This window comes from Podarcis tiliguerta (assembly GCF_965153285.1).
Source record: "Podarcis tiliguerta genome assembly, chromosome: 2".
Lineage (NCBI taxonomy): Eukaryota > Metazoa > Chordata > Lepidosauria > Squamata > Lacertidae > Podarcis > Podarcis tiliguerta.
In genome coordinates this window covers 109,770,523-109,841,942 of record NC_139535.1, presented here as the reverse complement: position 1 = coordinate 109,841,942, position 71,420 = coordinate 109,770,523, and the positions used below count along the sequence as shown (strand labels likewise).

Genomic DNA, 71,420 nt, shown 5'->3' with positions numbered 1-71,420 from the left:
TTGCGAGACGAACATTTTGGCTCCTGAACTCCGCAAACCTGGAAGTGATTCTTCCAGTTTGCGAAAGTTCTTTGGAACGTCCGTCGCGGCTTCTGTGGATTCTGATTGGCTGCAGGAGTGTCCTGCAGCCAATCAGAAGTTGTGCCTTGGTTCCTGAATGTTTTGGAAGTCGAATGGACTTCCCGAACTGATTCTGTTCAACTTCCGAAGTACGACTGTGCTTTGCTCCAGGGCCAAATCAGTGGGGTTAGGGAGGAGGCAGGTGGGTTGGGCCCTCAATAGTTAAGTGGCAGCCTGGAAGCCTGGACTCACCAAGCACCTAGGGGAGGAATTTGATTCAGCCAAATTTCCTCAAATCCGCACTTTCTGAAAAAATGTACGAACCGAAACAAAGCCAGCCTTCAAAATTCACACTTATCTGAATTTTGTGGCACAATTATCCAGCCAAGCAACAATGACAAAAGTGTATATATTTGGGAGAAATGTGCAGAAAAAGTGAATATATTTGTGAAAATAACATGAAAATGCATTAGATCATAATAGTCAAAACTACAAACAGAAATGTGTTTGTAAGTCACAAGGATTAAAAAACAAAAATTGCTGCAAAAAAAGTGGGCAACTGAATTTAATATTGGAAAAATGAGAACCAAATTAACAGATCCTTCCATCGCTAGTGTGGTGAGAGAGACAAAGGCAGCCAGAAAAAGAGGATGCATTGGTGGGGGCCACAATCTGCCTCCCCTGCATCTCATCCCCCCCCCCTCTCCAAAATAGTCTCCCCATTTCGTGGCCTGAAAATTGGCTGGAAAACCAGAGGAGTGGGATTAAAGCCCAACTCAACAAAAGCAAACTTGTGGAAAGTGGGGACTGAAGTGCCTACCAAATTTTGCAAAAAATATCAGGTTGAACTTGGAGACTTCTCAGATGCTTTTACCATTCACTTCTGACAGAAGAAAAACTAGATTTCAGTAAGACCAAAGAAATGGTTGGGTTGTATTTTCAGCTGTACCACAGTGTCCCATTTACATTTTGAAGATTTTGAAGTGTTGAGCAACAGTCATGGGACATGTTGGGCAATTCACAAGATGGTTTGCTGCATCAATAGACAATAGACATGACAACTAGCACTGCATCAGAGATGGTGTCAGAGAATGCTTATAGAAAAGAACCCTAGATCAAACTTACTTGCAAAAAATTAAATCTGTTTTCATAACTCAAATCTCCTCCAATTCGATAATACATCTTTCCTCAAAAAGTCAAAGTAAAATGGGAAAATGTTCCCATTTTAGAAAGTTACCTCTGAATTCTGAAGTTGTAACGAATTTCAAATTTGTGTGAATTTTTTTCTTTTCTTTAATGGTCCTCATGATTTTTTAAAGAAAGATTCATCCCATAGATAAAACCATCCCCTTCATTGTATCAGTTGACTTGTTACTAACATGGGGAGCTAGCGGCAGTCAGGGGGTGAGGACCATGTATGCTCTTCAAAGGAAAAACAGGACACAAAATGGGATGATGAAGACACAGGAAATCTTGGTTCAAGGAAACGAAGATCTGGGTCAGTTCTGAGCATCCTTTTTTGTTGTCAGGTCTGAAGGACTAAGATTCAGGTGGTTCGACAAAGGATGATGAGATCTGTGGTCCAGGAGCATCTGGGAAGATTCCCCACCCCTTTTTCCTGTTGTTGTTTAGTCGTTTAGTCGTGTCTGACTCTTCGTGACCTCATGGACCAGAGCACGCCAGGCACTCCTGTCTTCCACTGCCTCCCGCAGTTTGGTCAAACTCATGCTGGTAGCTTCGAGAACACTGTCCAACCATCTTGTCCTCTGTCGTCCCCTTCTCCTTGTGCCCTCAATCTTTCCCAACATCAGGTTCTTTTCCAGGGAGTCTTCTCTTCTCATGAGGTGGCCAAAGTACTGGAGCCTCAGCTTCAGGATCTGTCCTTCCAGTGAGCACTCAGGGCTGATTTCCTTCAGAATGGATAGGTTTGATCTTCTTGCAGTCCATGGGACTCTCAAGAGTCTCCTCCAGCACCATAATTTTTTCCTAGCACATAGCAATAGCATCAGCCAGGATGCTCCGTGAATAAGGACCTGCAACATCAGGACTTTTTTGCTTCTGCCTCTTTAATCTCCCCTTCGGGTCCTTTCTCCAAGCTTGCTTCTCTCCCTTGATGTTGCTCGCCTCACCCTTGGCCACGCTTGGCCTTTACACTTGAGACCCAGTCAATTTTTTTGTAAGCTTCACAACAAGGGATGCAGCAAGGAGACACGGCAAGGTCATCCAGCAATGTCATTTTTAACAACATCAACATACGTGAGAGCTCTTAAGCAATGCAGGCAGCGGCTTTAATGGGATGATCAACAGAAGCATATGTACAATTTAAAAGAATAATGGTGAAGCTACAGCTTTTGACTACTGAAAAGGCGTCACTAGTATTCCAGCAGGAATGGATTGTAGTTCATCAAGCTGCAATCCTAACCTTTGGGGAAATGGAACATTTGTCCCCAAGCCAACGCCATGAGGTGTACCCTCCTGACTGCCCTTCATGTGTTGAGCTGTGACTGAATGGGGAAGGCCAAATTTAGACAAAGGGGGTAAATAAGGCAGCTAACATCAAAAGTATTCTTCTTCTTCTTCTTTGGCAATCACTCGTAGCTGAGTAAGATTGTCTTCCATAAACACTGTTTTAACAATGAGCCCGTAAGTGACTGTGGAGGCCAATTCTGAACCCACACGTCCTTCCACAGTGGGGACGTTGGTTTCCGGGCGGGAGTTGATCACGGTGTGGTTTTGCCAAGCATGCCTTCCTCCTAGCATGTTTCTCCCTTGCATCCTGAGTTCTAGTGTCTCCAAAGCCTGTGACACCTATGGTAAAGGCTGTTCTCCAACTGGAGTGCTCACAGGCCACTTTTTCCCAGTTGTCGGTGTTTATACTACATTTTTTAGATTTGCCTTGAGAAAGTCTTTAAACCTCTTTTGTTGACCACCAGCATTACGCTTTCCGTTTTTATGTGCTCTAATAGTATTACCACTGAGGCACCATTTGAGCCAGGACTCATCAAGTCTTTGCTGACATGGGTGGTTGTTTTTTTCATCTTTCATCTTGTTATTTATTATGGGTGGTTGTTGTTGTTGAAACCCAGCCCTAATACATGTCAAGTAATCATTTCAAATTGAGAATGCTTCTGAGCAGAAGAAGTCAAGGCAGTGATGATACACTGGGCTAGAGATTTTGGATATAATGTTCAACTTTCATCTTGGGAAAAGTTATGGAAAGAGGAAATAAAATTTACTGCATGCTGTTCGTTGAAAGAAAATTATATGAAAATGATGTATCGTTGGTATCTAACACTGAGTAAAATTGCGAAAATGTATAAAACTAGTTCAGATCTGTGTTGGAAATGCAAAGGGACGGCGGGTACTTTTTACCATATGCGGTGGACTTGTCCACTGGTAAAAGCTTTCTGGGAAACGATACATAATGAATTAAAGAAAATGTTTAAAAAGACATTTGTAAAAAAACCAGAAGGATTTTTGTTAGGTATAATTGGTGAAGAGATACCAAAAGAGGATAAAATACTTTTTATGTAAGCAGCGACGGCAGTGAGAATGCTTCTAGCCCAGAGATGGAAGGAAGGATAAGTACCAGCAAAAGCAGAATGGCAGACTAAACTGATGGAGTATGGAGAAATGGCGAAACTGACAGGGAAGATCAAAAACCAGGAAGATCAAGTATTCTTAAAAGACTGGAGTAAATTCTTAATTTATTTAAAGGGCCATTGTAAACAGTTAAAATCACTGGCAGGGATGTAATCACACTTGTAATGTGAAATAAAGTATGGAAACTATAGATATTTAACAGAAGGATAAAGGGGAAAGATACAGAAAACTTTATATTGAATATGGAACCCACAGAGGGAGGGAAGGAGGTCTGAAGGTTCAATAGAAACTTTTATTTTAATGTTTTGAAACGGTTAAAGTTAAAATGTATAAAATTTTGTAAAAACCATTAAAATGTTATTTTAAAAAGAGAGACAGAAAGCTTCTGAGCATATGCAGGATTCATATCCCTCCCTGGTCATTACAAACTCAAGACTTTGGGGGGTGATCATTGACGTGGGTTTCCCAGGAAATTTTCTGATGCAAATTACTGTAAAAGTTTCCGAAGCCACAGAAAAGGATCCAATCTGTCATGTGTTGTTTACTTGTATTTAGTAAACATCCCTTAAAAACGTTGGAACTGATAAGCTTGCCCAGTATTTATTTGCAATTGACATCCGCAATGAACTTAAGGAATGGATCCCCCCCGCAGAAAAAAATAAAGCACTGGAAATGTTTCCATTTTGGAACATTTTCCACCCCACATTCCTGGGGGGTTGAAGGCAAGAAAGCTTTCTGTTCTGTCTGATTTCCGGGCAAATGTTGTTCTGGAGAGGTCACATCCAAGCAAGATAATTTGTGTGGCCTCAGTTTTAGAAGCAGGAACCTCTGACAACATTTTCTCCTATACAATATTGCTGACATCCAGTGTGTGGAAAACCTGTTCTTCTCCTTCTCTGTCCAACCTGCCTCTTTGTTTTGCCTTATCCTTTTACTCTCACACCATGCCTAGTTCCTGGCTCCAACTTTACCCTTCCTACCCCTCTCCAGGGGCATATGACTTGACTCACTTGCTCGAGCCCTTTGGAGCTATTTATTCATTAGATTTCTTTCCCACCCTTCCCCCCAAAGAAGTCCAGGGCAGCAAACACCAACGTCATACAACAATGCGTTTTAAATTAAAACACAGCATATTATAAAAGATCTAAGAACATCAAGAACAAGTAAAAACATGTAAAAGCGCCAGCCTCTGTCTCATCTGGGAAGTAGACTCAAGGTTTCTTTCCTCCAGCCCTTTTCTGTTTAATTAGGGTTTTAAAACCCTAATTAAATAGTAGCACCATCCCTAAACTTAATTACAACTGGATCTGAGGCAGGGGCAAGGTGGGGGCGGTCACCAGGTTATTACACTGTGAGCAAACGGAGACCCCTTGAGTCAGAGCCATGGGGCAGACTGGACAAATGTCTACACACGCTTATTTAACAATTTGATTCCTCATTGTGTACTTTATTTGTAGCCTGTTTCACAACTTGGACGCACAACTTATACACACAATTTTATCCTTGTCCTATACTACAATAAATAAGGATGCATGGATCTGATCATAATCCCAGACATGCACGCTGGTTGTTCAGTGGGCAGTGAGGCTGCAATTTAACAAACTGTAAGAAAGAATGGCAGTTTGCCGGCCATGCAGGTCAATGTTGCCAGCTTTACAATTGAACTTGAACCATTTGCACTGTTGGTTTCGGCTGTTGAGTGGCAGGTAGCTGGGGAAGGGCTGTAGCTCAGTGGTAGGGCATCTGCCTTGCATGCAGAAGGTCCCAGGTTCGAGCCCAACCATCTCCAGACGGGGTTGTGAAAGACTCCTGCCTGAAACCATGGAGAACTGCTGTCGATCAGTGTAAGCAATGCATACAGATGGAGCAATGGGTTTGACCCAGTATAAGACTACTTGGTCCTAAAGCTGAGTAGATAGCCAGGGCACCTTCTCAAGTTGTAGCCACAACGGTTCCCTACAGCACCTGCCCTTAAATTCAGGCCTGGCCTGTTGCATGCAGCTGCATGGAACAGGAAGGCTCACTGCAACGCTGTGAGTTTCTGCTAAAGAACTCTCTTGCAAAGAAACTTCTGGTAGCCAGAGATTGATGGAAGAACTTTCACACGGTTCGCAGATTGATGGAGCCAGTTCCAGGAAAACAATTGCAGGTTGATGGCTCAGGGCTTCGCTCGGAGCCTTACCCTCTGGTCTCCGCAGCAAAGATTTAATTCCTCCAGCTGGCAAAGAGGGGCCAGATGGGCAGGGCCAGCAACCTTTCCCTCCCTGGCTTCAGCTGGTGCAGGACCTGCCCAATCCGAGCTGCCAAGATCCGACACTTTGCCCCTTGACTTCCTCTGACAGATGGGACAGACTTTTCCAAGACTGGCATGCTACTTGCCAGAGGAGGGGGAAAGCCATTAACCCCGAGGAAGCACCAAGATTTCATTTCTCCAGATGGCAAAATGCTGCCAGCTGGGCAAAGCCAGCAACCTTTCCTCGGATTTATTGCTCTTGGGGCCAGATCTTCCTCCCCCAGCTGCCCTCTGATCCGAGCTGCCAAGATCCAGTGCTTTGCCCCCTTGCCTTCCCGTGACAGATGGGATGGCCCTTTTGGAGAACAGCATAATGTCCCTTCAGCGCATGCCAGAATCTACACATGCACGCACAGACAGAAGAGATCCTAGTCATGAAATGACGCTGAGATCCCTCAATCAAAGATAGAAACTCAGGATGAGCAAAGTTTGCTCAGAAGGTGAGTTTCGCCCATCCATCCCCAAGTAGACAGGGCAAAGGTAGGTTTGGATCCTGCCGCCAGGGCAGGTCCTGAACTAAGATATGCAAAGGACTATGGATACATAGATATGCAAAGGACTATGGGTGTTCTCAAAGCTACCAGCATGAGTTTGACCAAACTGCGGGAGGCAGTGGAAGACAGAAGTGCCTGGCGTGCTCTGGTCCATGGGGTCACGAAGAGTCGGACACGACTAAATGACTAAACAACAACAACATGGATACAGATACACCACAGGTGGGGAGACTAAGGCTTCAGGACCAAATAAGCCCTCCAGACCTCTCTGATCTTGCCTTCAACACTCTCCATTGTCAGGAGTGAGCCAACAGTAACTCACACCGTGTGCGTTGAAGTTAGCTCTTTATTGGCAAAAACCCGATTTGCACAGGAGTATCAGGCCTAATGAGCACAGCAACCCATCTCTGGTAGGTCTTGCCCCTATGAAGCAGGTGCTGAGGCTGAAGGTCCCCCCCTCTCCAGGATTTTCCCCCAAGCAATCGGAGACTGCATCTACGGGTCAGCAACCTCTGCTCCGCACTTTTCATGCCTCGTCTGGTTCTGGGAGGCAAGTGAGGAGGGAAGCTTGTCACAGGAGGAGGAGACACTCATGACTCTTTACCAGCCTGACTCATCTCTGCCTCTTGGCCTCTCTCCTCCCACCCTCCTGTTTCAGCTTCTGCCTCTGATTCTAGACCTCTCTCTGCCACTGACTCTCCCAGCTCACTAAGCCCTTTTACCCCTTCAGCTTTTGACACCTCCTCTTCCCAGTCTTCTCCCTCTTCTCCCTCTGACCACTCATTGCTGTTCTGCCACCACTCCCTGGGTTCTGAGCCTTCTTCCCCTGGGGGGTCCCTAGCTGGTTCCTCCCACCATTCCTCTGCATCCAGCCAGTCCATGACACCGCTGTTCCTTCTCCCTAAGCCCTGTCCATCACTGATCCTGCTCCAACCACTCAAGTGCTTTCGTCTGGCTGGAATCTATTCGTAAACTGCAAGGGTGCGTGGGTGGGTGGGTGGATTTGGCAAGAGGGAGAGGAGAAAGTGGGGGGAGAGAGAGGTGCACCTTGTATTTGCATGGCTGAAATGCAACCTCTTTTACACATCCTTCGCTCTTCCCACTTTTCCCATCTCTGCCATGTGGCCCGCAGAAGGTTCCCCATGAAGGAATGTGGCCCTTGTTTCCCCATCACCCACACTACCACCCACTCGCCCTCCAGGGTAGTGGAGACAACCCTGTTCACAAGTGACAAGTGTGCTACTGTTCAAATCTAAGCATCCCACAAATTCTATGACAATGGTTTTATGGGAGAATAAGTTAAGGTTAGGGATGCGGGTGGCGCTGTGGGTAAAAGCCTCAGTGCCTAGGACTTGCTGATCGAAAGGTCGGCGGTTCGAATCCCCGTGGTGGGGTGCGCTCCCGTCGTTCGGTCCCAGCGCCTGCCAACCTAGCAGTTGGAAAGCACCCCCGGGTGCAAGTAGATAAATAGGGACTGCTTACTGGCGGGAAGGTAAACAGCGTTTCCGTGTGCTGCGCTGGCTCGCCAGATGCAGCTTTGTCACGCTGGCCACGTGACCCGGAAGTGTCTCCGGACAGCGCTGGCCCCCGGCCTCTTAAGTGAGATGGGCGCACAACCCTAGAGTCGGACACGACTGGCCCGTACGGGCAGGGGTACCTTTACCTTTTTAAGTTAAGGTTTGCAATGGTACAGGTCAGGCTACAGGTCAGATTGCCAAAGGAACAACAGGGGTTTGAGAACGGCATCAGGGGTCCGACAAAAGCTGAGATGTCTCAAGAAATGGTGTAGTGCGGTGTGTCCCAAAGTTGGGTCTACAGCTGTTGTTGGACTACAACTCCCATGATCCCTAGCTAGCAGGACCAGTGGTCAGGGATGATGGGAATTGTAGTCCAAAAACAGCTGAAGGCTGTTTGGGAAACACTGGTGTAGTGGTTGGAGTATGGAACTAGGACCTGGAAAACCAGGGTTCAAATCCCTATTTGATCCTGGATCAGTCCCCCCGTGCTCAGTCTAACCTACCTCACAGGGCTGTTGTGCGCATAATATGGAGAAGGGGTGTAGCAGGAAAACCCCCCCCCCCATCATTCAGTTTGTACAAACTTCATACACACTCACACTCACACTCACACACTACATACGCTACACTTCTGTTATAAATTCATAGAAAATCAACCATACATCAGATTTGCACTGTTCCACTTTTATTTTACTCCATGAGGGAAAGACTACAAAATGGGGAAGGTTTGATACAGGGCGCCATAATCCCTTCACCATCCCAGCACATCCACAGGAGCCCTGCCCAGTTGCTATGCCAACCCTGAAGATCCCAGACAGAGGACAATCAGGATCACAAAGAACTTGCATATGGGAGTGGATTCGGCAGAGGACAGTGATCGGATCTTCCCTCAGGGGGCAGGAAACTGCGACTACCTTTTGTCTTCGGAGAATGACTCATGGGGAGGGGAGAAAGGAGGAACCAGCCAGGTGACAGGACACTCAGGTTACCACCACAACTCCTCCCTCAACCCCTCCTTTCTGTAATGTATGCATGATGTTTCTGGGGGTGGGCTTGACCTAGAGGAGGGGAATTTCAAAAGTTTTTATAAGGTCTTGCACACCATTTTCTGGGTCTTTCCTCTCTCCTGCGAGTGAGGGGAACACCCTGCTGCAACAGTACAATAAAGGCCAAACCTACAGGCTGCTGATTTGCTCCAATTTACTCTGGTTGGTGTCTTTACTTTTCGTCGAAGGGAGCCCTCGGATTTTTCCGGTAACAGGGGAGAGCCACCGTGCGCCATCTTGGAGGAAAGGTGGGATGTGGACGTAATGACAAAATAATAAATAACCTTTCCTACTCAGAAATAAGTCCCACTGAAGTCAATGGGGCTCACTTCCAGGTAAGGGAGTTAGGCTTGCAGCCTTACTCATAGGCAATTGTGTATATGGTTGCGACCCGAGAGCCTGAAAACCTTTTGAGGATGTGCAATGCAGGCTGGCAGGAACTCAGTACGCAGGAAATAAAAAACTGTGTCTCCTGTGATACCAGCCCAGGAGATCCTGCAGGCAAAAGCTGGACTTCCGCCCTTCCAGAGGATGCTGAGGAGCAGTGTGATTAAGCAAGCCATTGACTGGATAATTGCAGACTGTGCATGGTGGCGCTCTCCATGTTGCTCGTTCAGCTGCAGCGGAGAGCCATTACCCGCCAGAGCAGCTCTGCAATAACACACCAAATCCCGGGGACAACAGCCACCATGTGCAGCCTGCAATTATCCAGTCAGTGGCTTGCTTAATCACCGGCTGCCCAAACAACACAGGGAGAACCAGGAGGCACAGAAGGACTCTGGAGTTCCAGAAAGGTGGCTCCTAACAAGAAACGAAAAATCCCCAAGCCTAGCAAAGGCATTGGGTTTCACGTTGATGGCAGCGGGCGAGGGCTCAGCTTGCATGTCGTAGTCTCAGGTTCTGTGCTCTTGGCTGGGAGCACCAAGATAATCAAGGCATCTCTCAGACTGATGAGACATATCGTCATAATGTGAATAGCAACTGTCAGGTTTGGTCTTGGATGGCTTTGGACAAATTCACAGAAGACAAGGGTGGCTACGACCCACAATGAATATAATGTCTCTGAATAGCACTTGCTGGAAACCATAGGAGGGGAGCCTATTGTTGTGCTCATATCCTTCTTGTGGGCTTCTCACAGGCATTTCTAATGAGAGGTTGGATCTGTCATGAATGCATTAGTTGAGATTCCTGCCTAATAATAATAATAATATATTATTTATACCCCACCCATCTGGCTGGGCTTCCCCAGCCACTCTGGGCGGCTTCCAAAAAAACACTAAAATACAGTAATACATCAAACATTAGAAGCTTCCCTAAACAGGGCTGCCTTCAGATATCTTCTAAAAGTCTGGTAGTTGTTGTTCTCTTTGACATCTGGTGGGAGGGCTTTCCACAGGGCGGGTGCCACTACCGAGAAGGCCCTCTGCCTGGTTCCCTGTAACTTGGCTTCTTGCAGCGAGGGAACTGACAGAAGGCCCTCAGTGCTGGACCTCAGTGTCTGGGTAGAACGATGGAGGTGGAGATGCCCCTTCAGATATACTGGACCTTGCAGGGGGTTGGACTAGATGACCACCAGGACCCCTTCCAGCTCTAGAGTTCTATGTTTCAGCGATCTGGTTGGTCACCGTGAAAACAGAATGCATAAGTTTTTCTTATGTTTTTTATGGTCCTGTGAACATTTAGACTGGGTACACATGACGTTTTATTCTAGCATCAGTAGAGACTGAGTACTTGAGGGTTTTGTTTTGTTTTTAATTTAGTCTGCACACAATTTAGATCTTCTGCATATTTTTTGCCCCTGAAAAGCACTTACAATGGTACCTTGGGTTACCTACACTTCAGGTTACAGACGCTTCAGATTACAGACTCCGCTAACCCAGAAATAGTACCTTGGGTTAAGAACTTTGCTTCAGGATGAGAACAGAAATCGTGCTCCGGTGGTGTGGCAGCAGCAGGAGGCCCCATTAGCTAAAGTGGTGCTTCAGGTTAAGAACAGTTCCAGGTTAAGAACGGGCCTTTGGAACGAATGAAGTATGTACCACTGAATTGAGAAACTGGCTTCGTTCCAAAAATAAAAACTCAATTTGAAAATGGATGTAGGTAACTCTGGCAATGGGTGAGGGGCTATATCTACACCTGTCCAATAACATTGTGGGTGGGCATATAGCAATATTACAATCCCCACTTCCTACTTCATTTGCCTGAGATGTGCGTAGGGAAGAAAAAGGTGTGGGTAACCTAATGGGGGTGGGGCAGGTTTTCAAATGCTATCAAATGGCCATACCCACCCGGAGGCATACCTGGATGGTGGCCCCCAGAAAGGGCACAAAAACCACACCTCTCCACTCTGGTTAGGCATCTGCCCACCCATCCAAGTGTTCCCTGGGCCACTCCTCCGCTGCCCTGGGTGGCTGGGCAAAGCACACAGGTGCCTCAATACGCCTCTGGTCACTGGTAGAGTTTCTCATCCATGGTCTCTCCTGGCTTCAGAGCCACCGATACATCTTGCCAAGTGTGCAAGAGACGCCAGATATGCCTCTGTACTCACTCTTGCAGATAGCAGGATCTAGAATCAATCTAGATTGAAAGCAGCATGTTGAGGATGCAGGTGAACCATTCAGATTGAGGAAAAACTACATTTTTGTGCTGCAAATGGGTTAGTGTGTATGCAGGCTGACTTTGAAGGAAGTACTTCTGAGTTCAACATGTACAACAAGGATGGGGGTGGGGGGCATCCATTGACCATGCTGGTTGAGGTTGATGGGAGCTGAAGTCCAGCAACAACATCTGAGGAGGACAAATGGTAGCCATCTTCAAATATCTCAAGGGCTGTCACATGGAGGGTAGGACTCAAAACACCAATGGCTTCACATTACAGTGAAGGAGATGCCAATTAAACATACAGAAAAACTTTCTGACAGTAAGAGCTGTTTGATAGTGGAATGGTCTCCCTCTGGAGGTTGTGGACTCTCCTTCCATGGAGGTTTTTAAGCAGAGTTGATGGACAGCTGTCATGGATGCTTCAGTTGAGATTCCTGCATTGAAGGGGGGGTTGAACTTGATGGCCCTTGCAGTCCCTTTCAATTCTACAATTCTATGATTTCACAAAGAGCCACTTGTTCCCTACCTCTGGCACAAGGTTATGACCATCAGTAGATTTGACTGTGAGCCTAAGCCATTTTTCTGGGAGTCAGCCATACCAAATTCAGTAGGACTTACCGTATTTTTCATCCCACAGGACGCTCCGTCCCATAGGACGCACCTAGTTTTTTTCCCCTTTATTTCTCCCCCAAAATCAGGTTGGGGAACAGCGGGATTGCGGCGCTGCGCCTCCCCGCTGTCCCCCGAGCTTGTGGGGCTGGCCGATGTCTGCCTGGCGCGAGGGGCGCTCTGCTTCAGGGCGTGTTGTGCGCCGGGCGGCAGGCTGCTATCCGCAGTGTGGGGAGCCCTGCAGGAACTCCCACAGGGCTCCCCACACTGCGGATGTCTGCCAGGCGCGCGGGGCGCTCTGCTTCAGGGTGCCCGGCGCGCCCGGCGGCAGGCTGCTATCCCGCAGGGCTGCCTAGGCTGCGGATGTGTTCCCGAAGTGCCAGGCGCTCTGCTTTCAGTGTGCCTGGTGCTCCGGGAAGCGGGCTGCTATCCGCAGCCTAGGCACTCCCGCAGGGCTGCCTAGGCTGCGGATGTCTTCCTGAAGCCTGGAGAGCGAGAGGGGTCGGTGCACACCGACCCCTCTCGCTCTCCAAGCTTCAGCGAAAGCCTGCATTCGCCCCATAGGACGCACCCAGATTTCCCCTTCATTTTTGGAGGGGAAAAAGTGCGTCCTATGGGGCGAAAAATACGGCACTTCTGAGTAATACATGTATGAGAGTATGTTTCTCAGTTATTTTATATCTCAGGCCCAAAGTGGTTCAGTTTCTACTGTGGGACTGCATAATGTCCTTTTCAGAATCATTATCTGGACTCCTTCCCCAATCCCTGCTGAAAGCAGAGAGTCAATACATCTGTGTCAAATAATTTGGTTTATCCGTATCATCCTATTGAAGAGCTATTAAAAGCTAAAACACTCTCCTGTTGTCATATTTTATTTAGCGGTTTGTTTGTTTTGATTTATATCCCACTCAGGGCAGCAGATCTGAATTGTACAGCAGTGTCCACATCCTTAAAGGACTCTCAATAAATAAAATGTCCCCATAAATATATGCAGGAGTAGAGAACGCAAGGGGGTGGTAACAGGAGCAGGGGAGGGAAAGAGAATTTTGTAATGTTGATTTCAGAAAAGGAAAAAGCTTTCTAACACACAAAGCAGTAAGCAGCAGCAACAACAACAAAAAACAGATATTTACTCCACTGTTCTTATTAATCTATGACAAGTTGTGCACATTTTTCTCTAAAGCTTATGTTAATTCAACTGCAGAAATGTTGGGCAGGTGCACAGGCACCGGGGGGTGGAGAGTGAACATGCCCACAACGCTAGCCCAGCCCTTGCCGCTGACACCGCAAAGAGGCTCAGGGCTGGCAGAGCAGCATGAGCAGTGCCCCCCACAAAAATATGTCCCAGGCCATTGCCCCAGCATTCCCCATCACCACGCTATGCCCCTGCATTGAAGGAATAAGTACCTGTTGAGAATAAGGTTACTTTGAAGAAGTTTGGATGTACAGTGGCACCTTGGTTTAAGAGCAGCTTAGTTTATGAACAACTTGGATTAAGAACGCTGCAAACCCGGAAGGAGGTGTTTTGGTTTGTGAACTTTGCCTTGGAAACAGAACATGTTCCGCTTCCTGTTGAGTGTGTTCCATTTGTAAATTGAGTCCCCCGCTACTATGGGAAAGCGCGCCTTGGTTTAAGAATGCTTTGGTTTAAGAACGGACTTCCGGAACGGATTAAGTTTGTAAACCAAGGTACCACTGTAACGGGCTACAAAATATTAGATGAAGGTGGCCTGTGCTAGAGAGAACACCAGTTTTTCCTTAGGTCTGCTGCCCAGTAAATATCAGGTCACACCTATCCTGTCAGTACAATAATGGTGGCTGATCCCACCTGTTGCTGTGGTTTGCGGTGAGAGCTCAGAGGAAGAAATGGGTCTCAAAACTCTCTGCACTCCACATGACCACAATATTATCTCATTTGAGTGTTAAGGTGGAAGGACCCATCTGCTGCACAGGCGCACTCTCCCTGACACCTCGGTGCAGGTGAACTGGCCTCTAGTTTGATGGAATCTGTAACTTCGTACAAGAAGGAGCCTGTGAAGATGTGCAGCCATCGCCAGCAAGCCTTTGCACTGCAGCAAAGCCTGGCTCACTGTGGCAAGGGTCCCATCTGGCATTCGCCACACTCACACACAGCCTGGCCAAACAGGGCCGTCTGCTCATACCAGCTGGCCCCAAACAAGGAGGTGCCAGCAATGTGGCAGTGTGATGGAGCCTTTTGAATCCCCCCCCCCCCCCCGCAGATGCCTTCAGTGATACCAGCCAAGCATCCATGTAGGCAATGTGCATGGTGAGGTTCAGATGGAAAATAGCTACCATGTGGCCCAGCCATACTTTCTCTCGGCAAGTCACTCGGGTAGGAGATAACATGGTAAATTCGTGTTCAGACTGTAAGTTGCATGTTTGAATGCTCCTGTGTTGGGAAGGGAGAACCCTGCATTGAGAAAACTAGTGTTTTAGGGAGAAGGCTCAGCCAGAACTTTGATTCCTAACATCCAGTGCAGGGAGATTAGTTGCAGAGCCTCCATGTGTCCCTATTTTCCAGGGACAGTCCTGGATTTACAGATGTCATCCCATTTTCTGATTTGATCCCGGAATGTCCTGCTTGCCCTATTTTCATTGGAGAAATGTTGGAGAGTATGGTTATGCAATCCCTGCGCCAAGGAGATAAGTAACTATACAACCTTTTGAAAACTGCTGAAGGCAGCCCAGTAAAGGGAAGCTTTTTTATGGTTTGATGTTTTAGTATGTTGGCGCTGTGGTGTAAACCACTGAACCTTGGGCTTGCTGATCGGAAGGTTGGCAGTTCGAATCCCCGCAACAGGGTGAGCTCCCGTTGCTTGGTCCCAGCTCCTGCCAACCTAGCAGTTCAAAAGCACATCAAAGTGCAAGTAGATAAATAGGTACCACTCTGGCAGGAAGGTAAATGGCATTTCCGTGCATTGCTCTGGTTTCGCCAAAAGCGGCTTAATGATGTTGGCCACGTGACCCAGAAAAAACTGTCTGCAGACAAATGTCGGCTCCCTCAGCCAGTAAAGCGAGATGAGTGCCGCAACCCCAGAGTGCGAGATGAGTGCCGCAACCCCAGAGTCATTCAGGACTGGACTTAACTGTCAGGGGTCCCTTACCTTTTTATGTTTTTATATATGCTGGAAGCCACCCAGAGTGGCTGGGGCAATCCAGTCAGATGGATGGGGTATTATTATTATTATTATTATTATTATTATTATTATTATTGACGTCCCTATTTTCATTGGAGAAATGTTGGAGGGTATGTAGATGGGATTAAGTCATGTGAGCCCCTTAACTCCAAAGTAGTACCAGCCCTCATTCTCAGCCTTAAATCCCCTACTGTTAAATGGGAGCACTGGTAATCTTTCTCACAGGGCCGCTCTGAAAGTCTGCTTTCAACTTGAGCCTCTACGTGGGCTATCAGTCAGAGCAAACAAACATAAGCGCCCATTTTAAACTTTCGCGCACAGCCAAAAAAGAAGGCCCACCACTGCTTCAGTGGCCCAGTTCATACAGTCAACAGTGTCAGTGATCCAGTAACATGAGCCATGGTTTATTGAACTATGGCTTAGTGTCTATGGTTTAGCACATGGGCCAGCAACCTTTTTGGGGACCGGGGGGAACATTTGAAGTTCTGAGGAAGTTCCATGGGTGCCAGTCACAAAGTGGCCATGACACAAAATGGCCGTCAAAGCTAAAAGAGCAGAAAAACAGAAAGGACCACAAAATAGTGTGGGCATGACCCCCCAGCTACCCCTCAATGGGGGAGGGGGGAAAGCACCTACATCAACCACCACCGCACGTGCTCTTTGCACCTCTCCCCTGTTCAGGACAGGTGAGCATCCTGATCTTGCAATTCAATGAAATGAAATCTGTTCAATGTAGGAGAGACTGAACCAGTGCAAACAAGAACTGAGCAGAAAGAGTAATCAGTCTTAGGAGGTAGTGGCATGCATATTGGTGCCTGCAGGCGGAGCCGTCTTTGCCATAGGGCTTAGTGGTGCGTTGCTCCAGGGCACTGGCCTCTCAGGGGCGCCCCAGCGAGTGGGGGAGCTGCACAGCTTTACCAGCGGCCTCCCCTTTCCCTGCACGCCCGCCAACTGTGCCTCGCCAACCATATGACTGCCGAGCGCACAGCTTGCCTTCCAAGCCTCCGCGGGAAGAGAGCAATCCCCGCAGAGGCTTAGGATGGAAGCTGTGCCCTGCCAACTATATGGCCGGTGGGTGTGCAGCTTCCTTCCCAAGCCTCCCTCCCTCACCCCACACCCCCAGTCTTCCCTCCGTGAAAGAAGCATTTATTACTACACGGGAGGAGGCGGCGGCAGCAGCAAGATGAACATTTGGGAGCCCTATGGCGGAAATGACTGGCAGAATCCGAGACCAGGGAGAAGAGTCGATGGAAGAAGATTGGAAAAAATTTAAAGTATATTTACAGAAATATTGCAAAATTAATGAATGTTAGAAGAATGCTGGAATGAAGCTATATGGTTTTAGCAGAAATGTTATAAAGAATTAAGTAAAAACTGATTGTTAATGGGCCAAAGTGGGAAATTTAAAGTTAGATTGAGTTAAGATAAATTATAGAACAAAAATTGAGAAAAAGGGAAAGGATTTGCTGAATTAGCATTTGAACTAGAATACAAAAAAGGGAGGTGTGAGTAAGTCGAGGAAACAAGTAAATGAAAGATAATGATATGGAATTTGGATGTTTTTTTTTTCTTTTTATTATGCTGTTTTGATGTATTGTTCTTTTTTCTTTTTCTTTTTTTCTTATTTTTGATGTATTGTTTGTTAAATTTTTCATTGTTTCTTTTTTCTTTTACACTTTTTTCTGTAACTATTAAACTTTTAATAAATATCTTTAAAAAACACACACACACATTTGGGAGCGCTGGGCGGATCCTTGCACCCCTGTGCCGCATATGCTAAAAACGGCCTTGCCTGCAGGTGTGGTGTTGGTGAACCCCAGTTTCCCATTATCTGTGAATCCAGCGGCTTAACTATGGTTCATTTACTGCCAACAAACCACAATCTGAAACCATGGTTTGTTGTTGACTTATGAACCTTGGTTTTAAGTATATGGCTTCCAGGAATTCCCAGAGTTCCCCATGAAGAGGGATTGATTGTCAAGCCACTCTGAGTGTTGCAGCTCTGTGACAGGAATAGGGGTCTATTAGCAGTTCTCTGTGCCCTTAGCAAACTATAGCTCCCAGAACAGATCTCTAGTCCCAAGGAATTTATAGTAGCAAAGGAAGAGAAGGAGAAGAAGAAGAAGAAGAAGAAGAAGAAGAAGAAGAAGAAGAAGAAGAAGAAGAGGAGGAGGAGGAGTTTGGATTTGATATCCCACTTTATCACTACCCGAAGGAGTCTCAAAGCGGCTAACATTTTCCTTTCCCTTCCTCCCCCACAACAAACACTCTGTGAGGTGAGTGGGGCTGAGAGACTTCAGAGAAGTGTGACTGGCCCAAGGTCACCCAGCAGCTGCATGTGGAGGAGCGGAGACGCGAACCCGGTTCACCAGATTACGAGTCCACCGGTCTTAACCACTACACCACACTGGGAGGCAAAAGTGATGGGATGAATGTGAGCAAGACCCAACCTTAAATACATACAGTAATCCCACAACTTAAGTGGGGGTTATGTTCCAGAGACCACGCCTAAAGCCAAAATTGTGTATAGTCAAAACCCATTGAGTTCAATGGTGAGTGAGATCGCCAAAGTCATTTTTCCCCAGGACCCTGTACACTTTAAATATATATATATATTTGCCACACATGTAAAGCTAAACGTGCACAAATTAAATGCACATAAGTTGTGGACTAACAGTATATATTTTGAGATGGGGGTGCAGGACTCGGGTAGCATCATCATTATTATTATTAGTTCAGTTTAAATATCAGGGTTGCATTTCCAGGTTTGCTCGTTCTGTATGGCGTGAAGAACGAGAAAAACAGTAAATTAAATCCTTTAACTTGCCTCAGAAACAAATTGAAGGCAGGCAGAGATGATAGATAGATATAGATGATACATAGATAGATGATAGGTAGGTAGGTAGGTAGATAGATGATAGATAGATAGATATAGATAGATGATAGATAGATAGATAGATGATAGATAGATAGATAGATAGATAGATAGATGATAGATAGATAGATAGATAGATAGATGATAGATGATGATAGATGATAGATGATAGATGATAGATAGATAGATAGATATAGATAGATAGATAGATAGATGATAGATAGATAGATAGATAGATAGATAGATAGAGATAGATAGATAGATAGATAGATAGATAGATAGATGATAGATGATAGATAGATAGATAGATAGATAGATAGATAGATAGATAGATGATAGATAGATATAGATAGATAGATATAGATATAGATAGATGATAGATAGATAGATAGATGATAGATAGACAGATAGATAGATAGATAGATAGAAAGATAGATATAGATAGATAGATAAAGAGATGATAGATAGATGATAGAGATGATAGATTAGATAGATGATAGATAGATAGATAGATAGATAGATAGATAGATAGATAGATAGATAGATATAGACAGACAGATAGATGATAGATAGATGCTGGATGAATACTGCACTGCCAAATGTTCTTCTGATGAGCATTTTCACTTTAAGCCCAGTGATTGGCAGGCTAGAGGAGGACAGGAGCAGCCTGGCGAGACGAGGCGAGCTGGCACTCAGTGCGGGGCTGGCCACAGAATGCTGAGCCAACAACCCCTTCTGTTCACTTTAGTGCCAGGCCTGGCATCAGAGGCACTAATGAGAGGCAGATGAGCCAGCCGGATCGAAGACTTAATTAGGTCCCTATCAAGCCGTGGTCTCTGTTTTTTAGCACTGCGCCGCGTCATCATCCTCCAAACGGCAGCCCCATCTACAGCATGCTGGGGCGCAGGAAAACATTTTTTATGTCCAAGTTACGACGCCCTCAGCCTACCCACCAGCGCATAGACGCACACACTCATGCACTCTCAGCACACATCCATGCGCTCCATGCTAGCCTGAAAGCTGCTGACATGGGGCTCTGCGGGATCTTAAAGCACTCTCTCAAGATACTCCAACTCCTGCTTAAAACCCAACAAGACTCTTGTTGCTTTTTACGGCATGAGGCCCCAAGCAGCTATAACAAGCAAAGGCTTATAGCGGCAGATATTTCTTGCTGTTTCTTCTCTTCCGCTGAGCAAAACCTGTGCAGCGCGCCGTCAGAATTAACTCTGGCCAAAGCACATAAGCAGGGTTGTGTCCTCTGGGGGTCAGGCTTATGGGTCCAAAATGGTAGGCCTCTCTGCCAGCGCCCACAAGGGTAGCAGCAGTGTTTGAAACTCCCATTGTTCTGGGCGCATTTTGCAACAGGGAATTTCATTAGCGCCAGTAGTTTCTGAGCTCTGGGCGCAGTACCGTGCCTGAGATTTCAGATTAAAACTGCAGAGTGGAAGGAAAGGGGGACCTTTTTCTGCCTCCCTACTTCTAGCTACTCTCTGAAGAATGGAGAAGAGACCCTCTTAAAAATATTAGGGGGCTGGGCAGGGAAAGCATGGTTTTGGTTGTTCTTGTTGTTGTTTTGTTGTTTTTTGCAGTCTTCAGTTGAAGACTAAACCATGTGAAAAAGGAACATAATACTTTGAGCTGCAGTTCATTCATTTTCATCTTTGTATTCTTGTACAGTGGACACTCGGTGACCCATGTGGGATGCACATTCGCAACCTGCAGCATTTGCAACCCGTGTCTGCGGGTTGTGATTTGGTGCTTCTGCACATGTGCAAAGCGCGATTTAGCACTTCTGCGCATGCACGACTGCTGAAACCCGGAAGTAACCCATTCCGGTACTTCGGGTTTCAGCAGTCCGCAAGGCGAAAAAATGCAACCTGAAGCGGATGCAACATGAGGTATGACTGTACTAAAAAAGTGTGCCTAGACATTCCATTGTTGCTCCCATAACCTAGGTTAGGGGAGCCATTTAGCTCCTAGCTCTCATATCTCAGTTTCTAACACTGGGTAGCAGCTCCTGCGCGATTATCTAGTCTGGATGCTTCTTCCAAGTGGTTCTGAAACAACTGTTTTTGTGCTGCCATTTCCATTTAAAACTGCAGGATGCTTCATAATGCTTCCCATCAGCCCATCTGCCTGACAGGAACCAGGAGGGTACTCATATGCCCCAGCATGGGCATAGCTGAGATTTATGTTAGGGGGACACGACGACACCCACCCGTCATCATCCTCTGTCTGGCTCTGTACAGCAGATTCAGAATGAAATGTCTCAACAACAGTTGTTTTAGATTACTTTCTTTTGACCGCAAGTGCTCAGAAAAAACTGTCAAAATCTTTCTACAATCCCTACTTTTCGTTAAGTGTTTTTATTTGTTTACTTGATGGGGGGGCAGCTCCCCCCCCACACCTGGCTACGTCCATGTGCCCCAGTGAGATTCAGGACAGAGTGCAAGGCACACCGGTTGTGTACTAAATTCTAACAAACAAACGAAGACCCAGATTCTGCATCAAGGTTCGGCTAAGCAGCAACATCCAAACACATTCTGCAATCTGCATAAATTCAACCAATTAAACAGATTTGTGTTTGTTCCCTTTATTTTGTATGATTCTGCCATTGTTTTGCACATTATTCTGTTTTGGAGAAAAGTAAGGGACGCGGATGGCGCTGTGGTCTAAACCACAGAGCCTAGGGTTTGCCGATCAGAAGGTCGGCGGTTTGAATCCCTGCGACGGAGTGAGCTCCTGTTGCTTGGTCCCTGTTCCTGCCAACCTAGCAGTTCGAAAGCATGTCAAAGTGCAAGTAGATAAATAGGTACCACTCCAGCAGGAAGGTAAACGGTGTTTCTGTGCGCTGCTCTGGTTCGCCATGCTGGCCACATGACCTGGAAGCTGTACGCCGGCTCCCTCGGCCAATAAAGCGAGATGAGCACCGCAACTCCAGAGTCAGCCATGACTGGACCTAATGATCAGAGGTCCCTTTACCTTTATGAGAGCCTCTGATGGATGGAAATCATATATAAGCAGCTACTTCTTGAGCTTTTAAGATTTCACCAGACATTACACACATGGACACACACATACTATTAAGTATATATTTGCAGCCGTAAGGACCAGAAACTTGTTTTGTTTTTGTTTTTAAGCAATGAAACCTGAGATCCCTGCAGTCAGTTAGTCTCATGGTTTATGGTTAGTGTTAGCAGGGAGGAAAACAAGCCCCTACCTAGCTAGGAGGACAGAGAAGCCCGTCAAGCCTATCTCACCTTCAGTGCAGGCAGAGTCATCTCTCTATCCCTTTGCACCCTCTAAATTTATGTGTGTGATGCCGGCCACAGCATGACACAAACAGGCTAGGGATGCCTCACGAAAATGTCCTTGCAGAGCCACTTCTTTCAAGGAAGTAGCTGACAAGGCCTCCCTCTCGCCCCCACCTAGCAGTGCCGCCAATGTTTGGATTGGCTCTGCTTTCCTGCTTTAGTCAGCAGCCTATCTCACTGACATTTTCCAGATGACATTTTTCCTGGCATGGAGACGGAGGAAGCTTAATTTTCTCCCTATCTTTTGTCAGGCTTCTATTAGGCATAGGAGCATGGATGACCTCGCTTCCTCCTCCTCCTCTCACTGTTGCTGGATTGGTAGCAATGGTAGCTCCCCTTCACAATAGCCAGAGAAAAGCGGGAGGAGAAGGAAATAAACCCATCCAATAGGGTTTGGCTAATAGAATGAGTATCAAACACTAATGATGGGAGTCAGGTTGCTGTCACTCATGATAAGGATATGAGGGAAATCCTATTTGGCTCAAATTTAAAGGTTAATCTACCTATTTGGCACTTTCTGAAACACAACGTGAACTGAAGTGCAGGTGTCTTTCAAAATTCACTTTTTCAAATTTTGCAATGTACTGCAAATAACGTGCACCAAAATATACCAAGGTGACATGTGCCTAGAATATGTATTAGTGGAAATAACTTTAAAACCATGTGTTATATTGTTGTTGTTGTTTAGTCGTTTAGTCGTGTCTGACTCTTCGTGACCCCATGGACCAGAGCACGCCAGGCACTCCTGACTTCCATTGCCTCCCACAGTTTGGTCAAACTCATGCTGGTAGTTTCAAGAACACTGTCCAACCATCTCGCCCTCTGTCATCCCCTTCTCCTTGTGCCGTCCATCTTTCCCAACATCAAGGTCTTTTCCAGGGAGTCTTCACATCTCATGAGGCGGCCAAAGTATTGGAGCCTCAGCTTCAGGATCTGTCCTTCCAGTGAGCACTCAGGGCTGATTTCCTTCAGAATGGAGAGGTTTGATCTTCTTGTAGTCCATGGGACTCTCAAGAGTCTCCTCCAGCACTGTAATTCAAAAGCATCAATTCTTCGGCGATCAGCCTTCTTTATGGTCCAGCTCTCACTTCCATACATCACTACTGGGAAAACCATAGCTTTAAGTATACGGACCTTTGCTGGCAAGGTGATGTCTCTATGTGTTATATTAGGGGAAATATAAATCTTGGGGGAAATCCGCTTTGCAAAAAACGTGTACATTGGGGGAAATGTATACAAAAATGTACGTATTAGGAGAAACGCACATTAAATCGCTGAAGAATTTTCATGAGGACTTTTCGAAGCAGAATTTGCAAACTGATGTGGAAATGAGGACAACTGAATTGAAGATTAGAAAACTGAGAAAATGTGAGAAACTGCAAAGGACAGATTCACCTGTCCCTAATCACAGATACTCTCCCTGAATTCTTATCATGTTAATAATAATAGCAAAAACACTAATAATATAAATCCTGCAAACCTGAAGTCTTTCCAACCCTCTTTTTGTGTGCATGTGTGCATGTTGTTGTGTTCTAGTCAATACGCATCTTGTAGGAGTACAAAACCCTGCTTTCACCTTGAAATCCTTATCCCCTAGCTTCTATCTAATTCTGGTGACTTTCCCCGTCATTGAAGTTGTGTAAAGACCTGGTGTTGCTAAATCAAAGCAGTACCATGCAAGAGCTCAGCTCCTCCGCAAGTAAACTGAGTTTTGCAAAAACCCAAGTTGCCACATCCTGAGCCCTTTACATAGCTGTCAACTTTCAGATTTGAAAAGAAGGGATCAGCATCCTCACCTGTACCAGGGACAGTCTACGGGATATCTAACAATCCGGGATAGCAGCGGGAAATGGCGCTGGAATAAGGGAATTTCCCGCAAAAAAAAAAAAAAAAGGGAAGGTTGACAGCTATGCTTTTAACAAGTTAATTTAGATAAATGTGGGCAAATTGTAGGACTTCCTAGGGCAGGGGGCACAAAGTTGCAATGCTTGCAGCATAGATCAGAAGGGCCTAGGGCAGCAAGCCCTGCCATTCCTCAAGCTACACCAGGCCAGGAGGAGAAAGAACTTGAAAGCCAGGAATTCCAAGGAACAGGGAACAGGAAAACCGGAGACCTGAAAATGAAGAAGGGAACAGAAAGCAGAAGGGGCAGGTGAAACTTGCCTGAGGCTTTGGAGGCAGGCAACAGCTTTTGCATGAAACACCGAGAGCTTTGCATTGCATACCGCCCATCTTTTCCTATCAAGTACACTAGAACAGGTGCAGTTTGGCTGTGGTGATGACTCATCACACATGGCACCGACTTCCTGTGCACGATTTCGCTCTCTGCGGGTTTTGGGCGGTATTTGAGAATGCCTCTCTATAGAGTTTCGCATACCTGCGGGTGCATGCGCATTTGTTTTTGTGGATGCGGCTGCAAACCAGCTACTCCCTTTCATCTCTGACTGCATGTATAAACTCTCCATGTGCATGTCGGGGGTGTGTGTGTGTGTGTGTGCATGGAGCTGCACATTTTTGCACGCGTTCCGCCGCTTATCCCTTGCTATCTGTCTGTGCTCCATCGTTGTGCTTCCACGTCTATTTTCCATCCGTGAAATTTGCCCCCCACGAACCCGCGTGTAAACTGCTTGCAATGTTCTTAAAGCACCCAGGCCAGAAGCGGGGCCCTTTACTCCATAAAACCTTCTCAGGATCCCTTTCTTGGGCAACTTGAGCTCCCTTCTGCATTATCTCCTTCCAGCAAACTGTGCCCGTGTCCCTCCCCCCCCCCCCCCCCAGCCAATGCTGCTCCCTGGAACTTGGAATCCCCGGGGCCCCATCCTCCCCTTGTTTCTCCGAGCCTTGGGACTACGAAGCCCACAATCCTTAGCGGCCTCCCCTGCCTCGCGCAGCTCTTTGGGAGATGCAGTCTCTGCGCCGCGCTCCTGCCCATTTACGAGCAGGCGGAGAGGACTACAATTCCCAGCAGCGCTGCGAGCCTCGCCTGCCTCCGCCTCCCCAGCTGGCTTGAAGGCTGTTATTGTTGTTGCTAAAAGGTTAGTGGAACAGCTGGTTGCTCTCTGGGTAAGAGACGTCTTCGGGATTGGGGAGGGGGACGTGGCTACTTTCTCTCCTCCTCGCCTTTCTTGGCTGCTCGGAAAGCGGATGGCTCAAACGGACTCGGGGTGCAGTGGGGCGCAATCCTCTATTCCAGGAGCTTTTAATTCCCCCCCCCCACTTCCTGCGAATGCTGTGAGCAAAACAATATGTAAGCAAAGAGGGGGAGTGACTTGCCTCCCCCGCAGTCAAAAGAGTCGTTTGCATTGATTTCCACTCCTTCGTCGCTGAAATGAATCTGGGGAGGGCTGGGGAAGGCAAGAAAGGCTCCAACGGGCCTTTAATCCTGAGCTTGCGGCACAAAGGGTTGAGGTGGTGATGGGGGGAAAAGACCAAGGGAATCTCTGAACCCCTGTACCAAATGCTAAGGTCTTTCCTGGCTACTTTTACTTTTCTTTCTTTCTGCCACCTCCCTCCTTGCACACACAAGCCTTCAGAATCTGTCAGTTTGGAGACAGCCCAAGCCCTCCTGCCTCCATACTTAATAGGCCTGGGATATTCTATGCCTGCCATGTCTCCCTCCCCTCTGTTCTTCTTATTACTCTCTCTGTCTTGGATATTATTCCTGTCCTGGGGCCTCCCAGAAAATGTATTAACTGCGAATGAGATGCGAGGTCCGCTGCGCGAGAGGCTTGTGTTTATTTGAAGACAGCCTGGGACTTCTGGTTTCTCGAAAACAAAGTTTCCCTTTGTTTGGCTTCCAGCCGCAGGACTCCCAGCCCTGACGCCTGCTAGGAGGACGCTTTTACAGGAGAGTCATAATAGCCTTTCCCGAAACAAGGTGGGGATTGAGCACTCCAAATGGCAAGCCATTTCACCATCCCCTTGTAAAGGAGGAGGCTGGGCTCCTCTTGCATAAGCCTTGCAGCAGGCCAGCCAGGTCCTCAAGGTTTCTCCTTGAGCCTTCCCACGCTTCTGCCTGTTAGATGGAGAGATCTGATTGCTGGTTTGTTTTGCTGTACCCTGCACAGACATGTCTGGGCTCTCTGCTGGGCTCTGATTGGTGTTCCTCTTGCAAAAGCACCGCCCAGATGCTCCGGGAGAAGGGAATTTGGCCAAAAGTGCTGGGAGCTGCCAGGCGTTCATTAGCCATGTGGTTTGGCCGGGACTCTGCCTGGGTCATGGGGCATATTGGGATAATCTTGTTGCCTTGACTTGTTGTGTAGAGCCGAAAGCATCTCGTGTGACAAGGTTTCATCACAGGCTTCCCCTACTGAGAAAGGTTGGAAGGCCTATTTAGAATCGAGCTGAGAAAAAGTGGATTGATGAGGTTGATCAAATCATGTATGGTGTGTGGAAAGTATACAGAGAAAATGTGTCCGTCCGTCCCCCCATTCTCTCTCTCTCTCTCTCTCTAATGTACAAAGGGACGCGGGTGGCGCTGTGGGTTAAACCACAGAACCTAGGACTTGCCGATCAGAAAGTCGGCAGTTCGAATCCCCGTGACGGGGTGAGCTCCCGTTGCTCGGTCCCTGCTCATGCCAACCTAGCAGTTCGAAAGCACGTCAAAGTGCAAGTAGATAAATAGGTACCACTCTGGCGAGAAGGTAAACGGCGTTACCGTGCGCTGCTCTGGTTCGCCAGAAGCAGCTTAGTCATGCTGGCCACATGACCCAGAAGCTGTATGCCGGCTCCCTCGGCCAATAAAGCGAGATGAGCACCACAACCCCAGAGTCGGCCACGACTGGACCTAATGGTCAGGGGTCCCTTTACCTTTACCTTTACTCTAATGTACACACTGCCTGGGGTCATCCAAGGAAGCTGAGAGGTGGGGACATCCAAACAAACAAAAGGATGTACTTCTTCACATATTCATGGAGGATAACACTGGCAGTCTGGTCACGGTCGCCATAGGGCTATTTCTCTCCTGCTCTGCTGTATGGACTTCCCATGTGCCCCGCTGAGAAACAAGATGAGAAACTTGATAAGCCTTTGGTCTTTTCCGGCAGGGCTGCTCTTATGTTTCTGTGCACTAAACAATATGTTTGTATGTGTTAAAGTAATTGTGAAGGGTCTGTTTCATGCAAGCTGCCAGCCAAGAGATCTGCGCTGTGCACTCCCATCGCTGTGCAAACATGCCTGCCACTCCAGCAGCAACACAGAACTCAGTTATTTGATCCTTAAGCTACGCTAATAAGAATCTAAGAATTGCCTTGCCCTTGCTGGGTGACATATCACTCCGCATTCCCTCTTCCATCCCATTGTGCTAGTACTAACCATTCAGTTGAATATCACCCATATTTGTGCAAAGTTTGGAGTGACAAAACCTTCCTCTTTCTAAAAAAAGCTATTGTGCTACCATGGGGTATTGTGCTACTAGAAACTTTTCATTTTTTAAAAAAAATACTCAGTGCTGCAGCATGGCAAAGTGTCACATGAGACCTCTTCATTACTAGTCTGGGCAGGCTCCAAGATTTGCGGGTGAGGAGCGGAGAAGTATCAGATATGGTTATATCATTAGGAAACAAATCAGTTCCTTGCATTGTCTCAAGGCCAAAGTTAATAATAATTGCTGTATATGGTAAAAGCCAAGAGTGCTGGTATCTGGACTACATTCCACCGTAGATGACTGATGCCTTACCTTGACGACAAATAATCCTTTTCACCCTGCCTTCAAATTTATGATGCTATGAGCCTGGGTTTCAGTTTAGCCGTTTTGCGGCTGGTCTTTATTGTTACATTTTGTTTTTATAAATGTATAAGCTTGAGGTCCCCAGTAAAACATACTTTTCCTGGTGCAGCAAATTCAAATCAAAATAAATAAACAAGACCAGTAAAGTCACAAAACCAGCAGGCCATAGCCAGATGACAAAACCCTAGAAAAGCCATCCCATTAAAGGAAAAAGAAAAAGTTGGAATGTCTGGGCAAATAAGCAAACGTATCTTGCGTAGGACTAGCATCAGTTTGGGTACCAGACAAGCTTTTCTGGGGAAAGTGTCCCAAATATGCAACACCACAACCAATAAAGACCTTTATCTTGTTATCTCCCACCTGACTTTTGATGTTCATATGTTGACCCCTGAGGATGCATATAAGGGGACTCTTATAATGGCCTCTACCGTGTGCTCGAAAGCACATCAAAGTGCAAGTAGATAAATAGGTACTGCTCCAGCAGGAAGGTAAATGGTGTTTCTGTGCGGAAGCTGTACGCCAGCTCCCTCGGCCAATAAAACAAGATGATTGCCGCAACCCCAGAGTTGGTCACGATTGCACTCAGTGAGTTCCAAAGGGACGCGGGTGGCGCTGTGGGTTAAACCACAGAGCCTAGGACTTGCCGATCAGAAGGTCAGCGGTTCGAATCCCCACGGCGGGGTGATCTCCCGTTGCTCGGTCCCTGCTCATGCCAACCTAGCAGTTTGAAAACACGTCAAATTGCAAGTAGATAAATAGGTACCGCTCCAGCGGGAAGGTAAACGGCGTCTCCCTGCGCTGCTCTGGTTCGCCAGAAGTGGCTTAATAATGCTGGCCACATGACCCGGAAGCTGTACGCCGGCTCCCTCGGCCAGTAAGCGAGATGAGAGCCGCAACCCCAGAGTCGGTCATGACTGGACCTAATGGTCAGGGGTCCCTTTACCTTTACAGTGAGTTCCCGCAGCTCAGTTTCTCAGTGGGCTCTTCTCCCTTGTAGGCAGAGACCAATAGTTAACACCTGGGAAGACCACGAAGGAGGGCAGGAAATGCCAGCGAAATAATCTGGGCACCCTAGGGATGCCGTGTTATTTCTGTTGCTGAAACCGGACATGAATGTTGTTTTTATTCTGAGAATCTTCTGTGAGCCTCTTTGAGAGCCTCTCAGCTCTATGATGCGGGAAATATTAGTGTTCTAAAATAAATACATATAGAACAGGCTCATATTGTAGGAGCAGTCCTTATATATGCTGTGCTCTGGGCAAAACTAAAGAGAGTGCTGTCTGTCAGCGGCCCACACAAGAAAGAAACCTCCAGTTCCTCGATTCTTTAGGTTAAGTCAGTGGTTTTCAAACACTCTGCAGGGAATTTTTCCTTTGTTGACTTCTGTGCTAAGGAAATCCTATACTGTACATTTGCCACAGAACCGATTAGTATTGCAATGCATTCTGGGATGCGTGCCAGTTGCCCAATAAATTTATATGCAGTGCTAACAGGGCCTGTTGGGTCTAGCTGTTGCCCCACACCAAGAGTGGCTGAATGTGACAGGGGGACACAAATAGTAGTGGGTAAATTGTATTTCAAGGAAATTTGGTCACCTCTGTTGGTGTTTTGAGTGAGGAGCCCACAGTGAGCTTTTAAGGAACCCCTGAATTTCTCCTCACAGCACAATTTGAAGACCACTGGGTCCAATGAAATCAATGAGCGTTCAAATTCTTACTCATCTCTAAGCCAAGTCTATACAAGTTTCTAGTCTCTTGGTTTTCCCAGCTATATGCCATGGCACTGCTACCTGGGGATGGAAATAAAACTTCATGAAGAACACCAGCAAATCGTTCTCACCTCCGTCGCTGGTCTTTCAGTTCCAGTTATGGGCAGCACTGGCAAAACCTGAACTCTTAATTTATTTACTGCCAAAAGCCTTTTCAGCTGTGCCCCACCCACTTGACAATGGCAGTGCAGCAAATCTATGTGAAGCAGTGGAGACCTATCTTACTGTTACATAATATTGTATAGCATTTTTGTAAGATGAAATGGAGCGTTTGAGCAAAACAAGCAGGCCAGCAGCTCCAGTGAGCAGAGGAAACAAATGAGTGGGCGGCCCAGGCTGGCTTTCTCGTGTTCCCTTGGTTGTTGCCGCCACCACCCGCATTAATAATAATAATAATAATGCTCCGTCCATCTGACTGGGTTGCCCCAGCCACTCTGGGCAGCTTCCAACATACAGTACAGTGGTACCTCGAGTTAAAAACTTAATTCACTCTGGAGGTCTGTTCTGAACCTGAAACTGTTCTTAACCTGAGGTACCACTTTAGCTAATGGGGCCTCCTGCTGCCGCTGCCCTGCCGCCACACAATTTCTGTTCTCATCCTGGGTGTGGCTGTTCACTCCCTCCCACAACTCTGCATTGCACAGTTGTTGTCATTAGTTTTCAGGAAAGGAGCATGACCTGGTTGTGTCATTTCCTGTAACCAACATTGGCCTACCTCTGTGATTTTACAGAGCGACGGAATCCAATCTCACGCTAAGTCTTGTTCTCCTGGTGAGACGATTTTTCCTTGCCCAACAAGGCGCTAAGCCATCTCTCCTCTCCCCCCCCCCCCAGTCTAAATTTGCTGTAGGGGTTACCTCAGCCCTCTAGAGCAAATTTGGGGAGGGTGTGGCATGCACGATGGGGGGGGGTGGTGTTGGCATTTGTGCTGCACAAGCAAAATTCCTTGCATTGGCAAGGCGCAGTTGGTGAATAATCCGGAATCTCATGCAAAAAGTGGATTCCAGGCATGTTCGTTTTCTAAATCCTTCACTCGCAGAATATCAACACATTATTGCCTCTCTCTTTCTCCTGCCAAATTCCCCACTGTCACCAGCCCTTGAAGCCTCATAGCTGCATATTCCTGCACTGATCCCGAGTCCCTTCCAACTCTATGACTTTCTGCCATGTCCTTAACTTAACCCATTAGCCCTACTGAAACAACGCCTTATACACAATGGCGCTGAATCCCATTCATTCACTCTTTCTCTTTGCCTCTCCTCTCCCTCTGGTGACTTTCCTCATTGTCTCAGTGCAGACTGTAAGCTCCTTGGAGCAGAGACTTGCCACACACACACACACACACTTCAATGCAGTGGTATAAATCAGTCGTGACACTTCATAATGAATAGATCCTCGTAGTTGTGGAAATACAATCTGCAAAAGATCGAGGGGGTGATATTTCTGTGTCCTGCGTAGCTATGACCTTTCCTCGTGATCTCTATCAACGCTGCTCTGCAAATGCATCCCACACTGCCCGTTGCATCCTTACATTTCCCCTTCCTGCCTGAAGGCAACATTTTGCTGAAAGTTTCCTAGCTGCACAGAACAAAAACGCAAAACCCAGTTATTGGATTGGGAATGAAATGCATCAGGGGTGTGGGAACTCAGGCCTGGGCCCAGAATGTGGCCCTCCAGGGTTCGCTGTCTGGCCCTTAAACCTTTCACCAGGCCATGCTTCACAAACTTCCTTGAGTGCTTTGACTGCCGGAATGAGTTCTTGCTTGCCTGGGTGGGAGGTTAGAGAGATATGTGCAGAATCTAGCCTACTTTACAAAGGTGAAATTCGTGTTTGTTTTTGCATACTCTCCAATATTTATCTGATGAAAGTAGGGATATCCTATTCCATCGTTATCATCATTTTACTATTTATACCCCACCCATCTGACTGGGTTGCCCCGGCCACTCTGGGCAGCTTCCAAAATATATACAGATATAATATAACATTAAGCATATTTTTTAAAAACTTCCCTATACCGGGCTGCCTTCAGATGTCTTCTAAAAGTTGTATAGTTTCTTCTTGGCTCAGGAGTAGCATAACTCCAGACCCTCCAACATTTCTCTGATGAAGATAGGGACGTCCTTAGGGAAAGCGGGACATTCCAGGATCGAACTGGAAACCAGGACGGCTTCTGTAAATCTGGGACTGCCACTGTATTCTGCTCTGGTCAGACCTCACCTGGAGTACTGTGTCCAGTTCTGGGCACCACAGTTCAAGAAGGACACTGAGAAACTGGAACGTGTCCAGAGGAGGGCAACCAAAATGGTCAAAGACCTGGAAACGATGCCTTATGAGGAACGGCTAAGGGAGCTGGGCATGTTTAGCCTGGAGAAGAGGAGGTTAAGGGGTGATATGATAGCCATGTTCAAATATATAAAAGGATGTCACATAGAGGAGAGAGAAAGGTTGTTTTCTGCTGCTCCAGAGAAGCGGACACGGAGCAATGGATCCAAACTACAAGAAAGAAGATTCCACCTAAACATTAGGAAGAACTTCCTGACAGTAAGAGCTGTTCGACAGTGGAATTTGCTGCCAAGGAGTGTGGTGGAGTCTCCTTCTTTGGAGGTCTTTAAGCAGAGGCTTGACAACCATATGTCAGGAGTGCTCTGATGGTGTTTCCTGCTTGGCAGGGGGTTGGACTCGATGGCCCTTGTGGTCTCTTCCAACTCTATGATTCTATGATCCTTGGAAAATAGGGACACAGGTCTTTTTTGCCCCTGATCTCTCCCACCAGTGACATTTGGCCCTTGAAAGATTGCCCGGAATGTGGCCCTCAGACGGGAAATAGTTCCCCACTTCTGAAGTACATGGGATTAAGCACACATGCATAATAAGCAGATAATTGCACTGCAGTCTTATTTTGATCCACGGAATTTGTAATTTGTTGGGGTAAGGGAGGATAACAAGGTCAGGCCAGAGCTGCATGCCTGATGCAATCACATCATCCAGATGTGGAAACCGAAACTGTGCTGAGAAGTTTGCATCCAAAGAATCAGCATAGTGCAATCCTGTTTATTATTACAATCGTACCTCGGATGTGGAATGGAAATCCGTTCCGGAAGTTGGGTTGACTTCCAAAATGTTCAGAAACCAAGGCGCGGCTTCCGATTGGCTGTAGGAAGCTCCAGCCAATTGGGAGTTGCTTTGGACATTGAGGTTCCGAAGAACGTTCACAAACTGGAACACTCACTTCTGGGTTTGCGGCGTTCAGGAGCCAAAACAGTTTTTCCGGGTCATGTGGCCAGCATGTGCACAGAAACGCTGTTTACCTTCCTGCCAGAAGGTTTTATCTACTATTTATCTACTTGCACTTTGACGTGCTTTCAGACTGCTAGGTTGGCAGGAGCTAAGTCTGAACAACAGGAGCTCACCCCATCACGGGGATTTGAACCGCCGACCTTCCGATTGGAAGTGGTTTAGACCGGGGTTTCCCAAACTTGGGTCTGCAGCTGTTTTTGGACTACAGTTCCCATGATCCCCTTACCACAGGTCCTGCTAGCTAGGGATGATGGGAATTGTAGTCCAAAAACAGCTGTAGAGTCAAGCTTGGGAAACACTGGTTTAGACCACAGCGCCACCCGTGTCTCAGGAATAAATTCCATATTATTCAATGCAGCGTACTCCCATAAGGGTTGTGGCCTCGGTGTCCCCCCCCCCCCCCAGGCTGGGTAGATATTTCTGTCTTGGAAGACAACATTCCACCCCACCCCCCTAAAAACAAAAAAAGACTGGCCCCTGCCCCACTGAGTTTACAATCTCGATTTCAACAGTGGGGAAGAGAAGCCAGATGAAATATTCAGATGTTTGGTGGGTGGGGTGTCTATGGAGCTTGTTCAGATTCCTGCCTTTCAGGGGGTTGGACTAGATGACCCCTGGGGTCCCCTCCGACTCGACAATTCTGTGGCCTTCCTTGCCCCACTAACCACAACCTCATTTGCCCCGCAGCTGCCAAGATGGAAGAAGTGCAGTCCCAACCCGGCGTGGCTTTCCTGAATGTGACCTCGAGCTACGTGCCCCACACCAAGGTGGAGTGTCACTACAGCCTGCCACCTGGCATGAAGCCGTCCGCCAGAGACTGGATTGGGATATTCAAGGTATTTCAGCTGGAGAGTGGGTGGACACACTACAGTGTTAGAAACTCAGATATATAAGCTAGGCGCCAATTGGCTCCTTAAACCAAGGTTACAGTCACCAAAACGGAAAGTTGCCCTTTGGGGGCAAGATGGCTCTAAAGTCTTGTTTTTTCATATATTTTTTATAAATAATATTTATTACTTTTTGAACAATTTAAACACTACAAAACAAAACAAAAAAATACAATACAATACAAAAACACTACATAACACTAACACATTAAACTAACAAAACCAAACAAAAACAGTTTAAAACACTCAAACAATTTCAATATCTTGTCTTTCATTCACTTATTTCACCGACCTCCTCGCACCTCCCTTTTTGTATTCCACTTCTATCAATTATTCCAGCAATTCCTTTCCATCTTCCTCTGTTTTCTGTCCTATAATTATCTTAACACATTCTAACCTTATTTTACCTATAATATTCTATTAATCTATTTATACTTAAATCCTTATAACATTTCTACTAAAGCCATATAACTTCATTCCACCATTCTTTTAACATTCATTAATTTTGCAGTATTTTCTGTAAATAATCTTTAAACTTTTTCCAGTCTTCTTCCACCGACTCTTTTCCCTGGTCTCGGATTCTGCCAGTCATTTCCGCCAGTTCCATTAAAGTCTTGTTTTTTCAAATGATGGACTGACTGTGATTGAGTCTCAGTTAAACATCTGGCTAATTCAGATGACAAACCTGAGCTAGGTTGTGAGCTTTGAGAACTTGAAGAAGAAAAGGCACTTGATCCAGGGATAATCCAAATATCTATTGGCTTATTCTGACCTCTTTTTCTTAATGGTGACATGGACCATTCATAACATAAGAATATTCTTCATAACTGTGAGCAGGGCTGTGAGGTGGAGTGAGCTAAGAAAAATTGCAGCAATTTTTATTTTTTGAAATAATTTTGATTTGATTTTACAACTGTAAAATTATAACAATACAGTGGTACCTTGGGTTAAGTACTTAATTCGTTCCGGGGGTCCGTTCTTAACCTGAAACTGTTCTTAACCTGAAGCACCACTTTAGCTAATGGGGCCTCCTGCTGCTGCTGTGCCGTCGAAACACGATTTCTGTTCTCATCCTGAAGCAAAGTTCTTAACCCGAGGTAATATTTCTTGGTTAGCGGAGTCTGTAACCTGAAGCATATGTAGCCCGAGGTACCACTGTACAAAATACATATCCATATTTAGAGATTTCTCCAAATCTCTAGACTTCCCACCTTCCCCTCCGTGGGTCCTATTGCCAACCTTTTCAACTGCATACTATTTCATAATCCATATTTTATATTTCTCCATTGTATCAATATTTACTACATTGCAAGTGTTATTGCAATCCTGCTAATGTTTTCATCTGCTTACATTGGTCTGTCAGGCCAATTGTAATTTCCCCCCATTCTTTATTAAAGTTTTGGTCGTCTTGGTTCCTGAGCTTTCCAGTCAGTTTTGTCATTTCAGCATAATCCAACAGCTTAGCTTGCCATTCTTCTCTGGTGGAGACTTTGTCTTCTTTCCATCTCTGGGCTAGTTACATCTGTGCAGCTATTGTCACGTACATAAAAAGTCTTTTCTGCTCCCTAGGAATATCAATACCTTCAATTCCTAATAGAAAAGCTTCTGGGGTTTTTTCAACTCATTATATATCATTTCCCAGAATGCTTTTATTGCCTTACAGGTCCACCACATACAGTGGTACCTCGGGTTAAGTACTTAATTCGTTCCGGAGGTCCGTACTTAACCTGAAACTGTTCTCAACCTGAAGCACCGCTTTAGCTAATGGGGCCTCCTGCTGCCGCCGCGCTGCCGGAGCACGATTTCTGTTCTCATCCTGAAGCAAAGTTCTTAACCTGAAGCACTCTTTCTGGGGTAGTGGAGTCTGTAACCTGAAGCATATGTAACCTGAAGCGTATGTAATAGGGCCTCCCGCTGCTGCCACGCCGCCGGAGCACGATTTCTGTTCTCATCCTGAAGCAAAGTTCTTAACCTGAAGCACTATTTCTGGGTTAGCGGAGTCTGTAACCTGAAGCATATGTAACCTGAAGCATATGTAACCCGAGGTACCAATGTATGGTAAAAAGTGCCTTCCTTTTCTTCACATTTTCAGCTGATATTTGTACTTACACATTTTTGGTGACATACAAACTGCAACAGTTGTTCACTACTCCTGCTCAGGCTGCACAGGAAAGAAGCATTTTTGTTCCAGAAATTCATTCCGATTGTGCAGACAAAATATAACAGATAGAATTCTACAGGATGGGGTATTAGCGTGTGAAAACAGTCCCGATTCAATTATCCCCAGGCACGTATCTCCAGACTGTGGAGGTGTCAGGCATCTTTACTTGGTCACAAGTGGTTGGAAGCCAGGTGTGAAATGTGCCTGGCACCTGGCTAATTTCGAACACAGGACACATACCGTATTTTTCGATCTATAAGATGCACTTTCCCCCTCCTAAAAAGTAAGGGGAAATGTGTGCGCGTCTTATGGAGTGAATGCAGACGGGAGGCTCTGCTCAGCGCTCCCTTTAAAGAGCCGCGTGGAGCGTGTGTGCGGCTCTTGGGGGCTTTTCCCCGAGGAGGGAGAAGGGCTGCCCTTCTCCCTCCTCGGGGAAAAGCCCCCAAGAGCCGCACACACGCTCCACGTGGCTCTTTAAAGGGAGCACGGCTCTTGGGGGAGCTGCCCGGGAGAGGCTGTGTGTGGCTATCCCATGAACCAGGACAGCAAGCGGGATTGCTGCGCAGCGATCCCACTTGCTGTCCTGGCTTCTGGCTTAGCCCCAAGCAGCCTCTTCTGGGCAGGGGGAGCTTTCATCCCCCTGCCTGGGAGAAGCTGCGCGCGGCTATCCCATAAGTCGGGACAGCAAGAGGCTATCCCAGAAGCCAGATCCCTCTAGCTGTTCTGGCTTCTGGGATTCAGAATATCTTTTTTCTTGTTTCCTCCTCCAAAAACTAAGTCTGGTGAGTCTTACAGAGGGAAAAATACGGTATGTTCTCATTTCCCTCAGCTGTTGCTTTATTGCCTTTATGTATGCCACCCTTTTCTCCAAAGAGCTTGAGGCGGCATATCCTGCTCTCCCCCGCTCCATCCCCACAACAACCCTGCGAGGTGAACAAGCCTGATAGTCTGTCATTGACCCAAAGTCACCCAGTGAGCTTTATGGCCAGGTAAGGATTCGAACCCTGGTTTCGTGGATCCTCACTCAGAGAGGGCCTTGACTGCACTGTTGATGCACACAATTGCCAATTCTGGTCTGCACAAAGAGCAGAATGAGATGTGAGAGTCCTGAAGGTGGAGAGTGGGCTATACCACTTCAGACTGCCAGTGAAGAGGGTGCCTCATTTTCACAGTGCTCTTCCGCTTTTTAATTTTTTAGGGAGCTTTGTAAATAGAACGCCAACACAGTAGGAGGTTGATGTTCTTGTTCTCCCGCTTTGAGCCTGCTGTTACAGGATGTTCTATATACAGGGGAGCGTTAAAAATGCCATTTCTTCCCTTCCACCCTGCTGCATGTCTTAAGACCCAGCGTCCATCCAGTGTGGTCCTTGGGGGAAGGGGAAGGGAGGAGAGAGAAAAGGAGGAACACAGTCCCTTTGTGCAGCACAGTGGAGGGCTGTTTATGCAGGCACAGGCTGCGGGTTTCCTTTTCTGTCCTGCTCTCATTAGAAATTGAAATTCAGGGACCCAAGTCAGTATGCTTCCTTCCTTCCTGCCCCCAACAGTACTGGAGAAATGGCTTCCCAACTCAAACTGAATTGGGGGGGGGGGGCAGGAAAGCCTGGGATAGATGGATAGATAGATAGATAGATAGATAGATAGATAGATAGATAGATATAGATAATTTATTATGGTCAAAGACCAGCTTGCATATCAGAATAAAAACAGCGTTCATAAAGATAAAATATACAATTAGAGCAGATTGCAGCAATAGCTCATGAGTTAAAATTGAGATACAGTGGTACCTCGGGTTAAGTACTTAATTCGTTCCGGAGGTCCGTACTTAACCTGAAACTGTTCTTAACCTGAAGCACCACTTTAGCTAATGGGGCCTCCTGCTGCCGCCGTGCCGCCGGAGCACATTTTCTGTTCTCATCCTGAAGCAAAGTTCTTAACCTGAAGCACTCTTTCTGGGGTAGTGGAGTCTGTAACCTGAAGCGTATGTAACCTGAAGCGTATGTAACCCGAGGTACCACTGTATATACGTACACCCTTACAACTGAGATTTGGGCTGCCATAAAAATTGACCCTGAGGTGCCCCAAAGGGTGACTTCAGCTTTTCCCTAGTAAGCTATTTTATTCTAGAGGATGATCTGTGCCTACAAATCTGGGCGCAGAATCTGGCTACCAGCCAGGTCGTCTTGTGATCTTTGCCTAAGAGGAGAGAATTAAGTTTAGACTTGTCTGAAAGACCGGCGAGCCTCTTCAGCAAAGGATCAATGGTGTCTCTACGAATCTCAGCTTTAAAAGGACGTCTAAATACAGTGGTGCCTCGCAAGACGAAATTAATCTGTTCCGCGAGTCTCTTCGTCTAGTGGTTTTTTCGTCTTGCGAAGCAACCCTATTAGCGGCTTAGCGGATTAGCACTATTAGCGGTTTAGCGGCTATTAGCGGCTATTAAAGGTTTAAGGGATTAGCGGATTAGCTGCTAAAAGGCTATTAGCGGTTTAGCGGTTTAGAAAAAGGGGGTGGGGAGCGAAAAAAACCCTCAAGAATCGCAAGACATTTTCGTCTTGCGAAGCAAGCCCATAGAGAAATTCGTCCTGCGAAGCACCTCTGAAAACGGAAAACCCTTTCGTCTAGCGGGTTTTCCGTCTTGCGAGGCATTCGTCTTGCGGGGCACCACTGTATATATATATGTTCAGGGCTTCCTATTTCCCCTAATGGGCAGGCGCAAAGTCTCTGTGCGTACGGGACTCTTCTATAGGAGCCTTCCAGAACCGGTGAGGGCAAGGCTGAGCTTCTAGCAAGAGTGAAAGCCCTTCTTGGGTTTCTGGATGCGAGGAAATAGAGATATGTTGCTGGAGCTGCTACATATCTCCAGTTTTCTATGATTTTATAATCGGGGACCCTTGTACAGTTCTGTTGTCTGTGTCCATGATTCTTTGGCTAACCACGGAAGCCTGGGTTTGCTTTGAGACTCAGGGCTTGAGAAATTCCTCCTCCATCCTTGAGGTGCTGAACAGTGGTTGTTTAGTCCCGTTGCTGCTGGTGTTAAGGGTGAAATGTAGATGTGGTTGTCACTGAGACAGTTCAGAATGAGGCAGAAGGTTCACAGAATGTTAGAGCCGGGATGGACCTCTGAGCTCATCTCCTCTGCTGTATCCAAAGAACCCCGGTTCCTACCTCGTTTTGAGGATGGGGAGGGGCAAAGTGTAGCCCAAGCCAGATTCAAAAGTGAATGAGTCTGTTGTTGTTGTTGTTTAGTCGTTTAGTCGTGTCTGACTCTTCGTGACCCCCTGGACCAGAGCATGCCAGGCACTCCTGTCTTCCACTGCCTCCCTCAGTTTGGTCAAACTCATGCTGGTAGCTTCGAGAACACTGTCCAACCATCTCATCCTCTGTCGTCCCCTTCTCCTTGTGCCCTCCATCTTTCCCAACATCAGGGTCTTTTCCAGGGAGTCTTCTCTTCTCATGAGGTGGCCAAAGTATTGGAGCCTCAGCTTCACGATCTGTCCTTCCAGTGAGCACTCAGGGCTGATTTCCTTCAGAATGGATGCGTTTGATCTTCTTGCAGTCCATGGGACTCTCAAGAGTCTCCTCCAGCACTGTAATTCAAAAGCATCAATTCTTCAGTGATCAGCCTTCTTTATGGTCCAGCTCTCACTTCCATACATCACTACTGGGAAAACCATAGCTTTAACTATACGGACCTTTGTTGGCAAGGTGATGTCTCTGCTTTTTAAGATGCTGTCTAGGTTTGCCATCGCCTTTCTCCCAAGAAGCAGGCGTCTTTTAATTTCCTGGCTGCTGTCACCATCTGCAGTGATCATGGAACCCAAGAAAGTAAAATCTCTCACTGCCTCCATTTCTTCCCCTTCTATTTGCCAGGAGATGATGGGGCCAGTGGCCATGATCTTCGTTTTTTTGATGTTGAGCTTCAGACCATATTTTGCGCTCTCCTCTTTCACCCTCACTAAAAGGTTCTTTAATCCCTCCTCACTTTCTGCCATCAAGGTTGTGTCATCTGCATATCTGAGGTTATATTCCCTAAACCTCTTGTGCGTCCCTCATCCTGTATAATAATGTGCTGATCTAAGCAACACACCCTAGGGGAAACTCTCGGGATATGTGCTACTCTCATTCTCTCTTCCCATTCTCTTTCCTAGATGGAGTCCTCTTCATATTCCCCCCCCCCCTTTTTTTATTCATTTTATAACACAACTAAACAACACAAACAGAAAAACAAACAACAGAAACAAATTCTTGTCTCATCCTTATTTTTTCTAAACATTGTTAGGTGGGCTTCCCCAAGTCCCCCCTATCTGATTTTCATTTTACCTCATCTTTAGCAGTTTACAGTGGTACCTTGGCGTAAGTACTTAATTCATTCCGGAGGTCCGTTTTTAGCCTGAAACTGTTCTTAACCTGAAGCACCACTTTAGCTAATGGGGCCTCCTGCTGCCGCCGCGCCGCCGGAGCACGATTTCTGTTCTCATCCTGAAGCAAAGTTCTTAACCTGAGGTACTATTTCTGGGTTAGCGGAGTGTGTAACCTGAAGCGTATGTAACCTGAAGCGTATGTATCACTGTAAATATATCGTATCACTGTATGTATCACTGTAAATATATCGTATCACTGTAAATATATCGTAATTTTTAACCATTTTTTTTTATCACACTTACTTTTACCATAAAAATCTTCACATTTTATCACTAGGTGGAGTCCTCTTCAGTGCGTGACTATTATACCTTTGTGTGGTGCACAGTTCCAGATGGAGGAGCTTCCGCAGGAGCCCTTCTTCACTGTAACGTTCAGTTCCAAGGTGGGTGTTAGGAGGTCCGATGGTCCGCAGCTGGTTACTCGTGGCTGGAGATGCCAAAGCAATACTTAAATTGTGCTTTTCTAAAACAAGGCAGGTGGTGCTGTGCTCTAAACCACAAAGTCTAGGGCTTGCCGATCGGAAGGTTGGCGGTTCGAATCCCCGCCACGGGGTGAGCTCCCGTTGTTCGGTCCCTGCTCCTGCCAACCTAGCAGTTTGAAAGCACGTCAAAGTGCAAGTAGATAAATAGGTACCTCTCTGGTGGGAAGGTAAATGGCGTTTCCGTGCTGCTCTGGTTTGCCAGAAGCGGCTTAGTCATGCTGGCCACATGACCCAGAAGCTGTCTGCGGACAAATGTCGGCTCCCTCGGGAGCGAGATGAGCGTGCAACCCCAGAGTCGTCTGCGACTGGACCTAACGGTCAGGGGTACCTTTACCTTAACCAGGGGTACCTTACCTTAACCAAGGCAGAAAGGTGACTCAGAAATCATAGAAGGGGACAGGTGATGACCACGGGACTCTGCTACATTTGGTTTGGTCTACGTTTTTGACTTGTCCTTTGTTTTCAAAACCCATGCATAAGTTCAAAAGTATGCAAGTATGTGGATGGGAGTCAACTAATGAATTTCATCAGCGGAAACCCTCTGCAAGAACGGCAGCTTGCCCAAGGGGGCTCTCCCCCCCCCCCCCGTGTGTCCCCTGTCCCCTGAAATTGACTCTTGGAGGAGTTGGGACAACCCCTGAAATAGCATATGAGGATGGAGAGGGAAGGATTCTTCCATCTGGCAAGCCAAAATAATTGCCTTGACAAATTGATTGCTTTAGCGTGATGTTGAATTCCTCCCATTCCAGGCTTTGCCTTTTTGAAAAAATGGTTCTCTCCATAGCCATTCGCTCAGCTGCTGTGACATCACAGAATGCTCGTAAGCATTCTGACCAATGAAGGAGTGCTACCATATTTTTTTTACTACTACTGTTACACAACTGTTACATTTATATAAAGCCTCTTTATAAAATAAATTCAGAGCAGCTTTGATTGAATGCAGTGTTCATGAAATACAAACAAGAGAAGGGGCCAACCAACCTCAAGAGCAGGCATTGGCAAACTCGGCCCTCCAGGTGTTTTGGGACTACAACTCCCATCATCCCTGACCACTGGTCTTGTTAGCTAGGGATGATGGGAGTTGCAGCCCCAAAGGTTCTGGAGGGCCCAGTTTGCCTATGCCTGATCAAGAGCATGGGCCGGCAAACTAAGGCCTGCGGGCTGGATCAGGCCCAATTGCCTTATGGATCTGGCCCGTGGACGGTCCGAGAATCGCCGTGTGGATCGCCAGTGTGTGCATTCTTTCCCTCTCCCTCACACAGCGGCGGCACCTCCTCCCTCCCTCCTGGCTTCTCCCCGCCCTGCCTAGAGCAGGAAGGGGACTGGGCTTTGTTGGTGCCAGCAGCAGCAGCAGCGCTTGAGCGGCCGCCATTTTAAGCAGCCCCTCTCCGGAGCCCTTTCGCGTGCCGCTCATCGTCCCTCTGCTGCCATCGCCGCCAACCCCTGCCGCTCACAAGACACAGGTAAGCAGCTACCGGGGCTCATGATGCTCTTGAATCTTTTTTTAAAATATAGCCCGGCCCCCCACAAGGTCTGAGGGGCAGTGGACCGGTCCCCTGCTGAAAAAGTTTGCTGACCCCTGCTCTAGAGCCTCATTTCTTTCCTTTGCTGCGGTGTCAACCATTTTGCGTTCTTCAGATTGTACGTAACACAGATCAGTAAGCAAACCCATTTGTTGTGTTTACAGCCAGCTACCTGCCCAAGCCAGGCCCCCAGCAGTACCAGTTCCGCTATGTGGATCGCCGTGGGGAAGTGCGTGGTCAAAGCTCCCCTTTCCAGTTCAGCGAGCCACGGCCCATGGATGAGCTCGTCACTCTGGAGGAGGCGAGCGATGACGGTGGGGGCACCGACATGTTGCTGGTGGTTCCCAAGGCCGCCCTGCTAGAGGTAATATACTCCCAAGCAACACCCTGAATTTCAGAAGCCCCCTGGCTGTTCAGCCTGGTGGATCATTTGCCCAGCAATGCCCATCATCCCTAGCCCTTGGCTGTGCCATTCAATGCTGATGGGAGCTGGGAGCCCAGTAAAATCCACACAGGTTTCCCAACTTTGAAATATAGATTCCTAGAACAATGACTTGGCCTTGAAATCAACATGGTACGGTCTTTCCCAAACTGTACCACATCGGTCTCGCATCTTTGAATTCTCCCTGTGGAAGCAGTACTCCTGTAGATGGAAACCTAATTTGTCTAGTAAAAGACTACGCTAATCTTCTTCTCTCTGATTTCCATCCAGCAATGGTGTGTGTGTCTTTTAATAAATTTAGAGGATTCACATATCTTCGCCTTCAAGTCTATTTTTCCCATTTAATTTGTATACCGCCTTTCTAAATTACTATATTCAAGGCGGTTTACAAGCTCTGGAGACAACAAGATAGCAAAGATCACACACCTCACAACAACCTGATCTGATACAAAAAAAGCCATGATGAAAGCATAACTTTAAAATAAACAGCCTGTATAGAATAAAAGCAATATGCAACAATCCATTAGAATGTAATGGTAAACAGTAAAATGAAATATCGGCAAATGATAATTAAACAGTTTACACTGAACCATTACAATAATCATTAAAGACAAGTCACAATGCATAAAATACCACAAAACCATACAGAAGAATCAAATTGAGGAAAAAAGGACACACAATGTATAAATATATACAGTGGACACTTGGGTTGCGAATGTGATCCGTGCGGGGGGCACATTCGCAACCCGCACGGATCTGTGCATGCGCAGATTGCGATTTGGCGCTTCTGCGCATGTGCAACCGCCGAACCCCGGAAGTAACCTATTCCGGTACTTCCAGGTTTTCGGCGTGTCCGTAACCTGGAAAAACGCAACCTGAAGCGTCTGTAACCCGAGGTATGACTGTATATATAAATTCAGTGGTACCTCAGGTTAAGTATTTAATTCGTTCCGGAGGTCTGTTCTTAACCTGAAGCACCACTGTAGCTAATGGGGCCTCCTGCTGCTGCGTGCTGCCGGAGCCTGATTTCTGTTCCTATCCTGAAGCAAAGTTCTTAACCTGAAGCACTATTTCTGGGTTAACGGAGTGTGTAACCTGAAGCGTATGTAACCTGAAGCGTATGTAACCCGAGGTACCACTGTATATATATCCCTGAGCTTCTCTCTTTCCAGCTGCTTCTGCTGTCCTCAAAGTCATGGTCTAGGAAAGGCTCCAGGGCTGGAGGGTGGGGCAAGGCAGGTGGAAAAAGGCCTTGCCTGACAACCAGCACAAAGCTTATTTCCGCTCATCAGTTAACAGCCCAGAGGGGCTCTGTCATGCTGTTTCTTCTGAGCCATCTCTCAATTCCAATCCTGTGTGATAGCAACACAGGGATGGTGACTTTAAGGTAGCGGCTTAAGCAAGTCTGCTAAACGTGTTCCCTGGCCTCTAATGTAGCCTCACAGGTGTCTCTCCTTATATCCTTCACAGACGCAGTTGGAAGAGAGCCGGCAGGAGCAAGGAGCCCTGCTGCAGGAGTCGTGCCGCCTGAAGGATGAGGTTCAAGAGCTGAGAAGCCGTGTGGCGGAGCTGGAAGCAGTCCTGGGCACACTTCGGGATGAGCACACCAAGCTGGCTGCACAGTACAAGGCAAGAGAGGAAGCCTAGCAATCTGGGAATTCTCAATCTCTCACGGTCCCCAAAGCTACTCAGGGCCAGAGGGGAATTGTGTCCTGTTCTCCTGCCCTGAGGTTCATTTCAGGGCAGGTCAAGGAACCTTCAGCTGAAATTTGCTAAATTTTCGGCAGGGTCTGCCTGTCATAGCCCCTTAGTTAGACATGGGCAACTCCTCACGCTATCACTGTCTGTCTCCCAGTGGAATGGCTCGTGTGATTCATTCCTTCATTCATTTAAGATTTATGCACTGCCAGTGTGGTGTAGTGGTTAAGAGCAGTGGACTCGTAATCTGGTGAACCGGGTTCGCGTCTCCGCTGCTCCACATGCAGCTGCTGGGTGACCTTGGGCTAGTCACACTTCTCTGAAGTCTCTCAGCCCCACTCACCTCACAGAGTGTTTGTTGTGGGGGAGGAAGGGAAAGGAGAATGTTAGCCGCTTTGAGACTCCTTCGGGTAGTGATAAAGCGGGATATCAAATCCAAACTCTTCTTCTTCTTCTTCAAGCACTTTGTCACGGCAGCTTATGTTAAAATGTTTTAAATACCTAATACACAAAATAAAAGATCTGATCTGTGAAAATAACACCAAACTAGTCCGAGTAAAATGAATCAACAGAAGTTATAAAGCCTGAAAAAAAAGAAAAAGTTATTTCAGAGTAGTTTTTGCTCTTCAGATAGCTGGGGCAGTGGCATAGCGGGGGGGGGGGGGGTGCAAGGGACTGTTGCCCAGGTGCAAAATTGGGGGGAGGGCACACGCCACAAATTTCAAAGAAAAACAAACCACTTTGAGGGGTATATTTAGCAACCAAGTGGTGTAAAAATGTCATGAAAATATAATAATAATAATAATAATAATAATAATAATAATAATAATAATGGCTGTCTCAGCTGTCCCCTCCCCAGCTTCCCTCTCCCTGCTGGGAACACCCTTCCTCACCACCATGACCACCACTGCCCCAGCCCTGACAGAAACTGCGGGTTAGTAGGTGTAATACTTGCCTTGCCCCAGGAGCCAGCAACCCGCGCTATGCCACTGATATGCTAGATTATGATAGTCTTTTTTTAAAATAGAAGCTGCCCATCTAGTTCCACTCTGATCCATTCATCTGACCCATTCATCTTGGCATCACTGTCACGCTAGCTCCTGACTCTTTTTCTTCTTGGGGCTGATCCCATCCAGTCAGGGATTCGGAGTGGACAGAAGGGTGTCACAATGCCACCTAGCCAGGCACCACCTAACCAATCAGCTTTAGTTGCATAGTGATGTCACTGTAGGCAAGAAATAGCAAAGAGGAGTAGCAGCAACCTAAAGAAATGAAAAAAATAAATAAATGGAAGCATGCTGAGAAGCCACCGAAAAGGGAGGTGTAGATTTCAGGGTGTAGAAAAGAAGTAGGAAGAATTTACGTGATGGTCGCCTTGTGCTCAGATACTACCCATGCCTGTAGGCTGTGTTTCCTTCCTTGGAAATACCAGGTTTTCTGCCACACACACATTATCAGAAATATTGTGTTACGTCTCAAGCATGCACCCAATGCCATGAATGTTGCTCACTCCTCCATCTCCCCACGCTACCAGGAATTATCGAATTCTTTTGCGGAAGTATCCGAGCAGAGAGATACACTAAGCTTCCAAGAAGCTGAGCACGTGGCCCGAATCCGAGAGCTGGAGGGTGACATCCAGGCCATGGGTGAGAAGATGCTGCAAAGAGAGACGGAGTTGGACAGGTGAGGGTCATGGCTCAATTTCTGGCACCATGTAATTCCCTTAAGCTTACCTGCCCACCATCACAGTTGGCGGCCTCCACCAAGGCTTACAAACTGAGCTGAGTCCATCAGAGGGTGCTAATTTTTTTCCCAGCCTGGTTCATACTGTGGTCCACAAGCTGAGTAGGTCCACTCAGTGGCGTAGCGTGGGGGGTGCAGGAGGGGCTGGCCGCACCGGGTGCAACATCTGGGGGGGGGCACTCGCACTCGCAGCTCTCTGCCCCTACCTGGCTCACTCACTCTCTCTCACTGCAGTGCTGGCTGTGCGAATCCGATCAGAGCTGCCGGGTCACCGCCCACTGTGGAGGGGAGGGTGCCAGGCGTGCGGTGCGGTGTGGAGAGAGAGCGAGGGACTATCTGGGGGAGGGACAGTGCAGCGGGGGGGCGCAAATTACTTGCCTTGCCCCGGGTTAGGGGGCGCAAATTACTTGCCTTGCCCCGGGTGCTGACAACCCACGCTACGCCACTGGGTCCACTGCTTCTCACCCCACCCTCTCCTTTTGCGCCCCAGAATGAAAGATACTGTCAAGTCTCTGCTGCGTGAACAGGAGCAGATTCACAACCAGCTCAAAGAGGAGAATGCGGAGAAGGAGCAGTACCAGGTGAGTGCTAAATCTCAGGCGTGTGGGCCAAATGTGGCCCCGGGGCCTCTCTGCCTGGCCCTCAGAACTCTCTCCAGGCCACACCCCTCCCTGGCCCTTGAGTGTTTCTGCCTGGCTAGAATGCATCCTTGCTTCCCTGGATGAAGGACAGAGCGGGGTGTGAGAGTGTGTGTAGAAGCTAGCCTACTACACAAAGGTAAAATTTGTGTCAGTTGTTCTTTGCCTCTGGACCTGCCCACTAGGGCTGGGCGATAATATCGAGATATCATCCAAAACCGATTTGAACTCCATATTGATATATTGGTTTCATAGTTTTTGACCTGGCAATATATTGCAAATCAGGATCTGTGTTAGGGCTGATCAATATATCATCCAAAACTGGTTACAAGTCCATATAATGAAATTGGTTTCATAATTTTTGACCTGGCAATACATGATGTTTGTGTGTGCTGTGCAAAAATCACAATGTGGGAAAACTGTGAAGCCAGCCCATGCCTCTACATAGCTCCATCTTTATTTCATACATTGTAATATATCAGCATATTGTGATGTTTAGTTGGTGATATATCACAAAGTTGAAAACCAGCTCCATCCTTTTTCCAGACATTATTAAAAATGAGTATATTGCAATGTTTAACGAAGTTGGAAACCAGATATCACCCAGTCTTACTGTTTGCGTCTACATAGCTCCATTCTTATTTTAGACAACATGATAAATTGGTACAGTGGTGCCTCGCAAGACGAAATTAATTCGTTCTGCGAGTTTTTTCGTCTTGTGAATTTTTCATCTTGTGAAGCAGGGTTTCCCATAGCAAATGCATTGGCGGTTTCCCATAGGAATGCATTGACGGTTTTAAGAAAAAGGCACAAGACGTTTTCGTCTTGCGAAGCAAGCCCATAGGGAAATTCATCTTGTGAAGCAACTCAAAAAACAAAAAACTCTTTCGTCTTGCGTGTTTTTCGTCTTGCGAGGCATTTCTCTTTCGAAGTACCACTGTATGTTTAGCTGGTGATAAACCACAGTGTTGAAAACTAGATCTCACCAAGCCCTACTGCCGTTGGGATGTGGACCCCCAAAAGGCTTCCCAGAAAGGAATGAGGTCCTTGAGTAGACCAAATTGGAGAGTAAGAAATCCGAGTCAGTGGAAGGGCAAGTATCGCAGCCTAAGCATTGTGACTACGGCCTCCTTTCTCCTCCTCAGGTAAAGCTGCAGGCCTCAGAAGAGGAGAGCCGCAGCCTGGCCTCTGATCTGCAGGAAGCGAAGACTCTCCATGGGGAGAAGGTCTCACAGACTCTGGGGCTGCAGGAGGACATCAGCAAATTGCAGCAGAAGCTGACGGCTGCTAACCGCCGCACTGTAAGTGCCGGACAGCAGAATATGCTGAACCTCAGCAAGGCACTCTGTCACCAAGGCAGTGGTGGTTACAGTGTTGGGCTTGGGAGACCAGGGCTCAGATCCGCACTCAGACATGAAGCTAGGCTGGGTGACCTTGGGCCAGTGGCTGCCTCTCAGCGGAACCGATCTCACTGGGTTGTCGTGAGGATAAAATGGAGCGAGAGAGGACTACATATGTAGCTTTGAGCTCCTTGCAGGAAAAGGCAGGATATGAATGTAACCATGAAATAAAGCAGTGGGCACTCAAATTTTCCCCTCCCACCCCCATTCTAAAGGTAAAGGGACCCCTGACCATTAGGTCCAGTGGTGACCGACTCTGGGGTTGTGGAACTCACCTCACTTTATTGGCCGAGGGAGCCAGCTTACAGTTTCCAGGTCATGTGGCCAGCATGACTAAGCCACTTCTGGCGAACCAGAGCAGCGCACGGAAACGCCGTTTACCTTCCCGCCGGAGTGGTACCTATTTATCTACTTGCACTTTGATGTGCTTTCGAACTGCTAGGTTGGCAGGAGCAGGGACCGAGCAACGGGAGCTCACCCCGTCGTGGGGATTCGAACCGCTGACCTTCTGATTGGCAAGTCCTAAGATCTGTGGTTTAACCACAGCGCCACCCGCATCCCTTTACCCCCATTCTAGAGGAGCTCAAAACAGGGTGAGGTAGAAATAGCCCAGGAAGTGGTGAAATAGCTGGAAATTGGGCTTGGATCCTGATAAGGAAGCTCACGGACCCAAAACCCAGATAGACTCCTGGTCCACCATAAACCAGACCTTGTAGAGGAGAGGAGGGTTTGATTCTTGTCTCTGGGAACGAAGTCAGGCGGTAGTCTCGGGTTTAGGAGAGTTGGGTGCCAGTGGAGAAACAAGGAATGAGAGAGAGACTAGGGTGGGAGTAGACAGCATGGTGGGATACGGGTGGCGCTGTGGTCTAAACCACAGAGCCTTGGGCTTGCCGATCGGAAGGTCAGTGGTTCGAATCCCCGCGACGGGGTGCGCTCCCGTTTCTCAGTCCCAGTTCCTGCCCACCTAGCAGTTCGAAAGCACGTCAAAGTGCAAGTAGATAAATAGGTACCACTCCAGCGGGAAGGTAAATGGCATTTCCATGCGCTGCTCTGCTTCGCCAGAAGCAGCTTAGTCATGCTGGCCACATGACCCGGAAGCTGTACGCCGGCTCCCTTGGCCAATAAAGCGAGATGAGCGCCGCAACCCCAGAGTCGGTCACGACTGTATCTAAGGGTCAGGGGTCCCTTTACTTAAGTTGCAGCGACACTGGTGATCAGGGGTGCTGCGTCCCATTTTGCCACCTGAGGTTGTGCGGTGGCACCTGCAAAGCAGCAGTGACCACGGCAGGTTCCAGTGAGATCTCGCAGAGGGTCAGGGGTTCCTTTACCTTTACCTTTACCTTTACCTTAGACAGCATGGTACCCTCCAGATATTCTTGGAGTCCACCTACCATCATCCCTGACCATTGGTCATGCTGTCTGGGGGCTGATGGGAGTTGGAGCCCAGCAACACCTGGAGGGATATCATATTGGCTCTTCCTGGATTAGGTTGTATATTGATTAGCGCCACTGGTGGTTACAAAGGGTTTGGGCCACTTGCTATTGTACCACAGTTCCCACGAGGCAAGACATCCTATAATAGGGTGTGCCTGAAATTTTGCCAAAAAGAGAGAACATTTCTAGATATTTTTTTTTTATTTTTCATGCTGCTCCCGAACCATTGGCAGAAGGTCAATCCTAGAGAACGTTTCGCAAAATGGCCTCCGTGATTTCACCATATATTTTGGCAGAGTCTGTGTTTTAATAATCATTCAGTATTATTTTAATAGTGTTGAAGGAAGCAATAAGCTTGGCCCCTACTCCTTCCAGTCCTCCTCCACTTCACCCACCAATGGAAACCAACTGTAAACAGTTTCATTCAACATGAAGTGAGTCCACCTTTGTCAGAAGAGAAGATTCATGGAGAACTTCACCTCCCCACTCCATCAAACCCAAAATCCACAAACCCACACATAAGTTACACTGGCAGCAGCTCTTGAGGGTTTGAGATGGGATATGATCCAAGCCCTACCTAGAGATTGAATCTGGCACCTTCTGGTTGCAGTGTAGATATCGTTCCACTGAGCTGCCACGCTTCCCAAAAGTAGCATGGAGAATTCTGGGAGGTCATATGGGCTCATCCCTACCCACGCATCCCCTCGTTGCCTCCCTTGCCCCACCCATGCCCCATCCTGTCTCTTCTCAGGTGCAGATGGAGTCTCTGTGCGAACAGCTGCGCTCCACGCAGGACATTCTGGCTGCCAGCCAGCAGAAAGTGGCTCTCTTGGGGGAAGAGTTGGCCAGCGTGGCTTCCATCCGGGACCGCACCATCTCCGATCTGCACAAGAGCCGCCTGGAGGCAGCCGAGATCAACATCAAGCTGGCTGACATGACTCTCAAGTGGAAAGAGGGCAAAGGGCAGTGGTGGAAGGAGAAGGCCACACTGCTGCAGAGCATGGAGGTTTGTTTGAGCCACCCCAGGGTTCCCCAGTCGTGCTTAGTAGCTGATGGTAAACCCTATCACTTTGGCTTCCCGGGAGGGAGACGAGGGAGGATGAAGGTCAGCGCAGTGCAAACTCGCCCTTGGGAGTTCTGAGTTGGTTCCCTGGTGCATCTGCATCATGTTGACATCTCCCTTTTCCATCTCAGTAAGTTGCAGCCACGGTGATCAGGGGCGCTGCATCCCATTTTGCCACCTGAGGCAAAGAGGGGAGCTGCCACCCCACCCTGCTGCCGCTACCCCACCCCTGCTGAAGCCTCCCTTACTTGGGTTGCGCGGTGGCACCTGCAAAGCAACAGTGACCACGGCAGGTTCCAGTGAGATCTCGCAGAGTGCATGAGATCTCATGAGATTTCGGCAAGAGCCTCAGCCTGCCTCTTGCCAGGGATGGGAGGTCAGGGAAGCATCCTCGGCCCAATAGCTGCTACCTGCTTCAAGCACACATTCAGCATTGTCTTCTGTTTTTAGTGGGAAAAGGGGCAAAGTGCCATGGATGAAGTGGAACGTAGCATACACAGATTCAATCATAGAACTGTAGAGTTGGAAGGGACCCTGAGGGTCATCTAGTCCAACCCCCTGCAAAAGCTTTCTTCTGCCTAAACATCACAGCGACCGATGCCAACCGACACCGGCACAATTAGGGATCCACAGAGTTTGTGCAGTTGCGTAACAGACCTCAGCAACTCAGCATTTTGGCTAATCTACTTTATTTACATATAAACACACACGGAGCACTGCAACATGGCTCCCTATCTCTCTCTAGCATCAGACAGCAAAGGGAGAAAACAAAGAACAATAGTCCCGCTTCACGGAACACAATAACACAAACATCCTGTCTCCATCACTTCCCACTCTGTGGAGTCAAAACATATACCGTTATGTGAAAGACCACAATCCCATGACTGCAATCACGGAGCAGGAATTCTAACAGACTGTTCCCGTCGAACAGCTCTTACTGTCAGAAGGCCTTTCCTGATGTTTAGTCGGAATCGCCTTTCTTGTAACTTGAAGCCATTGGTTCGAGTCCTACCCTCCAGAGCAGGAGAAAATAAGTTTATGTGACAGCCGTTGAGATATTTGAAGATGGGAGTCAGTCATTCTTCGTACAGGGATTCTAATGGCAAGGCAATGTTCAGGGTGGAGGTAGGGAATCGGGAAACTCAGCGTTCTGTGTTTTCAAACATGAAATATTCCCCCAAGTAACTTCTTCCCTATAAGGCATACAGAGATGTGAATAAACATTTCCAGGTATGCTGCACTAGACAATCTGATTTGCAAACTAAAACTACATTTTAAATACAGGGAATGAATGGGAGGCACATTCTGTCATCTCCCGTGTTACTTGTAGAAATCACGTTTTTCAAATAATAATAATAATAATAATAATAATAATAATAATTTATTATTTATACCCTGCCCATCTGGCTGGGCTTCCCCAGCCACTCTGGGCGGCTTCCAAAGAAATATTAAAATACTGTAATACATCAAACATTAAAAGCTTCCCTAAACAGGGCTGCCTTCAGATATCTTCTAAAAGTCTGGTAGTTGTTGTTCTCTTTGACATCTGGTGGGAGGGCGTTCCACAGGGAAGGCGCCACTACAGAGAAGGCCCTCTGCCTGGTTCCCTGTAACTTGGCTTCTTGCAGTGAGGGAACCGCCAGAAGGCCCTCAGTGCTGGACCTCAGTGTCCAGGTAAAACGATGGGGGTGGAGACGCTCCTTCAGATATACTGGACTTTTTAACTGTGTGTATATATATTTGACTTTGGAACTGTGTGTTTTAAATGTCGGCACGATTTCCCCTCCGATTTGTGGATTCCATCCACACACACACCCAATATGATTCCAAAACTACTGCATGATTAGTTTGCTGCGTTGAGGGATGGGCAGGGGGGGGGGGGAGTCCCATCCAGCTCCTCCCCACCCATTGAAGGCAACCCTGTGGTTTCGGCAGGCAGAGAAGGACAAGATCCTGAAGCTGAGCGCCGAAGTGCTGCGCCTGGAGAAGAGCCTGCAAGAAGAGCGGGCACAGCGCCAGGTGTTGCGTTTGGAGTTGGCACAGGAACGTGACTCCAGTCTGGTAAATTGGGGCCCTGGGGGGGTCCCCATTGCCCTGGGTGGGAGAAAAATAACAATCCCTTTGAGTTCTGATGGTTTCATTATAGGGCACCCAACACCCACCAGTAGAAACTACTTGCCCTTGTTTATTATTAGCGTCACCAACTCAGGTCCATTAATTTCCATGTGTGTTTTCTGAGTCAAGGTTGGTTCAATACAGCACAGTGTCCTTACCAGTTGCAAAGCCCGCATCAGATACATTATACAGTGGTACCTCGGGTTACAGACGCTTCAGGTTACAGACGCTTCAGGTGACAGACTCCACTAACCCAGAAATAGTACCTCGGGTTAAGAACTTTACCTCAGGATGAGAACAGAAATCACACGGCAGCGGCAGCAGGAGGCCCCATTAGCTAAAGTGGTACCTCAGGTTAAGAATGGTTTCAGGTTAAGAACGGACCTCTGGAATGAATTACAGTGGTACCTCGGGTTAAGAACTTAATTCGTTCTGAACCTGAAACTGTTCTTAACCTGAGGTACCACTTTAGCTAATGGGGCCTCCCACTGCTGCCACGCCGCCGGAGCACAATTTCTGTTCTCATCCTGAAGCAAAGTTCTTAACCCGAGGTACTATTTCTGGGTTGGCGGAGTCTGTAACCTGAAGCGTCTGTAACCCAAGGTACCACTGTAAGTTTTTAACCCGAGGTACCACTGTACTCTTTCGGGAAGCTTTTCTTGCCTTCCCCTTTATGGGTTTTTTAATTAAAAAACAAAAACAAAAAACCATTGTACTTCTACAAGCCTTGGGGTCCCCATCACCCAAGTTTGCTGGCACCTCCCTCTTGTGTGTGGAAGCTGTCATTTTGGCTCCAAAGGGATTGACACTCGCTCCCGAACATTTGAAATCGAAGGAAAGATGGTCAGATCCCAACAGTAGGAACGTAACGGCAGGTATTTAGGGGGGATTTGTTGGAGAGGGGTGAGGTCTGGCTCATAGCTGAAAACAGCCGAAGCCTTAGGGATGCGGATCTTTGGCTCCACAGCCAGTTCCTTGGCTCGCCACCCGCCCTGCCCTGCACCCCACCCATTGCCTTAATATTCTGGAATGTGCAGGCTGATGAAGATGATGGACTTTATGGAGCTAGCTGATCTCAGTGGGAGAATCCGCGAACAGAAAGAAGAGGAATATCAAGAAGACTGGAAGAAATTTAAAGATTATTTGAACAAAAATTGTAACATTAAAGATTAGTAATGACTTGAAAGAACTAAATAGGCCTAGGATTAAATAAATAAATGAGAAATAGAACGATAAGAAAAGTTAAGAAATTTGATTATAACCGGAATATTGTTTTTTGGATAATGATATTGGGAAACTGCTACATTCAATTTAGATGGAAGAGATTAGAGGAAGTCAAGTAATATGTTTATCAAGTTGGAAGCTTAACTCACTAATTAAGTTTTATTGTATTTGTGTATGTGGTTGTATTCTTAGCTATTATTTGCTAGGTTTGTATTATTTCGCTTTTTTTTCCTTTTACTATTATTTTTCTTATTTTTGTTTTATTGAAGTAATGTGTTTGTATGAAATTCAATAAATATTATTGGGGGGGGGGGGGAATAATATTCTGGAATGTGCAAACTCTCGCTTTTGCCCCCTCAGGTGCAAGTCTCTGAGAGCCGCCGGGAGCTGCGAGAGCTGAGAGCTGCACTGCAGGTTGCTCAGAAGGAGAAAGAGCAGCTCCAAGCCGAAAAGCAGGTTGGTGAGAGGCCATCTTGGAAAGCTTGCAGAAGAGGTGCAAAAGGGGAGAGCAACCAGGAAGCACAAGTTTGAGAAAGAGGGGAAAGGCGTCCTAGGTTATATAGGTTGCTAGGTTGCACAACATCGTGGCCCCCTTCTGCGTGAGGGTTTACGCTTGCGCAGGGGGACTCCTTGCCCTCGCACACCCCCTAAATCTGTTCTAGGGGTTGCCCTTGCAGCCCCTTTTGGGAAGGGTATGGCATTAGTGTGAAGTGAGGAGGAATTAAAAAACCTTTTATTGAAGGTGAAAGAGGAGAGCGCAAAATATGGTCTGAAGCTCAACATCAAAAAAACGAAGATCATGGCCACTGGTCCCATCACCTCCTGGCAAATAGAAGGGGAGGAAATGGAGGCAGTGAGAGATTTTACTTTCTTGGGCTCCATGATCACTGCAGATGGTGACAGCAGCCACGAAATTAAGAGACGCCTGCTTCTTGGGAGGAAAGCAATGGCAAACCTAGGCAGCATTTTAAAAAGTAGAGACATCACCTTGCCAACAAAGGTCCGTATAGTAAAAGCTATGGTTTTCCAGTAGTGATGTATGGAAGTGAGAGCTGGACCATAAAGAAGGCTGATCGCCGAAGAATTGACGCTTTTGAATTCTGGTGCTGGAGGAGACTCTTGAGAGTCCCATGGACTGCAAGAAGATCAAACGCATCCATTCCGAAGGAAATCAGCCCTGAGTGCTCACTGGAAGGACAGATCGTGAAGTTGAGGCTCCAGTACTTTGGCCACCTCATGAGAAGAGAAGACTCCCTGGAAAAGACCCTGATGTTGGGAAAGATGGAGGGCACAAGGAGAAGGGGACGACAGAGGACGAGATGGTTAGACAGTGTTCTCGAAGCTACAAACATGAATCTGACCAAACTGCGGGTGGCAGTGGAAGACAGGAGTGCCTGGCGTGCTCTGGTCCATGGGGTCACGAAGAGTCGGACACGACTGAACGACTAAACAACAACAACATGGCATTAGTGTGGGGGGAGGAGAGGGGAAAGTCCCGTTGTGCAAGCAGATATGCTTGCGCTGACGGGTCACATTCGCTGGATGCTGCCGACAGTCCATGGCTAGAACTTGAACACAGAACTTGATTTGGGGACATGTCCACCAGCTCTACCTCTCTTTCAAATCAGAAGCAGTGAAGGCGGTGAAGGTCCTGTGTGAGTGTCTGGAGGCGGTTGGAGGATGGATGGCAGCTAACAGATTGAGGTTGAATCCTGACAAGACAGAAGTACTGTTTTGGGGGGACAGGAGGCAGGCAGGTGTGGAGGACTCCCTGGTCCTGGATGGGGTAACTGTGCCCCTGAAGGACCAGGTGTGCAGCCTGGGAGTCATTCTGGACTCACAGCTGTCCATGGAGGCGCAGGTCAATTCTGTGTCCAGGGCAGCTGTTTACCAGCTCCATCTGGTACGCAGGCTGAGACCCTACCTGCCCGCAGACTGTCTCACCAGAGTGAGGTATGCTCTAGTTATCTCTCACTTGGACTACTGCAATGCGCTCTATGTGGGGCTACCTTTGAAGGTGACCCAGAAACTACAACTAATCCAGAATGCAGCAGCTAGACTGGTGACTGGGAGCAGCCGCCGAGACCATATAACACCAGTCTTGAAAGACCTACACTGGCTCCCAGTACGTTTCGGAGCACAATTCAAAGTGTTGGTGCTGGCCTTTAAAGCCCTAAACAGCCTCAGTCCAGTATACCTGAAGGAGCGTCTCCACCTCCATCGTTCTGCCCGGACACTGAGGTCCAGCACTGAGGGCCTTCTGGCAGTTCCCTCACTACGAGAAGCCAAGTTACAGGGAAGCAGGCAGAGAGCCTTCTCGGTAGTGGCACCCACCCTGTGGAACGCCCTCCCACCAGATGTCAAAGAGAAAAATAACTACCAAACTTTTAGAAGACATCTGAAGGCAGCCCTGTTTAGGGGAGGCTTTTAATGTTTAATAGGTTATTGTATTTCAGTGTTTTGTTGGAAGCCGCCCAGAGTGGCTGGGGAAACCCAGCCAGATGGGCGGGGTATAAATAATAAATTATTATTATTATTATTATTATTATTATTTTATTATTATTATTATTATTATTATTTGGAATAAGGTTCCTTTATTTTGTTGCTGTTTACATCTCCAACACATGTTGTTTACATCTCCAACACATGTTGCTGTTATTTTCATCCAAATTAGCAAAAATAAATAAAAATAACAGCAATATGTGTTGGAGATGTAAACAAAACGAAGGAACCTTATTCCACATGTGGTGGACATGTCCCATTTTTGAGACATGATCTATGAGGAATTAAAAAGAATGCTAAAACACACATTTTTAAAGAAACCTGAAGCTTTCCTACTAGGCATTCTAATGTTTAGCATCCCAAATGAAAATAAAAGAGTGTTTCTTTATGCGACAACAGCAGCCAGAATGCTAATAGCAAAATACAGTGGTACCTCAGGTTACATACGCTTCAGGTTACATACTCCGCTAACCCAGAAATAGTGCTTCAGATTAAGAACTTTTCTTCAGGATGAGAACAGAAATCAGGCTCCGGCGGCACGGCAGCAGCAGGAGGCCCCATTAGCTAAAGTGGTGCTTCAGGTTAAGAACAGTTTCAGGTTAAATACAGACCTCCGGAACGAATTAAGTACTTAACCAGAGGTACCACTGTACTGGAGCAATGAGTTAATACCAACAAAAGACGAGTGGCAATTAAAATTACGCGAGTACCTCAAACTAGCCAAAATGACAGAATTAATAAGAGGTAAAAAAGGAATGGGATTGCTTTAAAAACTACCTGATAAAATATGGTTCCAAAAGCAATATTTGGTTGTGCTTACGTTAATTTCACAGGAAAAACTTATTTTAATACACAAATACAGAATATTTGTCACTTAAGAGAAGTATTGAAGCCACAAAGAGATAGAGGGAAGTCAACTAACATAGCAGGGATTCAAACTAGTTTTTTTTGGAATAGAAAGAAAGTGACTGTAAAGATAGAATGAAAAGAAGGATTAAAAATGTATTTCTTTCTGAGAACCTGTAGAACAGTCAAATTAGTGTTTGTATCTTTTGAACAATTTTGTTCTTGACTAATTCTTTTTCATTTTTTATTATTTATCAATTTTCTTTTCCCCTCCTTTTTTCTTTTTATTTTCTTTCTATGTTTTTTCTTTTCTTCTTTTGTATTTTTTCTTTTTCTTTTTGGATATCTTGATGTAATATTTAATTTATGCTTTCTCTGTATTTTTTTAAAAAACACAATAAAGATAATAATAATATTAATAATAATAATAATAATAACAACAACAACAACAACTTGAACGCAGAATGTGGGAGGTGTATGGGGCTGGTCTTTAACAGAAGGTGGGTTTCTACAGTTGGTGCTGACCTTTTCTCAACTCCCCTGCCCCTCAGGAGCTGCTGGTATACATACGACGCCTTGAAGAGCGTCTGGAGAAAGTGGCTGACGAGAAATGGAGTGAATCTATTCTCTGCGATGAAGAGGAGGCAGCGCCAGAGACTCCTGGTCAGTCTCCCCGCCACCCTGCCTCGATTTGCATGCCCAATTATACGTACCAATCCCCATCTCCGCTAGTGGCGTGGCAAAAAAAAAAAAAAATGTATTTCATTTTCTTTTTACAACTTGAAAGCTCTTTAGATCCTAGAAACCCAAACATCTATTAGCTCAGAATTCCCAAGTGCCAAACCACCACTGCTCCCCCCCCAAAAAATTCCCAAGGGCCCAAGTAGGGGCCCCAGACACTAAGCTTTTCTCCTTATTTTTTTAAGTAAATCTTTACCCCCTCTAGAAATGAAGTGGGTACCCTTCTAAGCAGTTTCTATGAAATGAATAAGGTTGGCTTCTCCCGCCTATCTGTATATTTAGCCAATAGCGAAGTCACAGCTATGATTGATGAGTAAGTTGTTTGGCCACCAGCCAGTAGGAATCTCTAGAGTCCTAAAGAGCTGGTGTCCCACCCACCCCAATTTAATGCACTTTTGCTGCTTCTCTCTTAATTTTAAGAAAGAAATCCAACAAGTTAAGCCTTTTCTCATACGGAAGTACAATTACGGAAAAGGCTTCTCTCTCTAATTTTGTGTTATGCCTTGCAACAGCTTCCCATAGCAGCCATTTTGTGCCTCCAACTATTCAGAATTCAAAAGGTGCCCCCTGGTTGGAAAAAGGTTGGGTGACCCCTGCCCTAAAGCAGGCACCCCCAAACTTGGCCCTCCAGATGTTTTGGGACTACAACTCCCATCATCCCTAGCTAACAGGACCAGTGGTCAGGGATGATGGGATTTTAGTCCCAAAACATCTGGAGGGCCGAGTTTGGGGGTGCATGCTCTAAAGGTTTTCCTGAGGACCAGCATCTAATCTTTTGGCGTCTAAGCAGCCCAGCACCTGAGATTTTTCCACCTGTTCCTGAAGCGGCCTGGTCTCATTTTGCATCCTAAAATAAATTATTCGAGAGAGATGAATTTGCTTCTGGAGCCACAACCTGGCAGCAATTGCACCATTGTTCTCTAGGGAAATTACCGTATTTTTCACTCTATAGGACGCACTTTTTCCCCTCCAAAAATTAAGGGGAAATGTGTGTGCATCCTATGGAGCGAATGCAGGCTCCTTGGCTTCAGCAATAGCAATGCAAAGCCTCCGAAGGGCAGAGGGAACGCTCCCTCCGTGCTCCGGAGGCTACTCGTTGCTTTCACTGAAGCCTGGAGAGCTAGAGGGGTCAGTGCGCACCGACCCCTCTCGCTCTCCAGGCTTCAGGGATAGCCGCCTGAAGCCTTTGGAGTCCAGCGGGAACTCACGCTGCGCTCCGAAGGCTTCGGGTTCCTTTTGCTGAAGCCGGGAGAGCATGACTCTCCTGGCTTCAGCAGAGAGGGAGAGCTGCGCAGCGCCCCTTCAGCGAAGCGGGAGGAGAAATGGAAGGGGCTCCGTTTCTCCTGCCACTTTGCTGAAGGGGCGCTGAGCAGAGAGGGGGAGAATTTTTTTTTCTTGTTCTCCCCCTCTAAAACAAGGTGCGTCCTATGGTCGGGTGCGTCCTATAGAGCAAAAAATATGGTGACACACACACACACTTTCACCCTTGACCGTGTGTTTTTGTTCTCCCGTCCCTTCTCCTACACACCTCCCAGGCTCCCTGGACTCGCCGCTGTCCGACTCTGAGGATGAGTGTCCCGAGGACATGCGCCTGCCTGCGCAGCTCGGGTCCTACAGTTTGTGTGACAACCGGGCAGCTACTACCACTCCGCCTTGTGCCCGGGGACCCGCTCACACCGTGGTGATCAGCCAGCCGGCACCCATTGCCAATCAGATCAAGCAGCCGCCCGAGGATTCCAGTTCTGACTCGGTGAGGCCCTGGGAGGCAGAGAAGGCTGCAAGTCATGGATCTGGCCAAACTTTTATGAACCTAAGAAGTGAAGAATTTCCTTGCTGGTTGCGGCCAAAACTGCGTCTAGCTAGTGTGTTGCGTTAATCAGTGGCCAGTCAGGTGCTCCTGGGAAGCTCTCAAGCAGGGCGTGTTAGAGAATGCAGAAGTTCCCAATTTAGCTAGCGCAAGTGGAACCTGAAATAAACTGTTTCAGTGCAGACTGCTCTTGTTCACTGCCAGCCAGCAAGCCATGCCCTTCGCCACAGCACTCCATTCCATCCCTCCTCCCACTTGCTTTTCCTCCTCACTAGGGCTGGGCGGTATATATCGATACAGTGGTACCTTGGTTTGCAACCGTTTTGGATTATAACCACCTCAAACCCTGAAGAGTGTGTGTCCCTTTCTTTCGATTACAACCCCTTTTTTTTTTTTTTTTGGATTACAACCCTTTTTTTTCCTGAGGCCCCATTGGCGAAAGCGCGCCTTGGGTTACAAACTGTTTTGGTTTACAACCAGACCTCCAGAGCAGATTATGGTTGTAAACCAAGGTATCACTGTATATCATCCAAAACCAGTTTGAAGTCCATATTGTGATGATCAGTTTCATAATTTTTGACGTGACCGTATATCCCGAATCACGATGTGTGTTAGGGCTGGGCAGTATATCATCATAAATAGATTTGAAGTCCATATCATGGTATCAGTTTCATAATTATTGACCTGGCAATATGTCGTGAATCATGATACATGTGTGTGCTACACAAAAATTGTGATGCAGGAGAAACTGTGAAGCCAGCCAATGCCTCTACCTAGCACCATCCTTATTTTGGACATTCTGATATATCGGTATATCGCGATGCTTAGCTAGTGATATGTCGCGATGTTGCAAACCAGTTATCGCCCAACCCTAATCCCCACCCTCCACCCCAATAGTCAGTCACCACTCTTTAGCCACTGAGCATGCTCATTCCTCAGTGGTCTGTTTTATGGGAGGTGGGCAAAGGGGTATTTAACCTCCCTAGTTTAACCAGCCTTCTTATATACCTCCCTTTTATGTGCGGCTAGCGGGTGAGCCTTGGGCTTGCCAATCGGAAGGTTGGCAGTTCGAATCGCCGCGACGGGGTGAGCTCCTGTTGTTCGGTCCCACCTCCTGTTCGAAAGCATGCCAGTGCAAGTAGATAAATAGGTACCGCTCCGGTGGGAAGGTAAATGGTTTTTCCGTGCGCTGCTCTGGTTTGCCAGAAGCGTCTTAGTCATTCTGGCCACATGACCCAGAAGATGTACGCCGGCTCCCTCGGCCAGTAAAGCGAGTTGAGCACCGCAACCCAGGACAGATTCCCCTGCCAACCTAGGTATGCCATCATCTGTTTCCCCTAAGTGATAGGCAAAGAAAGTTGGGGGCTGAGCTGCGTGGGGTTGGCAGAAGCCAGGCCTGCTTGTACCGCTTCTTACTTTTTCATTCTGTATTTAGGAGGCTGAGGACGAGAAGGCAGTGCTGATGGCAGCTGCCCAGAGCGGTGGCGAAGAAACCAACCTGCTCCTTCCAGAGCTTGGCAGTGGCTTCTATGAAGTGGCCAGGTAACGGCAGCTAGCATGCTCCTGAATCTATTTTGACTACAGTTCCCCCTTTTCAGAGAGGGGGCTGTACACCAGTGGTGGGGGACCTGTGGCTTTGCAGATGCTATGGAGCTCCAGTTCAGGGATGTTGGGAGATGTAATCTTAACAACATCTGGAGGTCCACAGCTTTCCCAGACCTGCTTGTACAGGCTCTTAGTGAGTTAGCACCTTGAGATAGAGTGTGTACTGTACTGTAGACTTTATTTGCGTAGCCGACAGGCCATAGCATCAAAGGACAAACACCAACAAAAATACATTACAAATATAGTTACCATAAAATCTTGTGACCTATTAAAACCCTAGGTAAATTAATAATCTCAGTACTTAAAACTTGGCAGAGGTAATAAAATAATAATAAAACATAATGATAATAATCATAAGCTCCTAGGCGAGGAATCTGGGTGACGACACTGGTGTCATTCAGATAACAGCTCTCAGTCTCATTGCTCTCTCGATAAATTTGGCAACCTTCTCTGTTGTCGAGCTGTTCTGATCGGCTAGGAGTGAGAACAATTTGGCTTCACAAGAGCGGCCCGGGATGGCAGATAGGAGCGGCGTAATGGTCTCGTCCCTGAGATCTTTATATAGGGAGCAAGACAAGAGGACGTGTGACACCGTCTCTACATAGCCAGCTCCACAGGGGCAGAGCCGGTTCTTGAATGGAATTTTTTGATATCTACCTTCAAGAACAGCTGAGGGTAATATATTTAGTCTGGCCAGTGTAAAGGCCTGTCTGAGTTTTGGAATGGTTAAGGTAGACAAATAAGGTGCCCGAAAATCAAAGTGGGAGGGAGGCAGTTAAGCGTACCAAGCACTAAATTTCTTAATATAGGCCAGATTATTCTGCTGCTCAATATCCTTCATGCGCTGATCAATAATGGTTTTTGCCTTGGGGAGACCCATTTTCAGGAGATGCTGTGCTGAGATAGAGTGTGTGCGTGCACATGTCTTAAAATGGGACTGTACCTAACGTGACGGCCCCATCAGCATCTCCAGGAGTTATGCACCTTGTCTGCTATCGCAGCAAGCTACAAGACTCTTTACCCTGGGTTTGCATGGTGTAGTCCAAGGTTTCCCAAACTTGTGCCTCCAGCTGTTTTCGGACTACAACACCCATCATCCCTAGCTAGCAGGACTAGCGGTTAGGGATGGTGGGAACTGTAGTCCAAAAACCGCTGGAGGAGGCCTAAGTTTGCAAAACCCTGGTGTAGCCCCATGCCAAAGTAACCACCGCCACTCCGAACCCAGCCAGGATTTTGCCAGATTTCCACTTCCATGACGTAGCACTTCACCAGCTCTTTTTGCACTGTTTCCTCTTTCTCCCTCCCTCTGTTTGCAGTGGCCTGACAGGGCGGCAGATGTCGGAGCCGGGGGCTTGCGGCATGGGGGTCTCTCCCTTAGACCTGCCCTCGCCGGCCCATTGGAAGGAGTGCCCCATCTGCCACGAGCGCTTCCCGCCCGAGAGCGACAAGGAAACGTTGGATACACATGTTGACGGGCACTTCTTTTTCAGCACCCATGACCCCTTCACCTTTGAGTAACGGTTTCTCCCCCCCGAACCCCCTTCCTCCCAACCACCACCATGCCCCTTCTGTTTCCCCCTCTCTCTTCCATGGGATCCAGGCTGGGGATATATTTCCTTCCTTCTCCCTTGACAGTGAGATTGCTATGAGGAATGCTTCGTCCCAGGAAGGGTAGCTTCAGCTGCTAGGTGGTAGTAAGGGACTCCCAACTTCCTGGGACGCCTTCTCTATGGTCAGAGTCAACTTGCATTAGGAGCAGCAAAGTTAGTTATGTACACACACACACACACACACACACACACATACTTCTATACTGCGTCAGTGACTGAGAGCTCAGAAGTTAAGAGCGTGTCTTCATGGCACCCAGGGTAGGCACATGTGTGCGGGGGGGCAGAATGCGCCAGCCTCGCCGCCAATGCAACGCCAGCCTCAATGATTCCAGCCTTGCAGAGCAGCTCAGGGAGGGTGGCATGAGAAAGACACAACAGCCTTGCACCTCTTGATCCCAGGCTCACCCTCGCTTTGCAAGGCTGGGACCGGAGGGCGCATGGTTGTTGTGTCCTTCTCATGCTGCCCTGCCGATGCGGGCTGGAGGGGCAGCGTGAGGAGGGCACAGCAGGGCAGGCAGGCGCCCTTTGGTGCATGCCCGTTGTGCCCTCCTGACGCCCTGCCAACCCTCTGCTGTTTTGTGAGGCTGGGATATGGGATCAGACCCGCAAAGCAGCACGGGGCTGGCAGGGGCGGTGTGAGGAGCAAATGGTGCCCTCGGAAAAACTGCACCCCTTGCCCCCCCCCCCCACTACACCTCATGAGACCCTGTTTACTCACAGCCAGTTATCCTGCAATGGCAAGCAAGTTTGAAAAAGGGGCAGTCAATCCTCATCTTGCTCATCCTAGCGAAACAATAACAAAGGGGTAGTTGACATGGCATTGTCCATTGGACTCCAACTCCCATCAGCCCCAGCCAGCCTGGCCACTGATGAGGGGTGATGGGAATTACAGTATCAGCGACAGCTGGAAGGCACCGCATTGGCTGCCCCCGCCCAAAACAGGCCTTGCGAACGGTTGTCACCTTTTGGTGGGCCAAGCTCTCCGTTCAGCGGAGGGCCACTGCAACCTCAGCGAAAGGGTGTCCTGTGATTCTTTGTTTGGGCAACATGGGTTGCTTGTTCTTTTAACCACAGAACACTCTTAAAATGGTAAGCACAGCCTCATAGTGTTGGGCAGTTCACACATGAATCGCCCGTTCCCGGAGGTGGTGCTATCATCCTCACATCCTTTTGCAGTTGTAGCCTGGGGACAGAAGAGTCACTGGGACACGTGGCATTTCAATATTCCACTCTGAACACCAGAATGCCAAAAGTTCACACAATCATGCATGGTGGCACACGCACACAGGTGGGTTTCTCACTCAAAGTCCCCTCCAGCTGTTGGCCCTGGCAGCGTAGGAAGCAACACGGGTCAAGTTGTTCAGGAAAGCCCAAAACACATTTTAAGAATTATTGAACTGCTAAGCCCCCCGGGCGTCATGACTGCGAACCCTGCACTGATAAGCTTAGAACCGGCTTTGGCCATGAGTTTGACGCATACTGTAGACATGGTGGTAAAGGGATTCATGGCACACATAACATGCACCCTTCTTAAGACCCTTGATGGGGTCTAGACCTGTACCATCATTCCCGCACACTTGAGATCTCAGCCAGAGGCCCTCTTGGGGAGTCCACACCCTAGGTCTGTGAGCTGTGCCCCCCCCCCCCCGGGAAGGGAGCCTCCTCTGTAGCGGTTTCATGCCTTTGGAACTCCCTCCCACTAGAACTGTGGCATGCCGCAGGGTTTTCGGAAGGCCTTGTTGGATTGAAGCTGGAATGTTACGGAGGTTTTGAGTGTGCTTTATCTTTTTCGTTTTGTTTTTGTAACACTGGTTATATATAAATATATATAGTTGCAGTTATTTTCTTTATTGTTCTAAGTCGCAGTAGATGTGGTTAACATAAGATAATTTTTAAATAAATGAAGAGGGAGAGGGAAGGATATATCTTCACAAGGAGAGGGGCTTTGGGGTGAAGCAAATGAGCAGGAACACCCCCCCCCCGAATAGCAGCATCCCAGGCTACAGGTTGAATGATTTGAGCGCTCTCCTCCCATAGAATGCCCCATATGTGCACAACATTTACATGTCAGGAATATAGGAAGCCGTCTTAAACAGAGTCTGCCCATTGGTCCACCTAGTTCAGCACTGGCTGCACTGATTGGCCGCAGCTCCGCTGGGTTTCAGGCAGGGTTTCCCCCGAGGGATTGAACCTGGGATTTTATGAATGCAAAGCAAGATGTCCTCCCATTCGGCTGTAGCCCTTCCCAAAAGTAGCTGGACCCAACTCCACAACACGCCCCTCCCCGCCGAGGCCATAGGAAACTGCCTTATATTGAGTTGTCAGACAATTGGTCCATCTCACTCAGAAATGTCTACTCTGACTGGCAGGTTTCAGACGGCATCTCTCTCTCCCCCCTCACCCCCTTCCTAGAGATGACTAGGACCATGGGTAGGCAAACTAAGGCCCGGGGGCCGCATCCGGCCCAATCACCTTCTAAATCCGGCCCACGGACGGTCCGGGAATCAGCATATGAGTAGAATGTGTCCTTTTATTTAAAATGCATCTCTGGGTTATTTGTGGGGCATAGGAATTCGTTCATTTCCCCCCCAAAAAATATAGTCTGGCCCCCCACAAGGTCTGATGGACAGTGGATCGGCCCCCTGCTGAAAAAGTTTGCTGACCCCTGCCTAGGACTGAACCTTCTACATAAAGAGTGGGTGGTCCACGGCTGATTTAAAACTAGTGTTTCCATAGCAAGGATGGAATTTCCCTGGTCAGAGTATATATTCCCCACTTTTCCCTGCAGTCTGAAGAGGGCCAGAACCAGCCACAGATGCCTAGTGAGGCTTCTGTTCACCTAACTTTTAATTCTTGAGTGTGCGTGAGCAGAAAGCAAACAGATGGATGCAAATGAACGAATGTGTGTATTTATCGTTCTAGCTATAGCCCATATTCCAGCAATACCCAAAAGATTTTATTGCTTGCATTTATATGGTATATGGCATTGTGCATGTGTGTGTGTGTGTGTGTGTTGTTTTGTTTTAAATAACAACTAAAGCAACCAGGGTAGTAGACACATAAATTAGAATAAAGCAGAGAAAGACTTCTAATAAAAACCTTCTGTATGCCTCAACACCGCCAGGGAAAGAAATTATATAAATTCCAGGCAGTTCCCCTCCCACTTTAAACATGATCAATATATTTCCTAAATCTAGCTGCTGCCTTTGCATAAGTAGCTAAACACTAAGGTTATTTATTCCATGATAATTCAAGCTCAGAAAATAGTCCAGCAATATTATTTAAACTTTTGGGGGGAAACAGGAGCGCTAGAGTGATGCGAGGTAAAAGCCATTCCTTTCTTAGCAAGGAATAAAAAGTAGAGAAGTTCACCCATAAGGTGTATTTTTAAATTAAAGATAAATCCACATGCTGTTGATCAGGGTGGTGGTCTGCATCCCCCTGCCCCATAATAAATTGGGCAAATTATGCACATTTGCACAAGCAGCGAGGTAATTCTGCATCCACAATAAAGAACAGCAAATCTTTGGATTTCAGAAGCAAAGGCCGGATTGGGCTATTGCAAGAAAGACAGTTCAGCAACTAATTTATTGCAGGGTGCAATAATAAGAGCTAAAAACATGGGCAGCATTGGGGGGTTGCTTTAAAAAAGAAATTAAGGAAGCTGCATTTTGTAGGGTGCAGAATTAGAGACTAGGCATCTTAGTCCTGATTATCAGGCTTGTGTGTCCTACTCAGCCCATACCCTCCACATTCTTCCCCCCAAAAAATAAATTAGGCAAAGTATGGATATTTTTGCACCATTGGCACAAATTCTCCTTCCAAAATAAAGGATAGCAAATGGGGTTAAATTTCAGAAGAGAAGCAAGAAAAGGTGACTACGGGAGAGAGAGAGGCCAGTAGTACCTTAAGTGATAGGCTGATTTATTGAAGCATGCATTTTAATAGGGAAGAGCCCACATCATCAGAAACAGTACCAAACCACTGTAGGGTCTTTTCAAGAGAATGAGAAGGGCAGAGAAGAGCATGGAGACTGATGCCGCAGCAGAGGGATGTTAGTCAAGAGCAGCCACAGAGGAAAGTTGTGGAGGGAGGATGCCAAAGACATACCTGGGAAGCCAGAATCACATTCATCAGCCTATCTTTCCCATCCTAAATGTATGAAACGAGGAGAGCTTTTGGGTTTTTCTGAGCTGGGAACCACTGATGTGCAGAATACACACAGAATGGCTGCGATGATCCCCATTTTAACATGGAGGAAACCCAGTTTCTTTTTTTAAAAAAAACCACGTTTGACATGTTTGGGCTATTGTGCAGCAGGAGGATAGTGATCATCAGTGTGTGTGTGTGTGTGTGTGTGTGTGTGTGTGTGTGTGTGTTTGCTTGCCAGTACACATAGCTTTGGGATGCTGGTGGCGCTGTGGGTTAAACCACAGAGCTCTGGTTCGCCAGAAGCAGCTTAGTCATGCTGGCCACATGACCCGGAAGCTGTACGCTGGCTCCCTCGGCCAATAAAGTGAGATGACCACCACAACCCCAGAGTCGATCACGACTGGACCTTATGGTCAGGGGTCCCTTTACCTTTACCTTACACACAGGTTTGACCTGGGCAGGACATGTGGGATTTCTTTTATGCCCAACTTCTACAAAAGAGGCATCTCCACTACGGTCACAGTTAGGTGTGTTATTGGTGACATGGGGAGCAGCCCGGAACAAAGGTTGACCCTGACATATCATAGCTGGTTGAGAAGTTATTCCCTAAGATCTTCCTGCCTCTGTTGAAACAGGAGCAAAACTAGCTGCAATGATAGTCAAAGCTAGGAATACTAGTCTGCCCCCCAACCAGACGACCTTGTTGTCTCCCAGCCTGGTTCCCATTGTTGGGCAGTTGTCTGACAGCCAATCTACATGTGTGGCCGGCCTGTACCATTTAAACTGCAGGGGGGGGATTACACCTTTGAACTCCCTGCTCACTGCAAGCTAGCGTGGCAGGGAGAACGGTTCAGTTGGAGCCTTCCTCGCTTTCTGCTAGTTTCTATAGTTTTTTTGGGGGGGAGAGCATTTTGAACACTTCAGACTGCTGAAGTGATATCTTAAAGCAGTGTTTCCCAGACTTGGCTCTCTGGCTGTTTTTGGACTACAGTTCCCATCGTCCCTTACCGCTGGTCCTGCTAGCTAGAGGTGATGGGAGTTGTAATCCAAAAACAGCTGGAGGCACAAGTTTGGGAAACAGTGCCTTATGGGGAAAGACACACGCTCCGATTCTGCTGGATGTTTCAACGGGCTCTGAGACCAGTTTGGAGGCCAGGGTCCCTGATGGATCAGCACATGGTGATTGATGATAGCAGATTTACACCTTGGAATTGTACTCTGTGAGAACTGCCAGAAGCAGAGAAGGGATGAATGAAGAGGTGACCCTCATCCCCTAGTCATAGTTCCTTAAGTAGACTTGGTTCCCTTCCCTTTTTCCTTCCTGTTTTGTTGTTTTTAAGAAGCCCTGCCACTGCCTCTCCAAACTACCTACTGGCTGCTGCTGCTACTGCATGCATCTGCCTTCCAGTACATTTGCACCCCTTGCTGGGGTCCCATTGTGTTTGGTTTATTAGTTTCCCTCCCTTTTGATCCCTCCCCATCTCATCCCTGTACATATACCCTCTGGCTCCCCCCTGTTAGTTGAGCTTTGCACTGGCTTTCTGCTAATTTTTGGTTGCAAATCCTTCATTTTATTCCGCCTGTTCTTCCTGGCGTCTGTGCCAGGCCCTGAGACGAAGGATGCAAGGCTTGTATGCAGCTGGAGAGAAAGGTCGCCACTCATTTAAAGCACTCATATGCCGCCTCCTCCCCCCTCCAAAAAAATAGAACGCTGGGAACTGTAGTTAAGAGTGCTGACCTCACGGAACTACAATTCCCAGAACCCTTAAACTACAGATCCCAGGATTCCCCATTAAAGTGGTGTAGGAGGGCTTTAAATGCATGGTGTGGAAGGGACCAGAGATGGCGACTCTCTAGCGACTGTGCCTTTTGGGGAGGCTGTGACGCCTCTGTTCGCTTGCGCGGGAACCTTTTGATTGTGTGACGCATTTGTGGCTGTGAGCTCTTCTCACCTGCTTTTTTCCCCACCCAGTGGTTTGTTTGTTTTTTACTGAATATAATAGTCAATGGCAAAAAGTTCAAAGCAATAACCCTCTTTCCCCTCCCCTCCCTCAACATCTTGACATACCCCCAAGTCTATGTATAGGGTGTACATATATATATTTATATTTATATTTATATGACATGTTGCAGCTATTCTAATAAAATGCGGCCTCTCTGCAACAACCTGCCTATCTTGTCTGTTGAATATTGTGGTTGCTGGGGGGAAACACACACACACACACACACACACAATGTTCCTTGGCTCCTCTCCCTGTCATCAGTCCTGTCCAACTTGCTTCCAGCGCCCGGAAATGACATCATCCATGGATGCCAGCAGGCCACAAGTTTTGCTGAGTGGGAAAAGCAAATATTGATAAAAAGTGATGGGGATGCGGTCAGATTTCATATGGTCAAGATCAGTACAGTGGACGCTCAGGTTGCGAACATGATCTGTGCAGGATGCATGTTCGCAACCCACAGCATTTGCAACTCTCAGTTGTGCGTCGGCGCTTCTGCACATGCGCAACTGCGATACCCGGAAGTAACCCGTTCCAGTACTTCCAGGTTTTGGCGGTCCGCAACCCGAAAAAACGCAACCTGAAGCGTCTGTAACCCGAGGTATGACTCTGCCTGGGTTTTGCCACCATGAAATTTTCCATTACCAGTTCCCATACCTATAGCTGTGGAAATGTATTGACTAATTGAGCTTGGATCTGGCCTCCCCTGCCCTGTGAAAATGTTGTTATTATTATGGAAACTGTGAAAATGATCAGGAACATACTAGACAGTAAACCCTATTGAAGTCCGTGAAACTCAGAACAGAGTAAAAATGTTCAGGTTTGCAGTGCAAGGCGGCACAGTCTTTACCCAGTTACCTGGGAGTAAGCTCCATTGAAGGCTCAATCTACAATATAGGCATAAACACTCCACATGTTTCCTTAAAAATGGCTGGCTGCAGAAGCATTGCAATTAAATAATTTAAAGTGGATGGGATACATTTTCCTTTGAAATTATAGGAAGTGCTTTGTATGCCAGCTTCACCATTTCCTTCATTTGGTACAGGAATGTTGTTTTCAGTATAAACAGGACAGTTTTTGTACCTACACATGTTGTTGTTTAGTCGTTTAGTCGTGTCTGACTCTACGTGACCCCATGGACCAGAGCACGCCAGGCACTCCTGTCTTCCACTGCCTCCCGCAGTTTGGTCAAACTCATGCTGGTAGCTTCGAGAACACTGCCCAACCATCTCGTCCTCTGTCGTCCCCTTCTCCTTGTGCTCTCCATCTTTCCCAACATCAGGGTCTTTTCCAGGGAGTCTTCTCATGAGGTAGCCAAAGTATTGGAGCTTCAGGATCTGTCCTTCCAGTGAGCACTCGGCTGATTTCCTTCAGAATGGATAGGTTTGATCTTCTTGCAGTCCATGGGACTCTCCGGAGTCTCCTCCAGCACCATAATTCAAAAGCATCAATTCTTTGGCGATCAGCCTTCTTTATGGTCCAGCTCTCACTTCCATACATCACTACTGGGAAAACCATAGCTTTAACTATACGGACCTTTGTCGGCAAGGTGGCAACTACACATACACACCACTTTTAATTGTTCTCCAACATGTGGAGGGGTGGAAAAAGGAAAACTGGAACAGTCCAGGGTCAAATCAGAAACTGGGATGCCTTCTGTAATTCCGGTACTGTCCCTGGAAAATTGGGACACTTTGAGGGTATGGAATCAACCTCCAGAAGTGCACCAAGGCTAGAGGGTGATGGAGGCTAGAGAGGGTGATGGAGACAGGCAGAAAGGGGAGATGGGTCAACAAGACAGACATGGGTGGTGGAGAGGGGCCCTAGCTCAGTGACTGAGCACATGCTTTGAATGCAAGAGGTCCAAAGTCCTGTCCCTGGCATCTTGTCATAAGGAGCTTCAATGAACAGGCACCTCTCTGGTTGAGACCTAGTTGGTGGAGAGCCTTGTGGTCTTCTGAATGCTGTTGAACTATGACTCCCATCATCACTGCTATCAGGGAACCTCCCACCCTTCTAAACCAGGGTTACCAGACACCCCCAGTTCCCAGGGACAGTCCCCGGATTTGCAAACCTGTCCCCGGACAAAATCTGTCCCCAGATTTGCAAATCTGGCCTCGGGAAACATGGCAGCAGCAGCCTCAGCAGCCAAGAGCCAGCCTAGTTGAGCAGTTGGCTCTGGCTGGCTTCAGGAGCTGCTCGCTGCCATGGTGCCCGCCATTTTTCCTCGCCAGAAGTCTCCATATGATGTGTCTTGTGTGCAACACATCATATGGAGGAAGGGGGCAGGAGATTGGAGAAGCCTCGGGAGTCACAGACGGGCGGTACGCCATTGCCAGGAGGGGCGCATGGTCCAGGATTTATCTGCTGGGCAAGGTGCAAAGCCCTTCTTTTGCACCCTGTGAACCTGCCCATGACTCCCAAGCCTCCCCCGCCCCCTTTGTTTTGACTGATCAGGGGAGGCTCGAGAGTTGCGGGCAGGCGGCTGTTGCCAAGTTTTTTAAAAACTCCGCGCATTTATGTTTCACAATGTGCGAAAGAAGGGCTTTTCACCTTGCCTGG

At 47.3% G+C, this 71,420-nt stretch overlaps 1 protein-coding gene across 3 annotated transcripts; it reads left to right on the top strand.

The window, feature by feature from the left end:
- Window positions 1-24,495: 24,495 nt before the first annotated feature.
- On the top strand, window positions 24,496-69,024 carry CALCOCO1 (calcium binding and coiled-coil domain 1). Of its 3 annotated transcripts, none has more exons than XM_083427469.1 (15): window positions 24,496-24,605; window positions 33,052-33,200; window positions 40,111-40,216; window positions 42,003-42,202; window positions 43,751-43,909; window positions 45,513-45,661; window positions 46,212-46,302; window positions 47,505-47,660; window positions 49,945-50,199; window positions 52,192-52,317; window positions 53,956-54,051; window positions 57,495-57,606; window positions 59,220-59,434; window positions 60,927-61,033; window positions 62,413-69,024. In XM_083427469.1, the coding sequence occupies exons 2-15, from the start codon at window positions 33,060-33,062 to the stop codon at window positions 62,612-62,614; spliced, it is 2,115 nt and encodes a 704-aa protein (XP_083283595.1). In that variant the 5' UTR covers window positions 24,496-24,605; window positions 33,052-33,059; the 3' UTR covers window positions 62,615-69,024. The 3 variants fall into 3 exon arrangements, with proteins under 3 accessions (XP_083283595.1, XP_083283594.1, XP_083283593.1); XM_083427468.1 differs by having other exon boundaries at window positions 24,565-24,633; XM_083427467.1 differs by lacking the exon at window positions 24,496-24,605 and adding an exon at window positions 24,615-24,817.
- The last annotated feature ends 2,396 nt before the right edge of the window (window positions 69,025-71,420 follow it).

What these genes read in the sequence shown, in the direction of transcription:
- CALCOCO1 (XM_083427467.1), top strand. Translation starts at nt 24,715, where the DNA reads ATGGCTCAAACGGACTCGGGGTGCAGTGGGGCGCAATCCTCTATTCCA. An exon ending in CCAAGGCCGCCCTGCTAGAG is followed by an intron (nt 42,203 to 43,750) that starts GTAATATACTCC and finishes TATCCTTCACAG; the next exon opens with ACGCAGTTGGAAGAGAGCCG. An exon ending in AGGATTCCAGTTCTGACTCG is followed by an intron (nt 59,435 to 60,926) that starts GTGAGGCCCTGG and finishes TTCTGTATTTAG; the next exon opens with GAGGCTGAGGACGAGAAGGC.